A 68,808-nucleotide genomic window follows, 5' to 3' on the forward strand; every position below is an offset into this window, starting at 1 on the left:
CTGTACCTGTCAGTCTGAGGACCCTTTTTACCATCAGGTGACTACCACTGCTGGTAAAAAGTACTGGAAGTTGCTCATTTCCCTGCCTCCAGGTGTGAACTTCCACCTCATGGCTCTTCTAACTTGTTAAGACTTGGACGATATTGAATGCTTGCAAAGGATTTAATCCAGGGAGCCACTGGATTTGTTTAGATGAGACCACTGGGCTGAAGATAGTATTCATAGTATTACGTGAAAACTAATACATGCTTTTATATAATAGACTTCTATAATGCAACAGGATTTTAAAAGCTCTTTTAAAATGACTGCACTTGGCTGGAAAATCCTTGCGAAAAGAGGTAGATAATTTTAAAATCAATTTAAACAATAAGTAAAATGAAAAAAAAACAACAAAAACCCAACAAAAACCAACCAAGCCCAGCAAATACTCCCAAATAAATGCCTACTTCTCCTGCCCTTTCCCTTCTCTGTCCTGCTCCTTTTGATGCAGCCCAGGATATGGTTTGCTTTCTGGGCTGTGAGCGCACACTGAAGCCGGCTCAGGTTCAGTTTCTCATTGACCAAATGCTCAAAAGGAACATGACCAGCAGGTCAAAGGAGGGGATCCTGCCCCTCTACTCTGCTCTCATGAGACCTCACTTGGAGTATTGTGTGCAGTTCCATTGTCCTCAACATAAAAAGGACATGGAACTGTTGGAACAAGTCCAGAGGAGGGCCACGAGGATGATCAGGGGACTGGAGCACCTCCCGTATGAAGACAGGCTGAGAAAGTTGGGGCTGTTCAGCCTGGAGAAGAGAAGGCTGCGTGGAGACCTCATAGCAGCCTTCCAGTATCTGAACGGGGGCTATAGGGATGCTGGGGATGGACTCTTCATTAGGGACGCAACAAAAACCAACCAAGCCCAGCAAATACTCCCAAGTAACTGCCTGCTTCTCCTGTCCTTTCCCTTCTGTGTCCTGGGAGATATTTACAGATCCTGTAACAATAAAAGGATTTAATCTGAATGCGAAGGGACACATGAATATTTAATAATTTGTATGTATTGCTTCTTACGGTACTACAAATATTTGGAGAGTACCGTCTTTCTCCAAATGTAAGATAGATGGTGGTAATGAACTATATGATCATTTCCAAGCCAGCATCATAGCTCGTGCAGGCTGCTGACAGATACAAGTCCACTGCCCTGTCTGTGCTGGCCCTCATGCGCGCTGCCAGGCAGGACAGCCTCCATCCAGCAGAAGTGCCCTCCAGCCTGAAGAGGTGCTCCAGTAAGGAAAGACAGCGGCTCTGCCGCAGCAGCCAGGCGAGCTTCTTCTTCCTGCCAAGCAAGAGAAACTGCTAGGCCCAGAGGCTTTAGCTCTACAGGCTAGAGCCTATGAGCTGGGTCAGACAGGGCCAGGGGGCAAAACGGGTGCCAGACAAGACCGTTACACTTCCTTGGAGGAAATAGAGCTGATGGAGGGGGAGCTGCCAGAAGGGAAAGGGGCAAACAACAAGTACCACAGTGGGAAGCTGGCCGCTAGAGAGGATGTTGGCCTGACAGCACCAGGGGGGCCAAGCTCCTCTTACTGCTCCTTCTCCATGCCCTGGTCCTGCCTCCAGCCCCCCCACCCCTTTTCAGTACAGCTCTCTCTTCCCAGCCAGCACCAATCCACTGCCACAACTCGTGCCAGCAGACACATCCCTGGCTGCAAGCTGCTTTGATACCCTAAGGTATGCTTTGTTCCAAGGGCCTCAGAGGGAGGGAGGGAGAGAGGAACTTTATCGTTCCCTGTTCTACCCTCACATTGCTCTGTGTGGCCTCAAGCCTCGTCAGGTCTGTGCCCATATGCCTGTGACCAGGTAGGAAATAACTCTTTCTCCCCCGGGTTCTTGGTCGTGTTTCTTACTGGGCCTTCTGTGGAAGGGAAGATGCTCTTCTGGCAACATAAGCGGCACACTGCAATTTTTCAACCTGCGACCTGACAAAGTCTTCAGCGCGGTTCCGGGGAAATGGCCTTCCAAGCAGGCTCAAAGCCTTTCTGATCATTTTCTTTGCCAGCTCTGTGCGTCCCACACCATAGCAGACCTGCACAGGAAAAGGGAAACATCGCAATGTGGACTAGATGCCCAAGAGACTGCAGGGATCTGCCAGTGGCCAGAGAAGCCAGAGCTCTCCTGTCCACTGCATCTGGGGAAGGCATCCAGCTCCATCACTCAGGAGATCCCTCCAGACCGCGCCTTTACCTCCCCTTTGAGGCTGAAGAAGGTGGCATCTTCAAAGCGGGATATCACATTCGCTTTACTCTTTAGAGAGTTCCTCAGGATATCTGCTTCGCTCAGCTTCCTGAGGGCCTTTGTGAAAGCACACGGAGAGCAGGTGAGATTAGTGCAGAGCCCATGGCTACCCTTGTCCTCCCCCATTGCCTCTGGCATCTGTCTTCAGAGGGTCTGTTTCTTCCCCTGGTGATACCTGCACAAACAGTCATGTTTTTGACTGTGTGCCTCAGAGCACAGGCACCACTGATCGTTCAGGCCTCCTCCCTGCTAATGCCCCTCATGCTAAGGGCACAGCACCCAATGCCTCTTCCCACACAAGAGGCAAACCAAAGGAAGAAGTGAGGCTCAGAGCTCAACATCTTCCTTCCAAGGACCCACAAAGTCGTGTCCTAGTGCAACGCAAACTTGTCCTTCCCAGAGCCAGGCAGGACACACTGCAAGCAGGGCGACTCACCATGTAGTAGTTGGAGACATGCAGGTAGGCAGCTGCAGTCTCCAGAAGATAGTAAAAGGCTCTGGCAGCATTGCCCAGTGTTGTGTAGTGGTGAACCAATGGCACAAGCACTGACTCCACGATGCCTTTGCAGTCACATGAGAGCGCATTGTTGTCCTCTCTGTCAGTCGCACTACCCAGAGGACAGTGCCCAGGGGAAGAAGAGAGCAAAGAATACAAGGGTATCATCTAGAGTGGTCTTCCTTCCCAGAGACAACATCAAAAGCCCTTTGTGCAAAGCAGAGCAGGAAGCCACAGACAGGTACTAGTCATACAAGTCCTTTGGGAGGAGGGAGTAAGGAAGAAGCTAGGCTTTCTGTCACCTCCCACAGGCAAACCACCTGAGCCCTTGTGGTGGCTTTTTCCCTGTAGATTTTGCAGTACTACTCTGCAGGAACTGGAAAGCGAGGGCTTCTTTGACACTGAGCCGTGGGCGTCCTTAAGCACTCACTCATCTCCACAGCCATCTCCTCTCAGCTCCCACCCCACGGAAAGGCTCTTCGCTAAGCTAGAGTCACAGCTGACAGCCAAAAGCCAGCATTTTCTTTGTCTCCTCTGCACACCCTGAACTCACTCGCTTCAAAAAGAATCAGAACCTTGTCTGCTCACCCAAAATCCTCTTCCACAAAAGCTTGCTGCTGCTGCTGCTCCTGCTCCTCCTGAGTATCTGTAATACCTTGAAAGAAAACCAGGGACACCTCCCACATGTATCCTGGGATAAGAGTTGCTCTCCCTCTCCCAGTAGGCCTGCAAGGATCCTTGCAAGGTGCTAACACACTGAGGAAAGTCTGCAGTGGGTGTCCACTCCTGCTGGGCTCGTTCCTAGCAGATCTACTCCCACTCGACCCCCAGCACCAATCCCTGGGCTCCCGGAGGGCCCAAATTACAGAGCATGGTGCACAGCATACCTGCAGAGATGTAAAACCTCTCCTTCTTCAGCTGTTTTCCAGCCAGCACCAAGGCCTTCCAGGTGTGTGGGTCATCCCCATCATCAAAGTCCTTACAGCTCCCTTTGTCCTGGGTGCTGCTGACAGCGAAGCGGTGGAAGACAATAAAGTCCCCTTGGCCGCAGCTCTGGCATTTGTGTGCATACCGCTCCAGGAAGGCAGCACACTTGGAGTGCAGGGTGACCCGCTGTTTCTGGACCCACAGCTCGTAGGCAGCCTCCCGCAGCAGCGGCTTATGGAACATCAGCACACCAAATGGACACCCCACACTCTGCTTGCTTGGGGGGGAGGTCTCCACACCTGCAAGGCAAAGGGCCTTTGTATGAGCCCAAGCTGTGGCCAGATGGGGAGCCAGTCATGCCTCGGTGCACATCCTGAATAGCAACAGTGCTGCTGCACGCCAAGCCCTGCAGCATGGGGTGAAAGGGCTGATGCTAGCACAGCCTTGGGGATGCAGTTCTCAGCTGCACTGGTCCAGGCAGGAGCTGGGGATGTTGTTGCCAGCCAAAGCAAGCCCCAGCCAGCACTTTCTCCCCGCTCTTGGCATGGCAGCCACCAGCCTCCTGAGCAGGAACCCTGCATCACAGGGTAATCAAAGCCCAATAAAAGCTTGCTGAAGACCCTGGGCCATTCTGGAGGGCATCTTTTGTCTGGATGCTGCAGGTGGCTGGGAGAGGATGTCAGGGATTCCACTCGTCCCATGCCTGCGCTACGAGCAGCACTTGGATTCAGGGGAGCAGAGGCATTTGGGACAGCTGGTGGGAACTTCCCTCCAGTGCAAACCTAGTGTGCTTTCAGACTGACTTGTAACAGCTTTGACAAACCCATCCCCAACAGCCATGCCAGCCCTCACAGGAAGGGAATCACGCCACGCCCTTAGGAGCCCATCTGGGAGCTCCTTGTCCACCCCACTGCTACCACTTACCAATCTCTGCCTGCGGAGGGGTGGCTGGCTCCTTGCTAGGATCTTGGACGTCTTCTGGCTCCTCAGTGCTCTCCGTCCACTTGAGGATGTTGTCACTCACTAGACTGTCCAACAAGGTAGTCATCTTGTGCCTCATTCTAATCGGAAGAATGTATGACAGCAGCTGGGTAGTGAACACCGGCCCGATGATGGCTGCAAACTTCAAAACAGTCTGCTCCAGTGGGGTGATCTCGTCCAGCTGAGCCAGCACAATCTCTGTCAAGGAGAAGCCACACGTCTCAGTCCTACCTCTTCCCCACACTGAGGCTGGAGGCACTGCAAAGATTCGACGCATGAACAGGATAGGCTTTGGCCCTACACTGGCCACTTCTGGGCAATTGCAGCCCAGGACAGGTGTCTGCACAATGGCTCCGCTCCTACTGGATTTGCAGTTCACAGGGCCTGGGAAAAAGTGAGACACTCAACAGACACACTCCCCCACTGGGATAGGGCAGGATCCAGCAGGTACATGCGTCCCACAATGTGCCCTGCCAAACCTGGACTAGGTTTTTGCCAGCCCTGCAAGCAGGGAACAGACAACTTTCACCACCTCAGAGGTGAACTCAGAGCTCCCGAGAAAGGTTGTCTCAACTCAGCCAGACCTTACTCTTCTTTTCTTTGACTTTTCTTCTTGGGTTGCTTTGGGCAAAACAACTTAAGAGCAGGAATGTTTCTTCAAGGTTCATACAAATGGCTACTGACAGACAGGAGGGACATTCAACAGTCATTGACAGTTCCCCTGGCTACAGGTGAACTTCCATGAAAATCCACAGGAAAGTGGTTTATTTTCTTTAATTACGTGTGTCTTGGGTTCAGCAGTAGCAGTCATTTTTCTCCTTCTTAGTAGCTGGTGCACTGCTGTGTTTTTGACTTTAGCCTCGGAACAACGCTTGTAACACCGATGTTTTTAGTTGTTGCTAAGTAATGTTTAGTCTGACCAAGGATCTTCTGAGTCTCATGCTCTGCCAGGGAGGAGGGGAAGCCAGGAGGAAGCAGAGACAGGACAGCTGACCCAGACTAGCCAAAGAGGTATTCCATACCACAGCACATCATGCCCAGGATGTAAACTGGGGGCAGTTACCAGGAAGGGTTAGATCACTGCTTGGTCGGACTGGGTATCGGTTGGCAGGTGGTGAGCGGTTGTATTCTCTTCCCTTGTTATTTCCCTTATCATTATTATTATTGGTGGTAGCAGTAGTGGTTTGTGTTATACCTTAGTTACTGAACTGTTCTTATCTCAACCCATTGGAGTTACATTCTTTCCATTCTCCTCCCCATCCCTCCGGGAGGGGGGGTGGGGGGGTGGGGGGGAGTGACAGTGTGAGATGCGTGGCTGGGCTTAAACCACCACAACATGCCATGAAACCACTGTTAGCTGGGGAACTCAAAAAGAAAGTAGCAAGATAGAAGCTGTGTTCAAAGGTGAGTCAGAGGCAAGTCAAATTTTTGTCCCAGTAGAAGATTTGCTTCTGTGAGAAAAGGGAGTCATTTTAGTGTTGCATCAACAACTTTTCCTCTTCTACCTGCTGCTGGAAAGCAACCAGCAGGCTCAAGCTGCTCCACACACAGGAAGGAAAAATGGTTGCCCACAATGCCAGGACTGTTGCTGGTTGGAGCAGAGCCACCTTTTCCAAGGACAGCCCCAAAGCTGAGAGGGTGACTCTGCAGCACAGTGATGCCCAGCCTCCCTCCAGCCCCTGCGGCACAGCCAAGAGCCAGCAGAGTGGCTCTCTGCCCCTCACCTTTCAAGTTACTGGGCAGCATGGTGCTGTCCAGGTTCACGCCTGGCCTTACAATGCAGATCATGGCCGCAGCCCCTGCTCTGGACCTTGAGCTTGCTGTGAGGGATGACTCCAAGACTGCAAAAGCTAGGTGGAGCAAGAGAGAAGGAATGAGGCAATTTGCAAAGTGACCTGCAGCCTGAAAATGTTTCCAAGTTCACCTGAAATAGTCCAAGGCCCCTTCACACCACACAGTACAGGTGCACTGACCTGCGGGTGCTGAACATGCTCTCTAAGCAGAGCAAAATAGTTTTCACTGGAAGTTTCCCGCTCCTGGCCCTCACCTCAAGCTGGAGTTTGTTCTCAGTTAAGCTAGCATTTGGCCAACATAAGTTCTGTGCTCATGAGAACGTCTCACGACCACAACCTACGTGGTCCAGAACCATTTCCCCTGAGGTTTAGCCCCAAGAACTGAGGCCCCTCCAAGCCACAACTTGTGAGCCACTGCTTTGGCTGTCCTGACAACAAGGCACACAGAAGCCCGTGCCTCTGCCAGGCCAAGTTCTGCATGATCTGCTGCAAGATCTTACTCTGCCCCTAATCCATGGGGCAATGAAGGGGCAAGTTTGTGCTGTAGGGAATGCAACACAGCAACTCATTAGTCAGTGGCAAAGGTTCTTACTGTTCAGGTTCTCCCAGCTGTCCTCTGCTTTTTCACCCCACTTCTTGGTGCGGAACAAGAGCATGTCGTTGCAACGAAGGAAGTGCACCAGCTCCTCCAAGTAATACGGGATCCCCAAGCTTCTTTGGACCAGGAACCTGGGCAGGAACAGATCCAGCAGTGATCAGCACAAGAGAAGTAGAATCATAGAATGGGTTGGTTTGGAAAGGACCTTAGGATCATCTAGTTCCAACCCCCTCCCATGGGCAAGGACACCTCACACTAGACCATGTCGCCCAAGGCTCTGTCCAACCCGACCTTGAACCCTCCCAGGGGTGGAGCATTCACTACATCTTTGGACAACATGTTCCAGTGACTCGCCACCCTAAAAGGAAAAACAGTTGAGGTGGGTAGCAAGCCACTCAGGCATAGCTGGGGAGCCAGCATCTTTGTCACAGCTACACCTCACTTCTGAAAGGGAGGTCCTCCTGCTGGCATGTGGTTTTTGGCCCCCCTGAACCTCCAGCCTTTGCTGAAGTCCCTGGGGAAAGACTTGCAGACAGTGCCCAAAGCACAGAGCAGCAAGCCCTGCCTTTCCTCTCCTCAGGAGCTTAGGTGCTCTCTGGCAGCAGGGCAGACCTCTGCCCCAGGGAATCTGCCACACAGCCTGGCCACTTAGACCAAGCCCTTTTCACACCCCAGATATGCTTGGCCTTGGGGGTCTTCCTCCCTTCCTCCTTGTGAAACAGCAAAGGGTTGGCAGCTCCTATGCTTCGTGTCCAGGGAGCTCCCCTGCTCCAACTTACCTCACTAAAGCCCTAGGGATGCTGACCACTCCAAGGTCCTGGCAGAGCTTCTGCACCACAGCTGAAGGTTTCAGCTTCTCTAGTTGAAAGCAGATGATTTTATGGGACATCAGGTTGTTTGCTGTGGCTTTGTGAAAGCTCTCGGTTCTTGCAAAGCCGGGACATAAGCTCATGACCATGAAGACAGAGATGTTCCAGAGCAGAGGTGCCATGATACTCCAGGAGGCGGGGTCAATGAAATGGGCATTGTCGATGACAAATATGGCATTTCTGTCAATGGTCTGGAAAAAAAAGAGTTGTTCTGAGGGGAATCCAGTGGATTCTCAAGTGTCTTACAGGGAAGGAGATTTTGCCTCTGTCTCTTGAGAGGATGCTCTCAAGTCTCACCCCAACCAACTCCGTGCTTGGAAGCTTCCCAATGCCTAATTTCTTTGAGATTTTCAGGTCATGCTTAACATCACCTGCCCTGCAGAAGGAGGGAGCTTGGGCAAGGGAACGCAGAATTCTCTCTCCTCCAGGGAACGCTTTAAGGGAGGAAAGTTACTAGTATGCTTGTCGGGCTATGGAGAGAACATGGGGGGTTTCTCAGGCCCTAGAGGGCAAGGACCAGGTCCTCCCACCCACTCACACTGCTGTGGCGCAGAGCCCAGAGCCAGCAGGGTTGTTTTCCTCCTCTGACCCAGAAGGAGAAAAGGAGAAATGCTCACCTTCTCTAGCACTTTTGCCCAGGTTGAATGCAATTCCTCTTTCCTTTGCATTTCATGCATTTGGCGAACCTTGTCTGAAATGGGAAACTAGACAGAAAAGCAAAGTCAGGGAGAAACATGTCTCCAGGGCTCGCTACACCTACCCACCAAGCAAGATGGCAGAGCAAACCCTCCCTGCTCTGCCTCAGCACCTTCCCTCTCCCCAGCACGGGTGCAAGAGGCCACAGTGGGACTTCAACTAGAGCCTAAAGCAGAGGCTCAGGCAGAGCTGCATCTTGGCGGTGGGCTGAAGAGCTGGTTCTCTGACTGTGGGATCTTGGGCTGGCTGGAGCAGACCACTCACACAGCAATGACCTCAGCACAAGGTCAGACCCAGCCTCATTCCAGTGCTGCTTCCAGAATGCCGAACAAGGCACCAGGCACTGCCAGATGCAGCGCGGGACATTAAGTCACCACATACAGGCAGCCCCTGGGGCCAGGAATGGAAAACATGTGCTGTGACCCCCTGCAATCCCTCCCCCTGAGCTAAGGCACTCCAGCAGCCTTAGAAGACTGCTGAAGAACCAGAAGGGCTCAGGAGAAAGCCTTCTCCAGGGTCAGAGAGGCCTCTCGCTCTCACCTTGACAAGGAAGATGTCATTGAGGAGGCAGTAGTTGCTCTCTTCGATTATCCCGTTGAGATTTGTCCGTAGCACGTGCTCCCTGGCACTGCACGATTCACACTCATGGAGGCCCATCACCCTGGCCATCAGAATACGCATGGCAGAGAAGGACTGCCTCACGTTGACCTCTAGCAGTTCCATGCCAAATACCCTGCCATGCAAAAGCAAAAGGCACTGAGATCCCCAACGGCCCAAGTCTTCTAAGACAAAAGAGCTGGAGTTGCCTTTAGGGGGAACTCTTCAGCCTCCCACTTCAAAGTGGTACCGGGAGTTTCACTCCTTGTAAGAGAAAGGGCACAGAGAGGCAGTTGCTGCCAAGCCACTGGGAGAGCTAGGTCCAGACCCCTTCTGGTTTCTGCAGCGCTGGTCCATGTCTCCCTACCTCCCTACTGCAGAGGGACTTGCAGAGCTAAGAGGTGATCATGGAGCAAGTGGAGTTTGCCTTTGGGCTCCAGACCTTAGCAGTCTGCCTCTCAGCCACAGAGAGGCTTTTCTGGCCCAGTATTCCTTCTGGGAAACAGTCAGGGGGCAAGCAGGGCTTCTGAGACAGGCCACCCTGCTATATGTTGCATCTGGAATCCAATGCAAAGCACCGAGTTTGGGCTTTTTCCTTCTATTTGTGAAGGAGGAAACACCACAGGTCAAGAAGCACCTCCAACACCCCAAAGAGACAGGGGTAGGAGCAGAGCACGCAGGAGATAACTATGGAATGCCTCCATGAGGCTTTTTGAGGAGGCTTCAGTCCAAGGCCAAGGCACACTGGCCAAGGGGCTGGAGCGTTCCATGGCTCTCAGGGATGGAAAGAAGCAGTGTCCCAAAACTACAGGACAAAACCCTGTACCTGCAGCCAGCAGACTGGCCTAACTGGGACAGGTGATTAAGTAATTGGCTCTTCCCAGCGCCCCTTGCGCCCTCAAATGCCAGTATGTGTCTTTGTCCAAAACGGTTAGAGGCTTCCAAGCAGTTGACAAAGAGGTCAATCTCCTTCTTCCGACCTGTGAAGACAAACAAGAAAATGAGCTGCTGGGGCATGCTAGAAAGCAAAGAGCCGTCCCTTTGGCTGGTACCCTCCACCACAGCTTCCCTCCCACTACCACATCTGGCAGCCTACGATACCCCTGCTGCCTTCCAACCCTCTTGTCCCAGCTTTTGCACCTCTGCCTTCCTCAGAGTGGTAGCGGATGCCCTGTCCCACAGAGATTCAGACAGCCCCGTGCAAATCCCCCCTCAGGGATCCAGTACAAGGCTGGAAGGGATGATCTGAGTTGCTTCAGGCAGCTGTGTCCCAAACAGACTTAGAACATCTTCTCCTGGCTGTACGACTGGCCACAGAGCACATCAGTGTTGATACACAACCGTGTTTTAGTTCTTGCTGAAGAGGGCTTGCACAGCATCAAGGCATTTTCTATTTCTCATGCCACCCTGCCAGCAAAAGCAGGCTGGGGGTGCACAAGAAGTTGGGATGGGGCACAGCTGCAACAGCAGACCCCAGCTGGCTTATTTCATTGCATATGATGCTGTGCTTCGCAAGAAAAGCTGGGGAAAAGGAGGAGGAAGGGGGCACATTACGAGTTCCTGTGTTTGTCTTCCCAAGTCCTTGATACACATGTTGAAGCTCTGCTTTCCTGGGAATGGCTGGACACCTGCCTGCCACCAGGAGGCAGTGAAAGAATGCCTGATTTTGCCTGTCATGGATGCACAGCAGCTGCTTTACCTATTAAGCTGTCCGTATCCAGTGTGCTCACTTTTACCCTTCCAATTCTCTTCCCCATCCCACTGTGGGGAGTGAGCAGCCGTGTGGGGCTGAGTTCCCTACCGGGGTTAACCCATGACAGGGCCCAAAACATCCAGCAAGACACTGAGTGATTAAAGGCGTCCGTGATGCTTGACTTTTCCATGTTTACAAGCAGATGCTGCCAAGAAAGCACCTCTGAGGAGTACAAGGGGGAGAACCAACCACCAAAACTCCCCATCAGTCTAGCAGAAGGAAATCTCTTTCCTGATCCCAAGGATGTGGGACTGGTTTAGCCCCCAGGGTGTGAGCAGCTTGAAACAAACCTTCCTATCAGGTCTGGAGCCTGCCTGGGATCACCGAGCGCCTCACCCTGCTTCCCACCCCAAAGATATCAACTAAGTAGGCACTGAGAGAGCCAGCACTTCCTCAGGGCCTCTGCAGGCAACATTATCCCCAGCAAAACCTTTTCCGTTCCCAATACATGTTACTGAGGGGAAGAAACTGGGGTTCAGAAGAGCAAGGCATTCTCCACATACCCAGCAAGGAGGCGTTCTCTGGCATCTTCATGGCAAGAGCCATGCCAAATATGCTAGGAGCAGGGGAAAAAGAAAGTACAAGTCAGTTAGCTGGTTAGAAGCCAAGGGACATCAAGAAGCAGCCTGGCATGGAGGGGCTGGATGTGCTCCTCAGGGTACCTGTTTTTCTTTCGAGCAGCATGTTATCCCCTGCATGCTCCCCCCCACCAAAGTTCAAGCTGGCATGCTGAGAGAGCTTTAAGCATTAAGAAACCCAACAGCCACACCAGGACAAGAGAATATATTGAGAGTCCGTCAACAGAGGCCAGACCCAGAGACATGTGAAAGAAGCAAGAGTGAGCTGCTGGTTAGCAGATATCTTTACTGCGTTGGCCAGGAAAAACCGAGAGTCTTGGAAACAAGGACCCAATGGGCTGGGATTCCAAGCACCTGGCACCTCTGGCTTAAGTCTTCCTGTATTTTCAGAGACTAACATTCAAACCATCATCCAAAAAGAAGGTCAAATCCTGGCCCAGAGGAAGAGCCCAGGTTTGAGGAGGAAGACATGATGAAGAATGTCCTGAGGGTCCACCTTTATCCATGGGAACCAGACTGGCCCAAAGCTTCCCACTCAAGAGCAGCTAGGACAAAACCTTCTTGGGTCAGCATTACCAGGGCATGTGGTAGAGCGAGCACAGCACGGAAAGCACAGTTTGAAAGCCATTTGGACAGAGCCTGAAAGCCAGGTTGTGTCTACCAAAACAAAACCTTCCCCATTCCTGTGGTTTCACTCCCACTCTCCCAGCAAGAGGAAACAGCAGGGAAGAGAGGTAAAAAGCCTCCTACACCAGGGCTTCTGACCGTCTCATCCACAGTGAATGGAGAGCGGCTTCTGCTCTCTCTGCAGAACTCCTCTATGCTGGCCAAGCTGGACCCTTGATGCCACCATCCCCTCATCCAGACTTCTCAAGAGGACACTCACCTGTTGGTGGTGATCCCCACATATTGATAGACAGTGACAGGATGTTTGAAGCCTTTCATCTTTCTCTCCGGCAGCTCCTTGAAGTAGCAAGAGGGCAGCCCAGAGCTGGCACAGGTTGTGGTATCACAGGTCACCAGCCCAGAGTAGCTCATCATCATCCGGGCTGCCAAGTTCACCTTCTGGCCAATGACTGCCAGAGAGATGAAGAAAGAGCACACAGTGATGTACCTGTGCCACCAGCTCCACAGTGCCCTTCCAGACCAACGGCTGCCCTACATCCGACACCCGCAGCCCCACAGTGGGTTAAGCAGATCCCAGGGGAACAACCAGCTGTGGAGCCCAGTGTCCCACCCCAGCCCAGGACTGGTGCTGCCTGGGCCATTCCTGGCTGGTTGTTGGACAGGCACTCTCCCCAGCCTGTCTTCCTCTTCCCAACAGCTCACGCCAGTTTCCCACACCGCACACACGTGCTTGTACCTGTGTACTCGTGCCTCAGAGGGTGGCCAATGAGGCCACAGAACGCCATCCCACTGGTAACAGACACAGACACTGTCCTGGCACACAGGGAAACAACACGGCTTCAGAAGCGCTCCAGGTGCAGTCCTGCCCACCCAGCTTCATCTCTTCCCGCATCTCCCCTCAGCACTAGCCTGGGCCACTGGCCATCCTGCCCTGCCAGCCTGGGGTTCGGGGTACAGAGAGCTCAGGGCTGTAAAGGACCCAGGCGGCAAGGACAAGGAACAGGGCTTAGAGCACAGGCAGGAACTTTTGGGCACTTCTCCTGAGACCCCCTTCCCTGAGCTGTGACCTGTGACCAGTGGGAAAAGAGGGAGGGAAGAAGGTGCCACAGCGTCACTGCCTGTGATGACAGCAATGTAAGATCAGGTGTCTAGGCCCCATCACTGTTCACAGGCCAGTCACCCAGAAGGTGCTGCTTCTGGCACCAAGGAGCCTCTCGCCTTCACTAGGGCTCATTCCAGCATGGTGGCTAGCAGGGTGTGCTTGGAGACACTCTGCCTGGCTGCCCAGGGATAAGCCCAGGGGTTGCCTGCCACCTCTCAGGGCACTGTTTCCTTCCTGCCAAGGAAGGGAGGACAGGGGAGGGTAAGCTAGACGCAACACTCTTTCTTCCTCTGCTTTACGCTGGCCCAGGCAGCATGCGCTCCCTCAGCCCCACCAGACACTCACCCTGTTTTTGCAATGATCTTGGAGCACGAGTTGAAGATCTGAAAAGCACTCTGCAAGGCATGAATGCTCTCATGGGCCAGCTTTACTCCAGGGAGTCCGAACACACAAAGGAATGTACAGCCCTGCCAAGGACAGATGCAGCACATCTTGCCACAATGCCTAAGAAGGAACCTTCCCCTCTTGCTCAGTATCCACCCTCTTGGGTTGGGGGGAGATGATTCCACCTCACACTCACTTTGTCAAACAGGAAGACTTTGTTCACTTCACCCTTGTGAGGACAGACGATTTCCTGCATCAGGCTGCTGACTTCACTGAGGACACTGCGGAAAGATACTATGTCCTTTGTATCAAAATTCAGGTGGAGGAAGAGGATGGTGACTGGCCGTAGCTCACAGAGGAAGTCCTGCGGCACTCTGTCTTCAAGCTGGAAGACAAGAGCATGACGGCTTCACAAGCCTGCTCTCCCAGGGGCTGCCCACGCCAGGTACAAAGGGAGAGCTGGTGTCCTGGCAATAGCAGGTACTAGTAGGGGAAGAGAAGATCCTCCTCTCGGTTTAAATGGTCGGCAGGCTGCCCAGCTTGCAGCAGTCAGATACCAAATCAGAACACAAATGACAAAGGCGAGAAGGGCGCTCCGGTAACACCCCATCTTGGGACAGTTACGGACATGAGTGGTGACACTGAGCGATGCTCATGGGGCTTCAGTGGATTCTCCCCTCTATCCTGCCATCACGTCCACAGAACATGAAGAGCCATACCCACAGAAAAGACAAGAGATGCAAATGTCTGCCCCACCACCCATCTCTCTGAGGACAACTCATCCAGTGGTGCAGCACCTGTGCCCCTTGGCCCAATTTGCCCACATTGTCATCTCGGGATGCATTTTCTTTGTTTGGCTTGCTCTCATGGAAACTCCCTCTCTGAATGCACCACTTCTTCTGCCCTGCAAAAAAAGCAGCCCCAGCAGCAACGGCCCAGGCGTACCTTCCTGAGAACAGCTTTTGGGATGTAACTAAGTATGTCTCCCACATCAGTATCAGGGTTCAAGAAAAGAGCAGGCCTGACAGCATCTGCGGAGAGGAAACACACATGGTTGCTGTGGGAAGATGGGACTACGAGCTGTTGGAAAGCAGGGGCTAGCACTGGCAACAGGGGAGAGACTCCTGCGTTTGCTTGTGTTGCCACCTGCAGGTGCTTAGGGCAGAGCTGTCCCCTGGAAGGAGATGGCAGCAGCAGCAACTGCCCCAGCTGATGCACAAGAGGGCCAAAAGCATGACTGCTAACTGAGAGGGGAAGAGGGGAGCGGTAGTTCATCCCTGACCCCTGCAGCAGCCAGGCCCCACGTTTCCAAGCAAAACCAAAACAAGGTGAATCTGGCACTCACATTCGTTTTCCGTGAAGCAGCACTTCTCCTTCTGTGGAAGCTTGTCTAAAACATTTTGGCATTCCGACAGAGACATCTGGTTCATGCCCGTAACCTGAAGGTACACAGAAGGAAAGCACTTGACACTGGCTTCTCCAGGAGTCCCAGGGGACAGATCCTGCCCTCCACTGTCACTGTCCAGAAAAGGGGAGAAGAAGCCTATCTGGCTGGACAGGACAGCAGTGCTTCCTCAGAAACCCTGGAGCTGAGCAGACGTCTTCCAAGCATCCCCCAGCTGTCAACAGCTCCGTGACCCACGGAGGACACTGCTGGTGGGGCCAAAACTCTTCCAGTGCCTCCTGACCCCTCAAACCAAGCAAGCCCAGCCCAGAGTTACTCCTAACATAAAAGGACAAGAGCATCAGCTGCTCTCCCCTTTCAGAGCTACAACTCTCTCCACATTCAGCTCTTCAGCTTTCTGAGGCCTCCCTCCTTCAGGTCCAGGTCCTCAGAATGGCTCTAGATGCTGTCCCATCCACCTACCTTCACAGCTGTTTTGCCCGCAATATGGCTGGTTCTGAGCCTGTGCTTCTCACATAGCTCCCAGCAGGAGGCTGAGAGGACAATTTCACCTGCTTCCGCAAGCTTTTCGGCCTCACAGACATCCTCCAGGGCCTTGCCAATGACACAGAAGTACTGCTGCCTCTCGTCTCCAAACCTCAGGTGGTGCATATTCCCTGCAGAGATCCCTGGGAGAGAGAGAGGGAGAAGCAGAGCTCTACAGCCTCCAGCATTTCAGCTGTTCAGAAGCCAATCTGAACCCCAGTGGGGAGATGGTCATTATGGAGGGGGAGGGCATCCTCCATCCTTCTCGAGGGGCTACTGACACAGGACCCTTAAATGGGTGTTAAGAAATAGACAAACCAAGTGGACAGTGACACTGTGTTGAGAGTGCTGGCTGTCTTAACCTGCCCCAGAAACCCAGCAAACCAAGCCCCTGATCACCGCCCACCCCCTTTACATGCAGGCGGGTTGTAGCTGTCTGCTCAAGAAAAACTGCAGCCTGCAAAACCCTTCTCACAGCCTTAAGCAATGCAGCTCTCCTTTGCTCTTTGTGAAAGGCAGGGGAGAATCCAACACGGAAAAGGATGCAAAGCTGCCTCCACCTGAAAAATGAAGGGATAAGTTCCTCCTGCAGGCATCTGGCCGACAGCAGATGCTCAAAGACCCCAGTATTCAACCTGACACCTGCTCTTCCTTTGAGCTTCACAGAATCATAAAACCATAGAACAGTGAGGGCTGGAAAGGACCTTAAGATCACCTAGATCTGACCCCACTGCCATCTCGCACTAGACCATGTCACCCAAAAGGCCGCCAAATTGGTCAGGCAGGATTTCCCCTTAGTGAAGCCATGCTGGCTGTCACCAAGCACCTTGTTGTTTTTCATGTGCCTTAGCATGCCTTCCAGGAGAATCTGCTCCAAGATTTTGCCAGGCACAGAGGTGAGACTGACTGGTCTGTAGTTCCCTGGGTCATCCATTTTCCCCTTCTTGAAAATGGGGGTTATATTTCCCTTTTTCCAGTCGTCAGGGACTTGACATGACTGCCATGATTTTTCAAATATGATGGACAGTTGCAACTTCATTCACCAGCTCCTTCAGGAACCGCAGACGGACTGCATCAGTTCCCATGGGTTTGTGCACATTCAGGTTCTTAGGATGATCTTGAACCAGATGCCCTCCTACAGTGGGCCGAAGGTCTTCATTCTCACAGTCCCTGCATCTGCCTTCCAGGACTTGGGTGGTGTGCTCAGAGCATTTGCCAGTGACGGCTGAGGCAAAGAAGTCATTAAGAACCTCAGCCTTCTCCAAATCCAGGGTAGCCAGTTCTCCTGATAGCTTCTGGAGAGGGCCCATGTTGCCCTAGTCTGTCTTTTTATTTGCTACATACCTATAGAAGCTCTTCCTGTTATCTTTCAGATCCCTTGCCAGGTTTAATTCTAACTGTGAACGCACACAAACCCAGTGGTCTGGTGTCCAACTACAGGTGGCCCCTTGAATGCTTGCAGGAGATGCTTTCCTTTGGCGCTAGCCCCAGACGGGGATCCCCGCATTCCCTGCCAGTGTGAAGCACAGGAGAGTGCCACAGATCTGCACCTGGCACAGCACTTGTACCTATCTTAAGTCGGAATTTCTGACCCACGAGCATGTCATGCCTCCGGTACTTCTTCTGGATCTGCCAGCTACAGTGCACCACAAGGCTGATGGTCTTGGCCATCTCACTGGGTCTTGCTCTCCACAGCAGCAGCACAGCATCCCCTGGGGAAAGCAAGGGAACGTCAAGGCTCTGCTGAGACCTGACTCTCCCTGACCTACGCTCCATGGCAGGGACAGCAGAAACCAGATGACGTGCTGAAAAAGATGGACTTGTGGGAGGCCATAGGCCTCTGGAGGACCTCTGGACTCGCTGGGACTCCTCCTCCTCTTGCGGCCTGGCAGCCTGAGCTGTGCTGTCACCAGCCCGTCCCTCCATTCCCCCGTCCCCCCGTCCCTCACCAGCACTCCAATAAATGCCTTCGGCTTCACCTTCTAGTAGGTCTCCTCCTCTCAGTGCTGCCTCTGCCCTCACCCCCAGCACAGAGCCCTGCAAGCTGAGGCAGAGGGAGGGGAGCCACCACCCTTGCCGAAGCCAAACTGCAGGCCCAGGGTGGGAAGAGAAGCCTGGAGAAAGGGCGCTGCAAAGGCGTATGAGAGTGGCCAGGAAGATGGCTCAAGGTGCTGCACAGAGCCTCTGAAGGAGGACAGCAGAGCTGCCACAGCAGTCCCGTGCTGCAGATTAATACCCATGGGCATCATCATCCTAAGTACGTACCAGCAAACTTCAAGATGTCACCTCCAAGAGTCAGCATGTCTGGAGACAGAGGGAAGGAAAGGAAGAGTCATGTGGACACCTTCTTCCATAATCCACAAAGGAAGCCCCCGTGCTCAGAGCGGAGCACCCAGGCGATGGTGCACTATCCGGCACAGCTTAGGAAAAGCACCACCCTGGCCTGCCTCCCAGGCTCCCAGGGGCTGCAGCCCTGGTACCTGCACAGAAGGCACAGAGGCATGGCCTCAAGCTGCCACCTAATTTTCAGAATGGTGGAGGCTGGAAGGAACCTCTGGGGTCCATCTGGTCCAACCCTGCTCTCAAGCGGGGCAGAGCCAGCTGCCCAGGACGCTGGCTAGATGGCTTTGGAAGAGCCAAAAGAGGAAGATTTCTCAAGCTCCCTGGCAATCAGTCAGTCACCCCTCACAGCCAAAAAGTGTTTCCCAACTTACAGAGGGAAACTGCTGTGCTTCAGTGCGTGCCCATGGCATGGCCTCTGGTCCTGACAATGAGCACCACTGGAAAGAGCCTAGCTCTGTCTAATCTGCTCCCTCCCTTGAAGTTTTAGACACATTACTGTAAGATCCCCTGAAGCCTTCTCTTCCCTAGGCTAAACAGGCCCAGTTCCCCCAGCCTTTCCTTGTAGGAGAGATGCTCTAGACCCTTCATCCTCTTCGAGGCCTCTTCTGCTTTTCTTTACAAATGCTGCCAAAGGGGTGTCCAGAATGTGCTCATAATCAGCTCAGAAGGGTCAAGACATCCCCTGAGAAAATGGGCTTGGAAGGGTCTCTGTCTCTCCCTGTCTTTCCCACACAACGCCAGTGCCAGCATGTCCAGGTCACTTGTGCGCTGGCACTTGCTTGGTGCTCTCAGCCTGCTCTGGGCCCCCAGGCACCATGGAGCTGGGTGTTCCCATCAGAAGCACAGAGGTGGCTGCTGAGAAAGTGGGTGCCTCCTTGGCCACAGTGGGGAGCAGAAAGGACCTGCACTTGTCCTGACTTGCCAGGAGAGCCTGGCTGTTCTCACTGTTCCTCCAGGCCACAGAAAGTCCCAGCCCTTCCAAGGAAGCAGGACTAGGTTGCCCAGGATACCAGCCTCCTCATTCCATGAGCAGCCCTATGGCCTGCCGCCAGGCAGTCCTGCAGCATGGCTCTTACCCTCCAAAACGTCACACAGGTAGTGATTGAGGTCTTCCGCCAACTCATCAGTGCCTCTCTGTGAACCACCCTTCCAGATACAGTGCTCTGTCAAAGAGGTGAAATCTGTAACAGAGACACCCAGAAATCAGGAAATGAATGCCCTGGGGACCAAAGGACCTGGCAGCCAGTTCCACACTGGCCAGCCGGGGTGCCCAGCCCGGCACCTTCCCATGCCCCAACACAGTGTGGGTTGCAGCAGTGCTTAACCACCCATGATAGCCCATCCTTTTTGGGAATCCCAGCAGAAGACCTCAGCATTCATTATGGCCACTCACTATCAGCAGCAGGGGCAGGGCTCCAAAGGGCCTGGTGTGTGCCAGAATGGCTCACGTTCCTCGATGTCACAGTTGCTCCTCCCTGCGCACCCTACCTGAAATATCTGCAAAGAGCAGCACTCCGTGGACTGCCTGAAAGCTGGTCCCGAGGTAGTCGCTAGAAACAAGGCTGGGGAGAAAAGCTGCTGCTTTGTCCAGCTCTGAGCTGCAACGTTTCCTCTCCCAGGAAGAAGACGCCATCTGCACCCTGTGGTGTCCGGGGTACCTCAGGATCATCTGCTGTGCCCAGCTGGGAGAAGAAATATGACCCCAGTGCGCCATGTGAGGTGCCTGCATGTGGGGCAACTGTCCCTCTGCCCACAGGGTGGCCACAGTCACTGGCAGTGGCCTCCTCAGTAGGTCTTTGCTTCCCTGTCAGCTCTCCGCACACATCACAATGAGCTGACAGTGACATTCTCTGCGGGTCATCACCTTTGGAACTGCTGCCCCGTGGCCGAGGCTTCCTCCTTGACACTGGGCCACTGGCTGGAGGTGGCCAGCACCACCCCATTGCTTGGGGACAGCACCCAAGGGAGGCACATGCAGACCTGCTGCAGTGCCTTGCACACACAGCTGTTTGAGAGCACTGCTCCTTCCCGACAGCGGAATAGCTTGTCACCGTTTTCCCAGTAGTCTTGCCCGCTTCTTTTTCCAGTGCTCCCTTGCTGCTGCAGCAAAGGGAAGGGACAGTGCTCTCTGGTCTGGAGACAGGAGGGGGAGAGGGACTGGGAACCCTTGCTGGGCTGTATCTGAAGAGCACCAGGCAGCATGCAGTGGGCCACCCAGAAGTCCAGGACAGACTCCAAAATGGTGGGCATGTTATCTGGCAATGGAAGTAGTTAAGATTTTGTAAAGGGCTATGTGTATGAAAGCTTGGGGATGTTGAGTTTACACTTGCAGGTAGCAAGGAAAAATGTTTCCTTACTGTCCTGGGTCCAGCAGTAGCCGTCATTTTTCTCCTTCTTAGTAGCTGGTGCAGTGCTGTGTTTTTGACTTTAGCCTCGGAACGACGCTGATAACACCGATGTTTTTAGTTGTTGCTAAGTAATGTTTAGTCTGACCAAGGACTTTCTGAGTCTCATGCTCTGCCAGGGAGGAGGGGAAGCCAGGAGGAAGCAGAGACAGGACAGCTGACCCAGGGGAACAGAACAGGGGTGAGCAAGTGGCCCCGTGGTCCTTAGCTGCCGGCTGGGTTGAAACCATGACACATCTCCAGTGCAGACTTCCCTCCTGCCTCTCAAGGGGCTCCATGATGTTGGCTCCACGACACAGGCTCAAAATGCCAAAATTAATATTTATGGGGTAGAAGAAGGTGAATCCCATTGGTTGCAGATGCTGTCCCTACGTTAATATTTTTTTTCCTCCCCATAAAATCTAGTCTTTAGGTGCTGTTGCAGAATGACTCTAAGAGCAGGACCATAGAGTTCTGGAGGACTGTGCAAGCAAGGCAGGGGGTGGCCCCCACAGGTGGCCGGAGATCGGACCTGGGAGGAGAATGTGGAGGAAGCTGTGGGGGGGCTAACCAATACTGTTGTGCCAAGAAGGAGTGGCTGAATACCACTCCTATATATATGTGAACTGCGTCACAAATAAAGCAGAAGCTGCTTATCACCCATATTGGGTTAGCGTGTCTGCTTTTCCTCGCCGCTTACAAATGGCGCCCGAACAGGGACGCAGACTACAGGGCCCTGGTCGCTGGGGACCCGGATTACAGGGCTCCGACTAGCGGGGACCCGGGATACAGGGCCCCGACTAGCGGGGACCCAGATACAGGGCCCCGGTCGACGGGGACCCGGATACAGGGCCCCGGTCGACGGGGACCCAGATACAGGGCCCCGACTAGCGGGGACCCGGGATACAGGGCCCCGACTAGCGGGGACCCAGATACAGGGCCCCGGTCGACGGGGACCCGGATACAGGGCCCCGACTAGCGGGGACCCGGATACAGGGCCCCGGTTTAACGGGGACCCGGATACACGGCCCCGCTCGACGGGGACCCGGAACGGCGAGTGAGCGGCGCCGGCGGCAGTGGCCGGGAAGCGCGGGCAATGCTGCTGCGGTGGCGTGACGGACCCGGGTGCTCGGACTAACCGAAAGGAATCCGCCGCTGGGGCGAACCAGACACTGCTGCGTCGGGAGGCCGATCCGGAGACCGAGGTTACAGGACGACCCAGAAGAAGATGATCCGGAAAAGGCTGGCCATGAAAATGGACCGAGAGGTAGCCCTGGACTTATTACAGTGCTTTTTATAAGAGCGGGGAACTGAGCCCTGAACTTTTTACAGTGCTTTTTATAAAGCGGGGAATTGAGCCTGAGACTCTAAAGCAGCTAGCAGGTCTAGCGGCTAGGGAAGGCTAAGGGATTTTTTTTGCAGATCCTAATACAATATTTGAGGAGAGTGAGTGGCGAAAGTTTGGTGATGAACTATTTGACTCAGTGCTTAATGATTATAAAAAGGCAAAGAAACTCGGTAAACCACGGAGGGAAGTAATGAACTGTATAAAAAGATACAAGGCAGAAAAGAAAACTGCCGCGGTAGCAACGGAGAAACTAGGAACAGACGTCCCCGGTCGGTTGAAACCGGGGGAAGATTACAACTCGTTCCCCCCCCCCAACTCGCGGGAGCACAGGGTTTCCCCCCACCCCCCACCCCCACCCCCTTCCTTTTCTCCCCTTCCATCAGAAGGTGCCGCGGAGGAGGTGCAACCCCCTGCTCCCCCACCACCCCAGTTCCGAAAGTAGGGACTTTGAAAAGGACAGAGAAAGTATATTAGAAGGTATACGTATGATAAATGCCGAGGAATCCGAAAGAAAGAGGGCGGTGCCTCGGCGCCGGATCGATTGCGGCGCCACTTTGAAGCACGCAGTAGAAAATAGGGATCATGCGCGAGCGGGAGATTTAAAGGAACCGCGAGCCTCTCCAACCCACTATGCCCTAGAGTGAAAAAATTTTTAACTCAGTCACGGAGGAGCCAGGTCTGCAGATGGCTACATACCGAACGAGATACATCTGATAAGAAAGACACAGCTGCGAGCAACGGAGACCCCGAGTTCGGCGCAGGATCAGCCCCCGAATCCCCTGAATCCGAGCCAGATTTATATCCTCTGCTTCCAGACCCTGACTCTTCGTCTCCCGGGTGGGTCTGCTCAGACTTACTGGCCCTGGAGACGCTCAGTTGTAACAATGGATAATCAAAGAGGTGAACATTACCGGGGAATTTTCTGCAATGGGCATCTTTGCATATCCTGTGTTTACTACACAGCAGGGGGCTAAAGAGTGGGAAGCTCTTGATCTCAAAATAGTTAAGGAGGCCTGACAAACAGTGACCACGTATGCGTTACAATCCTCTTATACTCAAGCTGTATATGTTATGATTTTTTCTTGCAACTGACAGGGGGAGCCCATACAGTTTCTCTGTGATACTCATGTACTAGAAGTTGGTAAATATAAGTATGCCCAGGTTTCTATCAACCCTTGGAGACCTCTGTAGATACTGCTGGCCACTTCTTCCAGCACAGGCTGGCCACCTGTGTCGGAATGAGTGTGCATTTTGGTCAGTATAAAAGCCCAAGCCTCATACGATGTGGGGGAGGCAGAGCCTCTGCGGGGACGCCCGCTAAGGTTGAGCCTGCCACCTCGCACTGCAGTGATGCTTCTCGGAGCTGGTTTGCTGTTAGTCTCCACAGGGTCCTTGTGCCACGTTCTGTACGTGGGACTGTAGTGGGAGTAATGATGGCTTTTGCAGGGACTTAAAAAGAGGGGGGGAGGGAGAGAGAGTAATGATGCTGCACTTAACCTGTTTAACCCGTCTACTTCTCAAGAACTGAAGAACTGATAACCTGGGGGAGGGGGTATATTGGTGTCCTCCTGCCTACAGGTCCATGGTGACTGCCTGCAAAGTTTGTCAAGCCTTGCCATGAGCTGGACAGACGAATGGATAAACCTGATGCCTCAGCTACAGGAGCTGACCGTGATTACCCCAAGCAGAATGAGATAGAGGAAGAGAAAGAACAAATAACTGCAAAACATCACTTGGGGGCAACTGAAAAGTAACATCCTGAATATGTGTGCTTGTAAAATAGCTATTATTAGAGGTTGTGATTTTGTGTATAAAACCACCTGTATTTACTAGCTAGGTGCTAATAAGAAACTGCACCTTGTACTGTATAGATTTGTCACTTGTAAAAGAGATGTTAGAGTATGGAAATTTGCAGTAGCTGCTAGAAAATGCTAAGGCAAAAGCTAGAAAAATTTTAATACAATGGTAGTGTTATAAAGCAGGTGATGGAACAAATTTAAGAGGGGGGGAGAATTCCACTGGTAAGAAATTTCTTTGGCTAGTCCCTCACTGCCATCAGCATCTTCAACATGCTGCTGCACCCTGTAATAGTTACTCTGCTAATGTAAATGTGTGTGTGCCTTGCTGTAGTAGCAACTTGTTACTGGATGAAGCAGGTGAAACTGTGCATTGACAACAAGGTGCAAGGACTGAGGCTGACCAAATGCCTGCTACCACAATCAAGGGCAAGACTGGGTTGGCTTCTGTGTTTGCCACCAAGAAGAACCTTTAGCTCCGCTGTTGGCTGCAACCCAGCAGGCGTGGAGCGGTGGGGACACATGCCATGCCAGACCTTGATGTGAAGGATCAGAGAGCTATACAGCCTGTTATCAGAGAGCCATACAGCAGAAAAAAGGGGCAGGCCCAGACAGCCTCTAGTTGGCGTATGTTGGAAATATAATTTAGCCCGGATCCCCTGCTCAAGTAGAGCCACCCAAACCATATATAAAACATAAAGGGGGAAGATGTGGAGACGGTGTTCTCACAGGAGAATGCATAAGTGGTACATAAACTTTGAATAGTCCTGAAAGATACAGCAAGGCCATGGGAGGCCCGAAGAAGCTTAAGCAAGCAAGATAAGAGGCTGGAATTCACCAAGTTAATGAGAACTGTGGACTGTTGGCAAGCTTTCAAGGTTGAGTTCTCACAGCTGTGTTTAAGCAATTATATGTTAGTCACTAAGGGTCTTCAAAACATGTATCCAATCATAATATGCCAAATCACTGTAAGTGCTTCAGCTCAACTAAGCAGACTGGGTTGCTGAGTTGCTAAGCAGACAATTCTACATCGAAGGCAATTCCCGATTTGTTTTAATGTTGACTCTGTAAGACATGCAACACTGCAGAACCTTTTGTTGTTGGAACAGGGACATAGATGTGAAGAGTCTGATGGAATGTCTTGTATGAGTCTCTCTGATTATGTTAATTCGATGCACGCACAGCTGAGAACCCTGGCTCAGCTTACCCAGCAATAGTAAATGAGCAATATCCTAAGAATAACTAGATGGTTGTCTTCACGGGGCATTACAGGTTGAGTCAGACACTGCTGTTTAAAAGTATTGCACTTATGTATCATGATTAGGTTAATCATCGTAGCTATTAGACTTGTTTATAGTTGTGTGATAAAACAGGTGAACAGAATAACCCATAATGCCTTGCTTGCACAAAGAAAAAGGGGGGAATTGTTGCAGAATGACTCTAAGAGCAGGACCATAGAGTTCTGGAGGACTGTGCAAGCAAGGCAGGGGGTGGCCCCCACAGGTGGTCGGAGACCGGACCTGGGAGGACAATGTGGAGGAAGCTGTGGGGGGGCTAACCAATACTGTTGCGCCAAGAAGGAGTGGCTGAATACCACTCCTATATATGTGTGAACTGCGTCACAAATAAGGTAGAAGTTGCTTATCACCCATATTGGGTTGGCCTGTCTGATTCTCCTCGCCGCTTACAAGGTGCCACCAGTTCATTTCCCCAGTTAATTCTTGAATCCTCATGAAAAATAACGTAGTAAAGCTGGGATAACCCCAGGAGTGGAGGAGCAGGCTTGCCTGTGCTACACGTTCCCTGCATTGAGGGTCTGTTCTGCTGCAGGTCTGATGCTGCCAGACACAGGCAGGGGTAGGCAGGATCAAATGCAATCATTAGGCATGTTTCATAGGATTGACCAGGAAGAGTCATTCCTGCGTGAGAGGCCAGGCCGGGACCTTGTTGAGAGCCACAGAGTGGCTGGCACATGCCCTTTGTACCTGGGGGGACGTTACTGGGGTCCATTTGGGGGCGTTTCTCTCTCCAACCACAGCCAACACCAACCAATGCCACTCATCTTCACTGCTGGAACCCCACCAAGGTCGAGCTGGTCCAGTGCCGAAAAAACATCAGGGCTCAGAGCTGTTTAATGCAGAGGGGAGAAGGAGATGAACCCCAAGCAGTGGCTCTTACACAAGAAGTAATCAACTCTGCAGCGATGCCTTGCACTATTTTCTGTTTTGCTCTGTCCCAGAGCACTTAAATCAATCCAGTTTAGTCTCACTGCTTCTCAGGTTAAAAATCCCCCCTAAGACAAAATCTTCCAGCTTTCAGAGGGGGAAAATCTGGGAAATGACCCCTCCAGGATACATTCACACTGACCTAAATGAGGTTAAAGCCGCCTGCTGAAGCAAGAAAGTGCAGGCATATCACGCAGTGCACTGATTGATTACTATTAAGACCACACAGACATGGATATTTTCCTTCCCGCTTCTCCCAGATCACTTTGCCAGGATCCCAGTGGCACCCAACAGCCAGACCACGCACATAAAACCGACAAATGAGACTCTTCATCAGTATGGTGTGCTGGGTTCAGCAGTAGCAGTCATTTTCATCCTTCTTACTAGCTGGTGCAGTGGTGTGTTTTTGACTTTAGTCTGAGAATAATGCGGTAACACACCGGTGTTTTTAGCTGTTGCTAAGACACCTCATGCCATCAAGGCAGAGATGTAACATACAGATGGGCTCGTGATCAAGGGGTGAACTTAACAATGGACACTATTGCCAAGGTTACTCATGAGTGTGAAACGTGCTGCAGTTAAGCAAGCCAAGCGGTTAAAGCCTCTTTGGTATGGAGGACGATGGCTGAAGTACAAATATGGGGAGGCCTGGCAGATTGATTGTATCACACTCCCACCAACCCGCCAAGGCAAGCACCATGTGCTTACCGTGGTGGAAGCAACCACCGGATGGCTGGAGACACACGCCGTGCCCCACGCCACTGCCCGGAACACTATCCTGGGCCTTGAGAAACAGATTTTGTGGTGACACAGCACCCCACAGAGAACTGAGTCAGACAATGGGACTCATTTCTGGAATAACCTTATAGACGCTTGGGCCAAAGAGCATGGCATTGAGTGGGTATATCACATCCCCTACCATGCACCAGCCTCTGGGAAATCGAACGGTACGATGTTAAAAACTACACTGAGAGGAATGGGTGGTGGGACTTTCAAGCATTGGGATACACACTTACCAAAGGCCACCTGGTTGGTCAACACCAGAGGATCTGCCAACAGGGCTGGCCCAGCCCAGTCAGAACTTTCACATACTGTAGAAGGGGATAAAGTTCCTGTGGTGCACATGAAGAATTTGCTGGAGAAGACGGTCTGGGTTATTCCTGCTTCAGGTAAAGGCAGACCCACTCGTGGGACTGCTTTTGCTCAGGGACCCGGATATACTTGGTGGGTGATGGGGGAAGATGGGGAATTCCCGTGTGTACCTCAAGGAGATTCAGTCTGGGGGGAAAACAGCCAATGAACTCAATTATATGCTGTTGCCTGGTATATAACACTTTTATAGCCCATCAGCTGGATGCCCATCCCCACCACTCTGGGCTTTGAAAAGAAGAAATGTGCTGTCATGATCATCAGTGGAGAATAAAGTCATGGGAAAAGCCAGCAGCAGCAGCAGAACTCTCCTCACGTCACCATCAACTGACCCTGACTTCCCTCCGACCATCATCCCAACAAGGAATGAACTTTGACAAAACCAGGTGAGCTCAGGGGAAGCAGGGGGAGGAAGAAGGGAGAGGAAAGAGCGAGCGGCTGTGTGGTTCTGGGTTACAGGCTCAGCTTAAACCACGAAATACGGTTATTACAGTGAAGGATGATGGAACGGGCTAACACTCAAACCGGGATGGAGGAATGCCCTAAACCGAACCTAAGTAATTTCCTTAAAAATCATAAAGAAACAAACTGGGGAAGTTGAAGGGGGAGAGAGCAAGGCGGGGGGGAGGGGGGGGGGTGAACCCCAAAGGTATGAAAATAGCTTGGGTGCTAAAGGGGATCCTGCTGAGCCACAAGACCCACCCATTCCTTCCTCTGAACATACTTTCTTGGTGTTTTACCGGCTACTGCGAGGTAACAGCTGTCTGGGGAAGCAATATTCACCCTTCATGTGGGAAAAATGGAACTCTATCAATAATCAAGGTAACTGCAGCCTGCAAAATGCACAGGGAAGAGGCAAGGCCAGTCATGCTGTGCTTGAAGCTTCCCTGAAGCTGTTTGTTCAGGTCAGCTCTTCCATCCGCTTTGTCTTTCCCTCAAACCCAGGTTTCAAGCCCCTTCCCCAGTTACCCCCAAAACCACCCCACGCCACCGTCTCCCACTCAAACCTTCCCCTTCCACTGTTCCACAGGTTCCCAAAACCTTTATTTCACACACAGCCCTTTCCACCCACTTCCACAGCCCCACACACTCTCCTCAGGGAGAGGCACCCTCCCCACACCGCAGCTCTGAACCTCTGCAGCCACCTACAGGGCTGGGAGCAGCATTTTCGTTACGGGAAACCCCTCTCATTTGGAGCTAATGTAGACCTGCAGGCTCCTGGAAATCTGGGAGCAGTGTTTCCCTCAGGAGCCCCCATCACCTCAACCCCTCTCTCGTCCGGGACAGCCTTTCCGTTGTTTCCACCTTCTTTCTGCACCTCAGCCCCGGGGCATCCCCTCAGACCACTCCAGGGGGCGGAAATACCATCTCAGATTCAACTTTTCCATTTTACATCTCGCTCAGGAGGCTTGTTGTCCTGAAGTTACCCTCAAGTTTTGCTGCGGCTGGAAATGAAACCACCTGTAAGTGGCCATAAAGCTGCCAGCGGCATGGACCAGCACCCTTCCGGCAACGAGACTACCCGTCCTTTGGAGAGGCAGCTCTCTCGACGCCCCAGAGCCCAAGGCTGGTATGAGCGTGGCTCTCTTACCAGGATCCCTGCCCAGCTGCAGAGGACTGGATGTGGCTGGGCTGGATATCACACTGGGACTCCCACCCTCAGCCACTGACACGTGCTCCCACTGTACCTGGCAAAGGAAGGTGGCTCTGGTAAGCTCCTCCAGGAGCTGAAACCACAGCCCTGAGCACAGTGAGCACGCAGCTTTTGCTCTTCATGTCACAGAATCATAGTATCCCAGACTGGTTTGGGTTACAAGCGACCTTAAAGCTCATCCAGTCCCAACCCCCTGCCACGGGCAGGGTCACCTTCCACTAGAGCAGGTTGCTCCAAGCCCTGACGAGCCTGGCCTTGAGCACTGCCAGCGATGGGGGAGCCACAGCTTCTCCAGAAGAAAGGACCTCAGCTCATGGCCAGGGGAAAGGCCACATCGCCCAAGGCCTGGCTCAGCCGGTAACTTGTACAGGTGCTGCTGGGGCCAGCCAAGTGCTCGGTTGGAGTCTCATGGCCCTCGCACCCCAGCCCATCCGCAGCGGGGCGGAAAGCCGCAAGTGGCTGGGGCTCCAGGCGAGGTTCAGTGCTCAAGGCGGTGGAGCTGGCCCCTCGCAGCAGTCTAAATGCACCAAACAGCTTGCCTGTGCTCCTGACTGTGAGGATGGAAGGCACGGACCCAGAGGTAGAGTACAAGCTGGATTGCTTATTACAAGGATTACACGACATTTATACGCTTCCAAGCAATTAGCCAAGCACCTCTGTGTCTGCCTTGCGGTTACGTTTACGACATCGGGCAAAAGGTGTACCTGATCTTTCTTATCAACATCCTCTTTCCAGTTCTGACATCCTTGTTCCTTCCCGCAACGCGGAGGTGGAGGCGGCACGCCCGTGCTCTGCAGCTTCTTGTCCCGCCGCCACCAGGCGCAGCCCCTCGGCCGGAGGAAAGCCGCCGCCGCTGCCTCCGCCCGGTTCTCGCGGGAGCGCCATTTTCCTTCCCGTCGCTTCGCCTCGTGACGGACGGGATATGTAGCATTCAGATTTTGGGGCAGGTTTACATCACCTTGATTTTCTGCTGCTTTTTTAATGTTTCTCCACATGTCATGCGCTGCGTCTACCTGAGCCGGGCAGGGCCAGGCAAACACTGGTGATGGCTCTGGGATGGGCAGCGAGTGCTGCTGACAGCAGCCCCAGAGCACCCAGAGCAACAGGAGAAGCCTCGCTCGACCCTGCAGACCTCGCAGCGTGCGCAGCAGGACCCCAGGCACGAGCCAGGCTGGCCTCGCCACACGCGACGTCACAAGGGGGGGTCAGTGCACCCTGTGCCCTGGAACCGGCAGATCCCGCTGCAGCCGCCCTCCGCAGGGTCCTGCTGACCCCAAAGAGAAGGCCCCGGCCCCCAGGACTCTCCCAGCCCTGCAAGAGGCCGCACAGCGGCAGCACTAGCAGTGCTCCACTGACTCTGGAGCGAAGGAGATCAACAAATGCACACGTTCAAGAAGTTCCAAGGAAGGCCGTAGGGCATCTGGGCTGTACCAGTAACACGTGGGTGAGGTGAGACACTTCACTTGGACTGAGGATGGGAAATGTACAGTGTATACACCAGATGGACATGTCAGTGAAGCTGTACCTGTCAGTCTGAGGACCCTTTTTACCATCAGGTGACTACCACTGCCGGTAAAAAGTACTGGAAGTTGCTCATTTCCCTGCCTCCAGGTGTGAACTTCCACCTCATGGCTCTTCTAACTTGTTAAGACTTGGATGATATTGAATGCTTGCAAAGGATTTAATCCAGGGAGCCACTGGATTTGTTTAGATGAGACCACTGGGCTGAAGATAGTATTCATAGTATTAAGTGAAAACTAATACATGCTTTTATATAATAGACTTCTATAATGCAACAGGATTTTAAAACCTCTTTTAAAATGACTGCACTTGGCTGGAAAATCCTTGCGAAAAGAGGTAGATAATTTTAAAATCAATTTAAACAATAAGTAAAATGGAAAAAAAAACAACAAAAACCCAACAAAAACCAACCAAGCCCAGCAAATACTCCCAAATAAATGCCTACTTCTCCTGTCCTTTCCCTTCTCTGTCCTGCTCCTTTTGATGCAGCCCAGGATATGGTTTGCTTTCTGGGCTGTGAGCGCACACTGAAGCCGGCTCAGGTTCAGTTTCTCATTGACCAAATGCTCAAAAGGAACATGACCAGCAGGTCAAAGGAGGGGATCCTGCCCCTCTACTCTGCTCTCATGAGTCCTCACTTGGAGTATTGTGTGCAGTTCCGGTGTCCTCAACATAAAAAGGACATGGAAATGTTGGAACAAGTCCAGAGGAGGGCCACGAGGATGATCAGGGGACTGGAGCACCTCCCGTATGAAGACAGGCTGAGAAAGTTGGGGCTGTTCAGCCTGGAGAAGAGAAGGCTGCGTGGAGACCTCATAGCAGCCTTCCAGTATCTGAACGGGGGCTATAGGGATGCTGGGGATGGACTCTTCATTAGGGATGCAACAAAAACCAACCAAGCCCAGCAAATACTCCCAAGTAACTGCCTGCTTCTCCTGTCCTTTCCCTTCTGTGTCCTGGGAGATATTTACAGATCCTGTAACAATAAAAGGATTTAATCTGAATGCGAAGGGACACATGAATATTTAATAATTTGTATGTATTGCTTCTTACGGTACTACAAATATTTGGAGAGTACCGTCTTTCTCCAAATGTAAGATAGATGGTGGTAATGAACTATATGATCATTTCCAAGCCAGCATCATAGCTCGTGCAGGCTGCTGACAGATACAAGTCCACTGCCCTGTCTGTGCTGGCCCTCATGCGCGCTGCCAGGCAGGACAGCCTCCATCCAGCAGAAGTGCCCTCCAGCCTGAAGAGGTGCTCCAGTAAGGAAAGACAGCGGCTCTGCCGCAGCAGCCAGGCGAGCTTCTTCTTCCTGCCAAGCAAGAGAAACTGCTAGGCCCAGAGGCTTTAGCTCTACAGGCTAGAGCCTATGAGCTGGGTCAGACAGGGCCAGGGGGCAAAACGGGTGCCAGACAAGACCGTTACACTTCCTTGGAGGAAATAGAGCTGATGGAGGGGGAGCTGCCAGAAGGGAAAGGGGCAAACAACAAGTACCACAGTGGGAAGCTGGCCGCTAGAGAGGATGTTGGCCTGACAGCACCAGGGGGGCCAAGCTCCTCTTACTGCTCCTTCTCCATGCCCTGGTCCTGCCTCCAGCCCCCCCACCCCTTTTCAGTACAGCTCTCTCTTCCCAGCCAGCACCAATCCACTGCCACAACTCGTGCCAGCAGACACATCCCTGGCTGCAAGCTGCTTTGATACCCTAAGGTATGCTTTGTTCCAAGGGCCTCAGAGGGAGGGAGGGAGAGAGGAACTTTATCGTTCCCTGTTCTACCCTCACATTGCTCTGTGTGGCCTCAAGCCTCGTCAGGTCTGTGCCCATATGCCTGTGACCAGGTAGGAAATAACTCTTTCTCCCCCGGGTTCTTGGTCGTGTTTCTTACTGGGCCTTCTGTGGAAGGGAAGATGCTCTTCTGGCAACATAAGCGGCACACTGCAATTTTTCAACCTGCGACCTGACAAAGTCTTCAGCGCGGTTCCGGGGAAATGGCCTTCCAAGCAGGCTCAAAGCCTTTCTGATCATTTTCTTTGCCAGCTCTGTGCGTCCCACACCATAGCAGACCTGCACAGGAAAAGGGAAACATCGCAATGTGGACTAGATGCCCAAGAGACTGCAGGGATCTGCCAGTGGCCAGAGAAGCCAGAGCTCTCCTGTCCACTGCATCTGGGGAAGGCATCCAGCTCCATCACTCAGGAGATCCCTCCAGACCGCGCCTTTACCTCCCCTTTGAGGCTGAAGAAGGTGGCATCTTCAAAGCGGGATATCACATTCGCTTTACTCTTTAGAGAGTTCCTCAGGATATCTGCTTCGCTCAGCTTCCTGAGGGCCTTTGTGAAAGCACACGGAGAGCAGGTGAGATTAGTGCAGAGCCCATGGCTACCCTTGTCCTCCCCCATTGCCTCTGGCATCTGTCTTCAGAGGGTCTGTTTCTTCCCCTGGTGATACCTGCACAAACAGTCATGTTTTTGACTGTGTGCCTCAGAGCACAGGCACCACTGATCGTTCAGGCCTCCTCCCTGCTAATGCCCCTCATGCTAAGGGCACAGCACCCAATGCCTCTTCCCACACAAGAGGCAAACCAAAGGAAGAAGTGAGGCTCAGAGCTCAACATCTTCCTTCCAAGGACCCACAAAGTCGTGTCCTAGTGCAACGCAAACTTGTCCTTCCCAGAGCCAGGCAGGACACACTGCAAGCAGGGCGACTCACCATGTAGTAGTTGGAGACATGCAGGTAGGCAGCTGCAGTCTCCAGAAGATAGTAAAAGGCTCTGGCAGCATTGCCCAGTGTTGTGTAGTGGTGAACCAATGGCACAAGCACTGACTCCACGATGCCTTTGCAGTCACATGAGAGCGCATTGTTGTCCTCTCTGTCAGTCGCACTACCCAGAGGACAGTGCCCAGGGGAAGAAGAGAGCAAAGAATACAAGGGTATCATCTAGAGTGGTCTTCCTTCCCAGAGACAACATCAAAAGCCCTTTGTGCAAAGCAGAGCAGGAAGCCACAGACAGGTACTAGTCATACAAGTCCTTTGGGAGGAGGGAGTAAGGAAGAAGCTAGGCTTTCTGTCACCTCCCACAGGCAAACCACCTGAGCCCTTGTGGTGGCTTTTTCCCTGTAGATTTTGCAGTACTACTCTGCAGGAACTGGAAAGCGAGGGCTTCTTTGACACTGAGCCGTGGGCGTCCTTAAGCACTCACTCATCTCCACAGCCATCTCCTCTCAGCTCCCACCCCACGGAAAGCCTCTTCGCTAAGCTAGAGTCACAGCTGACAGCCAAAAGCCAGCATTTTCTTTGTCTCCTCTGCACACCCTGAACTCACTCGCTTCAAAAAGAATCAGAACCTTGTCTGCTCACCCAAAATCCTCTTCCACAAAAGCTTGCTGCTGCTGCTGCTCCTGCTCCTCCTGAGTATCTGTAATACCTTGAAAGAAAACCAGGGACACCTCCCACATGTATCCTGGGATAAGAGTTGCTCTCCCTCTCCCAGTAGGCCTGCAAGGATCCTTGCAAGGTGCTAACACACTGAGGAAAGTCTGCAGTGGGTGTCCACTCCTGCTGGGCTCGTTCCTAGCAGATCTACTCCCACTCGACCCCCAGCACCAATCCCTGGGCTCCCGGAGGGCCCAAATTACAGAGCATGGTGCACAGCATACCTGCAGAGATGTAAAACCTCTCCTTCTTCAGCTGTTTTCCAGCCAGCACCAAGGCCTTCCAGGTGTGTGGGTCATCCCCATCATCAAAGTCCTTACAGCTCCCTTTGTCCTGGGTGCTGCTGACAGCGAAGCGGTGGAAGACAATAAAGTCCCCTTGGCCGCAGCTCTGGCATTTGTGTGCATACCGCTCCAGGAAGGCAGCACACTTGGAGTGCAGGGTGACCCGCTGTTTCTGGACCCACAGCTCGTAGGCAGCCTCCCGCAGCAGCGGCTTATGGAACATCAGCACACCAAATGGACACCCCACACTCTGCTTGCTTGGGGGGGAGGTCTCCACACCTGCAAGGCAAAGGGCCTTTGTATGAGCCCAAGCTGTGGCCAGATGGGGAGCCAGTCATGCCTCGGTGCAGATCCTGAATAGCAACAGTGCTGCTGCACGCCAAGCCCTGCAGCATGGGGTGAAAGGGCTGATGCTAGCACAGCCTTGGGGATGCAGTTCTCAGCTGCACTGGTCCAGGCAGGAGCTGGGGATGTTGTTGCCAGCCAAAGCAAGCCCCAGCCAGCACTTTCTCCCCGCTCTTGGCATGGCAGCCACCAGCCTCCTGAGCAGGAACCCTGCATCACAGGGTAATCAAAGCCCAATAAAAGCTTGCTGAAGACCCTGGGCCATTCTGGAGGGCATCTTTTGTCTGGATGCTGCAGGTGGCTGGGAGAGGATGTCAGGGATTCCACTCGTCCCATGCCTGCGCTACGAGCAGCACTTGGATTCAGGGGAGCAGAGGCATTTGGGACAGCTGGTGGGAACTTCCCTCCAGTGCAAACCTAGTGTGCTTTCAGACTGACTTGTAACAGCTTTGACAAACCCATCCCCAACAGCCATGCCAGCCCTCACAGGAAGGGAATCACGCCACGCCCTTAGGAGCCCATCTGGGAGCTCCTTGTCCACCCCACTGCTACCACTTACCAATCTCTGCCTGCGGAGGGGTGGCTGGCTCCTTGCTAGGATCTTGGACGTCTTCTGGCTCCTCAGTGCTCTCCGTCCACTTGAGGATGTTGTCACTCACTAGACTGTCCAACAAGGTAGTCATCTTGTGCCTCATTCTAATCGGAAGAATGTATGACAGCAGCTGGGTAGTGAACACCGGCCCGATGATGGCTGCAAACTTCAAAACAGTCTGCTCCAGTGGGGTGATCTCGTCCAGCTGAGCCAGCACAATCTCTGTCAAGGAGAAGCCACACGTCTCAGTCCTACCTCTTCCCCACACTGAGGCTGGAGGCACTGCAAAGATTCGACGCATGAACAGGATAGGCTTTGGCCCTACACTGGCCACTTCTGGGCAATTGCAGCCCAGGACAGGTGTCTGCACAATGGCTCCGCTCCTACTGGATTTGCAGTTCACAGGGCCTGGGAAAAAGTGAGACACTCAACAGACACACTCCCCCACTGGGATAGGGCAGGATCCAGCAGGTACATGCGTCCCACAATGTGCCCTGCCAAACCTGGACTAGGTTTTTGCCAGCCCTGCAAGCAGGGAACAGACAACTTTCACCACCTCAGAGGTGAACTCAGAGCTCCCGAGAAAGGTTGTCTCAACTCAGCCAGACCTTACTCTTCTTTTCTTTGACTTTTCTTCTTGGGTTGCTTTGGGCAAAACAACTTAAGAGCAGGAATGTTTCTTCAAGGTTCATACAAATGGCTACTGACAGACAGGAGGGACATTCAACAGTCATTGACAGTTCCCCTGGCTACAGGTGAACTTCCATGAAAATCCACAGGAAAGTGGTTTATTTTCTTTAATTACGTGTGTCTTGGGTTCAGCAGTAGCAGTCATTTTTCTCCTTCTTAGTAGCTGGTGCACTGCTGTGTTTTTGACTTTAGCCTCGGAACAACGCTTGTAACACCGATGTTTTTAGTTGTTGCTAAGTAATGTTTAGTCTGACCAAGGATCTTCTGAGTCTCATGCTCTGCCAGGGAGGAGGGGAAGCCAGGAGGAAGCAGAGACAGGACAGCTGACCCAGACTAGCCAAAGAGGTATTCCATACCACAGCACATCATGCCCAGGATGTAAACTGGGGGCAGTTACCAGGAAGGGTTAGATCACTGCTTGGTCGGACTGGGTATCGGTTGGCAGGTGGTGAGCGGTTGTATTCTCTTCCCTTGTTATTTCCCTTATCATTATTATTATTGGTGGTAGCAGTAGTGGTTTGTGTTATACCTTAGTTACTGAACTGTTCTTATCTCAACCCATTGGAGTTACATTCTTTCCATTCTCCTCCCCATCCCTCCGGGAGGGGGGGTGGGGGGGTGGGGGGGAGTGACAGTGTGAGATGCGTGGCTGGGCTTAAACCACCACAACATGCCATGAAACCACTGTTAGCTGGGGAACTCAAAAAGAAAGTAGCAAGATAGAAGCTGTGTTCAAAGGTGAGTCAGAGGCAAGTCAAATTTTTGTCCCAGTAGAAGATTTGCTTCTGTGAGAAAAGGGAGTCATTTTAGTGTTGCATCAACAACTTTTCCTCTTCTACCTGCTGCTGGAAAGCAACCAGCAGGCTCAAGCTGCTCCACACACAGGAAGGAAAAATGGTTGCCCACAATGCCAGGACTGTTGCTGGTTGGAGCAGAGCCACCTTTTCCAAGGACAGCCCCAAAGCTGAGAGGGTGACTCTGCAGCACAGTGATGCCCAGCCTCCCTCCAGCCCCTGCGGCACAGCCAAGAGCCAGCAGAGTGGCTCTCTGCCCCTCACCTTTCAAGTTACTGGGCAGCATGGTGCTGTCCAGGTTCACGCCTGGCCTTACAATGCAGATCATGGCCGCAGCCCCTGCTCTGGACCTTGAGCTTGCTGTGAGGGATGACTCCAAGACTGCAAAAGCTAGGTGGAGCAAGAGAGAAGGAATGAGGCAATTTGCAAAGTGACCTGCAGCCTGAAAATGTTTCCAAGTTCACCTGAAATAGTCCAAGGCCCCTTCACACCACACAGTACAGGTGCACTGACCTGCGGGTGCTGAACATGCTCTCTAAGCAGAGCAAAATAGTTTTCACTGGAAGTTTCCCGCTCCTGGCCCTCACCTCAAGCTGGAGTTTGTTCTCAGTTAAGCTAGCATTTGGCCAACATAAGTTCTGTGCTCATGAGAACGTCTCACGACCACAACCTACGTGGTCCAGAACCATTTCCCCTGAGGTTTAGCCCCAAGAACTGAGGCCCCTCCAAGCCACAACTTGTGAGCCACTGCTTTGGCTGTCCTGACAACAAGGCACACAGAAGCCCGTGCCTCTGCCAGGCCAAGTTCTGCATGATCTGCTGCAAGATCTTACTCTGCCCCTAATCCATGGGGCAATGAAGGGGCAAGTTTGTGCTGTAGGGAATGCAACACAGCAACTCATTAGTCAGTGGCAAAGGTTCTTACTGTTCAGGTTCTCCCAGCTGTCCTCTGCTTTTTCACCCCACTTCTTGGTGCGGAACAAGAGCATGTCGTTGCAACGAAGGAAGTGCACCAGCTCCTCCAAGTAATACGGGATCCCCAAGCTTCTTTGGACCAGGAACCTGGGCAGGAACAGATCCAGCAGTGATCAGCACAAGAGAAGTAGAATCATAGAATGGGTTGGTTTGGAAAGGACCTTAGGATCATCTAGTTCCAACCCCCTCCCATGGGCAAGGACACCTCACACTAGACCATGTCGCCCAAGGCTCTGTCCAACCCGACCTTGAACCCTCCCAGGGGTGGAGCATTCACCACATCTTTGGACAACATGTTCCAGTGACTCGCCACCCTAAAAGGAAAAACAGTTGAGGTGGGTAGCAAGCCACTCAGGCATAGCTGGGGAGCCAGCATCTTTGTCACAGCTACACCTCACTTCTGAAAGGGAGGTCCTCCTGCTGGCATGTGGTTTTTGGCCCCCCTGAACCTCCAGCCTTTGCTGAAGTCCCTGGGGAAAGACTTGCAGACAGTGCCCAAAGCACAGAGCAGCAAGCCCTGCCTTTCCTCTCCTCAGGAGCTTAGGTGCTCTCTGGCAGCAGGGCAGACCTCTGCCCCAGGGAATCTGCCACACAGCCTGGCCACTTAGACCAAGCCCTTTTCACACCCCAGATATGCTTGGCCTTGGGGGTCTTCCTCCCTTCCTCCTTGTGAAACAGCAAAGGGTTGGCAGCTCCTATGCTTCGTGTCCAGGGAGCTCCCCTGCTCCAACTTACCTCACTAAAGCCCTAGGGATGCTGACCACTCCAAGGTCCTGGCAGAGCTTCTGCACCACAGCTGAAGGTTTCAGCTTCTCTAGTTGAAAGCAGATGATTTTATGGGACATCAGGTTGTTTGCTGTGGCTTTGTGAAAGCTCTCGGTTCTTGCAAAGCCGGGACATAAGCTCATGACCATGAAGACAGAGATGTTCCAGAGCAGAGGTGCCATGATACTCCAGGAGGCGGGGTCAATGAAATGGGCATTGTCGATGACAAATATGGCATTTCTGTCAATGGTCTGGAAAAAAAAGAGTTGTTCTGAGGGGAATCCAGTGGATTCTCAAGTGTCTTACAGGGAAGGAGATTTTGCCTCTGTCTCTTGAGAGGATGCTCTCAAGTCTCACCCCAACCAACTCCGTGCTTGGAAGCTTCCCAATGCCTAATTTCTTTGAGATTTTCAGGTCATGCTTAACATCACCTGCCCTGCAGAAGGAGGGAGCTTGGGCAAGGGAACGCAGAATTCTCTCTCCTCCAGGGAACGCTTTAAGGGAGGAAAGTTACTAGTATGCTTGTCGGGCTATGGAGAGAACATGGGGGGTTTCTCAGGCCCTAGAGGGCAAGGACCAGGTCCTCCCACCCACTCACACTGCTGTGGCGCAGAGCCCAGAGCCAGCAGGGTTGTTTTCCTCCTCTGACCCAGAAGGAGAAAAGGAGAAATGCTCACCTTCTCTAGCACTTTTGCCCAGGTTGAATGCAATTCCTCTTTCCTTTGCATTTCATGCATTTGGCGAACCTTGTCTGAAATGGGAAACTAGACAGAAAAGCAAAGTCAGGGAGAAACATGTCTCCAGGGCTCGCTACACCTACCCACCAAGCAAGATGGCAGAGCAAACCCTCCCTGCTCTGCCTCAGCACCTTCCCTCTCCCCAGCACGGGTGCAAGAGGCCACAGTGGGACTTCAACTAGAGCCTAAAGCAGAGGCTCAGGCAGAGCTGCATCTTGGCGGTGGGCTGAAGAGCTGGTTCTCTGACTGTGGGATCTTGGGCTGGCTGGAGCAGACCACTCACACAGCAATGACCTCAGCACAAGGTCAGACCCAGCCTCATTCCAGTGCTGCTTCCAGAATGCCGAACAAGGCACCAGGCACTGCCAGATGCAGCGCGGGACATTAAGTCACCACATACAGGCAGCCCCCGGGGCCAGGAATGGGAAACATGTGCTGTGACCCCCTGCAATCCCTCCCCCTGAGCTAAGGCACTCCAGCAGCCTTAGAAGACTGCTGAAGAACCAGAAGGGCTCAGGAGAAAGCCTTCTCCAGGGTCAGAGAGGCCTCTCGCTCTCACCTTGACAAGGAAGATGTCATTGAGGAGGCAGTAGTTGCTCTCTTCGATTATCCCGTTGAGATTTGTCCGTAGCACGTGCTCCCTGGCACTGCACGATTCACACTCATGGAGGCCCATCACCCTGGCCATCAGAATACGCATGGCAGAGAAGGACTGCCTCACGTTGACCTCTAGCAGTTCCATGCCAAATACCCTGCCATGCAAAAGCAAAAGGCACTGAGATCCCCAACGGCCCAAGTCTTCTAAGACAAAAGAGCTGGAGTTGCCTTTAGGGGGAACTCTTCAGCCTCCCACTTCAAAGTGGTACCGGGAGTTTCACTCCTTGTAAGAGAAAGGGCACAGAGAGGCAGTTGCTGCCAAGCCACTGGGAGAGCTAGGTCCAGACCCCTTCTGGTTTCTGCAGCGCTGGTCCATGTCTCCCTACCTCCCTACTGCAGAGGGACTTGCAGAGCTAAGAGGTGATCATGGAGCAAGTGGAGTTTGCCTTTGGGCTCCAGACCTTAGCAGTCTGCCTCTCAGCCACAGAGAGGCTTTTCTGGCCCAGTATTCCTTCTGGGAAACAGTCAGGGGGCAAGCAGGGCTTCTGAGACAGGCCACCCTGCTATATGTTGCATCTGGAATCCAATGCAAAGCACCGAGTTTGGGCTTTTTCCTTCTATTTGTGAAGGAGGAAACACCACAGGTCAAGAAGCACCTCCAACACCCCAAAGAGACAGGGGTAGGAGCAGAGCACGCAGGAGATAACTATGGAATGCCTCCATGAGGCTTTTTGAGGAGGCTTCAGTCCAAGGCCAAGGCACACTGGCCAAGGGGCTGGAGCGTTCCATGGCTCTCAGGGATGGAAAGAAGCAGTGTCCCAAAACTACAGGACAAAACCCTGTACCTGCAGCCAGCAGACTGGCCTAACTGGGACAGGTGATTAAGTAATTGGCTCTTCCCAGCGCCCCTTGCGCCCTCAAATGCCAGTATGTGTCTTTGTCCAAAACGGTTAGAGGCTTCCAAGCAGTTGACAAAGAGGTCAATCTCCTTCTTCCGACCTGTGAAGACAAACAAGAAAATGAGCTGCTGGGGCATGCTAGAAAGCAAAGAGCCGTCCCTTTGGCTGGTACCCTCCACCACAGCTTCCCTCCCACTACCACATCTGGCAGCCTACGATACCCCTGCTGCCTTCCAACCCTCTTGTCCCAGCTTTTGCACCTCTGCCTTCCTCAGAGTGGTAGCGGATGCCCTGTCCCACAGAGATTCAGACAGCCCCGTGCAAATCCCCCCTCAGGGATCCAGTACAAGGCTGGAAGGGATGATCTGAGTTGCTTCAGGCAGCTGTGTCCCAAACAGACTTAGAACATCTTCTCCTGGCTGTACGACTGGCCACAGAGCACATCAGTGTTGATACACAACCGTGTTTTAGTTCTTGCTGAAGAGGGCTTGCACAGCATCAAGGCATTTTCTATTTCTCATGCCACCCTGCCAGCAAAAGCAGGCTGGGGGTGCACAAGAAGTTGGGATGGGGCACAGCTGCAACAGCAGACCCCAGCTGGCTTATTTCATTGCATATGATGCTGTGCTTCGCAAGAAAAGCTGGGGAAAAGGAGGAGGAAGGGGGCACATTACGAGTTCCTGTGTTTGTCTTCCCAAGTCCTTGATACACATGTTGAAGCTCTGCTTTCCTGGGAATGGCTGGACACCTGCCTGCCACCAGGAGGCAGTGAAAGAATGCCTGATTTTGCCTGTCATGGATGCACAGCAGCTGCTTTACCTATTAAGCTGTCCGTATCCAGTGGGCTCACTTTTACCCTTCCAATTCTCTTCCCCATCCCACTGTGGGGAGTGAGCAGCCGTGTGGGGCTGAGTTCCCTACCGGGGTTAACCCATGACAGGGCCCAAAACATCCAGCAAGACACTGAGTGATTAAAGGCGTCCGTGATGCTTGACTTTTCCATGTTTACAAGCAGATGCTGCCAAGAAAGCACCTCTGAGGAGTACAAGGGGGAGAACCAACCACCAAAACTCCCCATCAGTCTAGCAGAAGGAAATCTCTTTCCTGATCCCAAGGATGTGGGACTGGTTTAGCCCCCAGGGTGTGAGCAGCTTGAAACAAACCTTCCTATCAGGTCTGGAGCCTGCCTGGGATCACCGAGCGCCTCACCCTGCTTCCCACCCCAAAGATATCAACTAAGTAGGCACTGAGAGAGCCAGCACTTCCTCAGGGCCTCTGCAGGCAACATTATCCCCAGCAAAACCTTTTCCGTTCCCAATACATGTTACTGAGGGGAAGAAACTGGGGTTCAGAAGAGCAAGGCATTCTCCACATACCCAGCAAGGAGGCGTTCTCTGGCATCTTCATGGCAAGAGCCATGCCAAATATGCTAGGAGCAGGGGAAAAAGAAAGTACAAGTCAGTTAGCTGGTTAGAAGCCAAGGGACATCAAGAAGCAGCCTGGCATGGAGGGGCTGGATGTGCTCCTCAGGGTACCTGTTTTTCTTTCGAGCAGCATGTTATCCCCTGCATGCTCCCCCCCACCAAAGTTCAAGCTGGCATGCTGAGAGAGCTTTAAGCATTAAGAAACCCAACAGCCACACCAGGACAAGAGAATATATTGAGAGTCCGTCAACAGAGGCCAGACCCAGAGACATGTGAAAGAAGCAAGAGTGAGCTGCTGGTTAGCAGATATCTTTACTGCGTTGGCCAGGAAAAACCGAGAGTCTTGGAAACAAGGACCCAATGGGCTGGGATTCCAAGCACCTGGCACCTCTGGCTTAAGTCTTCCTGTATTTTCAGAGACTAACATTCAAACCATCATCCAAAAAGAAGGTCAAATCCTGGCCCAGAGGAAGAGCCCAGGTTTGAGGAGGAAGACATGATGAAGAATGTCCTGAGGGTCCACCTTTATCCATGGGAACCAGACTGGCCCAAAGCTTCCCACTCAAGAGCAGCTAGGACAAAACCTTCTTGGGTCAGCATTACCAGGGCATGTGGTAGAGCGAGCACAGCACGGAAAGCACAGTTTGAAAGCCATTTGGACAGAGCCTGAAAGCCAGGTTGTGTCTACCAAAACAAAACCTTCCCCATTCCTGTGGTTTCACTCCCACTCTCCCAGCAAGAGGAAACAGCAGGGAAGAGAGGTAAAAAGCCTCCTACACCAGGGCTTCTGACCGTCTCATCCACAGTGAATGGAGAGCGGCTTCTGCTCTCTCTGCAGAACTCCTCTATGCTGGCCAAGCTGGACCCTTGATGCCACCATCCCCTCATCCAGACTTCTCAAGAGGACACTCACCTGTTGGTGGTGATCCCCACATATTGATAGACAGTGACAGGATGTTTGAAGCCTTTCATCTTTCTCTCCGGCAGCTCCTTGAAGTAGCAAGAGGGCAGCCCAGAGCTGGCACAGGTTGTGGTATCACAGGTCACCAGCCCAGAGTAGCTCATCATCATCCGGGCTGCCAAGTTCACCTTCTGGCCAATGACTGCCAGAGAGATGAAGAAAGAGCACACAGTGATGTACCTGTGCCACCAGCTCCACAGTGCCCTTCCAGACCAACGGCTGCCCTACATCCGACACCCGCAGCCCCACAGTGGGTTAAGCAGATCCCAGGGGAACAACCAGCTGTGGAGCCCAGTGTCCCACCCCAGCCCAGGACTGGTGCTGCCTGGGCCATTCCTGGCTGGTTGTTGGACAGGCACTCTCCCCAGCCTGTCTTCCTCTTCCCAACAGCTCACGCCAGTTTCCCACACCGCACACACGTGCTTGTACCTGTGTACTCGTGCCTCAGAGGGTGGCCAATGAGGCCACAGAACGCCATCCCACTGGTAACAGACACAGACACTGTCCTGGCACACAGGGAAACAACACGGCTTCAGAAGCGCTCCAGGTGCAGTCCTGCCCACCCAGCTTCATCTCTTCCCGCATCTCCCCTCAGCACTAGCCTGGGCCACTGGCCATCCTGCCCTGCCAGCCTGGGGTTCGGGGTACAGAGAGCTCAGGGCTGTAAAGGACCCAGGCGGCAAGGACAAGGAACAGGGCTTAGAGCACAGGCAGGAACTTTTGGGCACTTCTCCTGAGACCCCCTTCCCTGAGCTGTGACCTGTGACCAGTGGGAAAAGAGGGAGGGAAGAAGGTGCCACAGCGTCACTGCCTGTGATGACAGCAATGTAAGATCAGGTGTCTAGGCCCCATCACTGTTCACAGGCCAGTCACCCAGAAGGTGCTGCTTCTGGCACCAAGGAGCCTCTCGCCTTCACTAGGGCTCATTCCAGCATGGTGGCTAGCAGGGTGTGCTTGGAGACACTCTGCCTGGCTGCCCAGGGATAAGCCCAGGGGTTGCCTGCCACCTCTCAGGGCACTGTTTCCTTCCTGCCAAGGAAGGGAGGACAGGGGAGGGTAAGCTAGACGCAACACTCTTTCTTCCTCTGCTTTACGCTGGCCCAGGCAGCATGCGCTCCCTCAGCCCCACCAGACACTCACCCTGTTTTTGCAATGATCTTGGAGCATGAGTTGAAGATCTGAAAAGCACTCTGCAAGGCATGAATGCTCTCATGGGCCAGCTTTACTCCAGGGAGTCCGAACACACAAAGGAATGTACAGCCCTGCCAAGGACAGATGCAGCACATCTTGCCACAATGCCTAAGAAGGAATCTTCCCCTCTTGCTCAGTATCCACCCTCTTGGGTTGGGGGGAGATGATTCCACCTCACACTCACTTTGTCAAACAGGAAGACTTTGTTCACTTCACCCTTGTGAGGACAGACGATTTCCTGCATCAGGCTGCTGACTTCACTGAGGACACTGCGGAAAGATACTATGTCCTTTGTATCAAAATTCAGGTGGAGGAAGAGGATGGTGACTGGCCGTAGCTCACAGAGGAAGTCCTGCGGCACTCTGTCTTCAAGCTGGAAGACAAGAGCATGACGGCTTCACAAGCCTGCTCTCCCAGGGGCTGCCCACGCCAGGTACAAAGGGAGAGCTGGTGTCCTGGCAATAGCAGGTACTAGTAGGGGAAGAGAAGATCCTCCTCTCGGTTTAAATGGTCGGCAGGCTGCCCAGCTTGCAGCAGTCAGATACCAAATCAGAACACAAATGACAAAGGCGAGAAGGGCGCTCCGGTAACACCCCATCTTGGGACAGTTACGGACATGAGTGGTGACACTGAGCGATGCTCATGGGGCTTCAGTGGATTCTCCCCTCTATCCTGCCATCACGTCCACAGAACATGAAGAGCCATACCCACAGAAAAGACAAGAGATGCAAATGTCTGCCCCACCACCCATCTCTCTGAGGACAACTCATCCAGTGGTGCAGCACCTGTGCCCCTTGGCCCAATTTGCCCACATTGTCATCTCGGGATGCATTTTCTTTGTTTGGCTTGCTCTCATGGAAACTCCCTCTCTGAATGCACCACTTCTTCTGCCCTGCAAAAAAAGCAGCCCCAGCAGCAACGGCCCAGGCGTACCTTCCTGAGAACAGCTTTTGGGATGTAACTAAGTATGTCTCCCACATCAGTATCAGGGTTCAAGAAAAGAGCAGGCCTGACAGCATCTGCGGAGAGGAAACACACATGGTTGCTGTGGGAAGATGGGACTACGAGCTGTTGGAAAGCAGGGGCTAGCACTGGCAACAGGGGAGAGACTCCTGCGTTTGCTTGTGTTGCCACCTGCAGGTGCTTAGGGCAGAGCTGTCCCCTGGAAGGAGATGGCAGCAGCAGCAACTGCCCCAGCTGATGCACAAGAGGGCCAAAAGCATGACTGCTAACTGAGAGGGGAAGAGGGGAGCGGTAGTTCATCCCTGACCCCTGCAGCAGCCAGGCCCCACGTTTCCAAGCAAAACCAAAACAAGGTGAATCTGGCACTCACATTCGTTTTCCGTGAAGCAGCACTTCTCCTTCTGTGGAAGCTTGTCTAAAACATTTTGGCATTCCGACAGAGACATCTGGTTCATGCCCGTAACCTGAAGGTACACAGAAGGAAAGCACTTGACACTGGCTTCTCCAGGAGTCCCAGGGGACAGATCCTGCCCTCCACTGTCACTGTCCAGAAAAGGGGAGAAGAAGCCTATCTGGCTGGACAGGACAGCAGTGCTTCCTCAGAAACCCTGGAGCTGAGCAGACGTCTTCCAAGCATCCCCCAGCTGTCAACAGCTCCGTGACCCACGGAGGACACTGCTGGTGGGGCCAAAACTCTTCCAGTGCCTCCTGACCCCTCAAACCAAGCAAGCCCAGCCCAGAGTTACTCCTAACATAAAAGGACAAGAGCATCAGCTGCTCTCCCCTTTCAGAGCTACAACTCTCTCCACATTCAGCTCTTCAGCTTTCTGAGGCCTCCCTCCTTCAGGTCCAGGTCCTCAGAATGGCTCTAGATGCTGTCCCATCCACCTACCTTCACAGCTGTTTTGCCCGCAATATGGCTGGTTCTGAGCCTGTGCTTCTCACATAGCTCCCAGCAGGAGGCTGAGAGGACAATTTCACCTGCTTCCGCAAGCTTTTCGGCCTCACAGACATCCTCCAGGGCCTTGCCAATGACACAGAAGTACTGCTGCCTCTCGTCTCCAAACCTCAGGTGGTGCATATTCCCTGCAGAGATCCCTGGGAGAGAGAGAGGGAGAAGCAGAGCTCTACAGCCTCCAGCATTTCAGCTGTTCAGAAGCCAATCTGAACCCCAGTGGGGAGATGGTCATTATGGAGGGGGAGGGCATCCTCCATCCTTCTCGAGGGGCTACTGACACAGGACCCTTAAATGGGTGTTAAGAAATAGACAAACCAAGTGGACAGTGACACTGTGTTGAGAGTGCTGGCTGTCTTAACCTGCCCCAGAAACCCAGCAAACCAAGCCCCTGATCACCGCCCACCCCCTTTACATGCAGGCGGGTTGTAGCTGTCTGCTCAAGAAAAACTACAGCCTGCAAAACCCTTCTCACAGCCTTAAGCAATGCAGCTCTCCTTTGCTCTTTGTGAAAGGCAGGGGAGAATCCAACACGGAAAAGGATGCAAAGCTGCCTCCACCTGAAAAATGAAGGGATAAGTTCCTCCTGCAGGCATCTGGCCGACAGCAGATGCTCAAAGACCCCAGTATTCAACCTGACACCTGCTCTTCCTTTGAGCTTCACAGAATCATAAAACCATAGAACAGTGAGGGCTGGAAAGGACCTTAAGATCACCTAGATCTGACCCCACTGCCATCTCGCACTAGACCATGTCACCCAAAAGGCCGCCAAATTGGTCAGGCAGGATTTCCCCTTAGTGAAGCCATGCTGGCTGTCACCAAGCACCTTGTTGTTTTTCATGTGCCTTAGCATGCCTTCCAGGAGAATCTGCTCCAAGATTTTGCCAGGCACAGAGGTGAGACTGACTGGTCTGTAGTTCCCTGGGTCATCCATTTTCCCCTTCTTGAAAATGGGGGTTATATTTCCCTTTTTCCAGTCGTCAGGAACTTGACATGACTGCCATGATTTTTCAAATATGATGGACAGTTGCAACTTCATTCACCAGCTCCTTCAGGAACCGCAGACGGACTGCATCAGTTCCCATGGGTTTGTGCACATTCAGGTTCTTAGGATGATCTTGAACCAGATCCCCTCCTACAGTGGGCCGAAGGTCTTCATTCTCACAGTCCCTGCATCTGCCTTCCAGGACTTGGGTGGTGTGCTCAGAGCATTTGCCAGTGACGGCTGAGGCAAAGAAGTCATTAAGAACCTCAGCCTTCTCCAAATCCAGGGTAGCCAGTTCTCCTGATAGCTTCTGGAGAGGGCCCATGTTGCCCTAGTCTGTCTTTTTATTTGCTACATACCTATAGAAGCTCTTCCTGTTATCTTTCAGATCCCTTGCCAGGTTTAATTCTAACTGTGAACGCACACAAACCCAGTGGTCTGGTGTCCAACTACAGGTGGCCCCTTGAATGCTTGCAGGAGATGCTTTCCTTTGGCGCTAGCCCCAGGCGGGGATCCCCGCATTCCCTGCCAGTGTGAAGCACAGGAGAGTGCCACAGATCTGCACCTGGCACAGCACTTGTACCTATCTTAAGTCGGAATTTCTGACCCACGAGCATGTCATGCCTCCGGTACTTCTTCTGGATCTGCCAGCTACAGTGCACCACAAGGCTGATGGTCTTGGCCATCTCACTGGGTCTTGCTCTCCACAGCAGCAGCACAGCATCCCCTGGGGAAAGCAAGGGAACGTCAAGGCTCTGCTGAGACCTGACTCTCCCTGACCTACGCTCCATGGCAGGGACAGCAGAAACCAGATGACGTGCTGAAAAAGATGGACTTGTGGGAGGCCATAGGCCTCTGGAGGACCTCTGGACTCGCTGGGACTCCTCCTCCTCTTGCGGCCTGGCAGCCTGAGCTGTGCTGTCACCAGCCCGTCCCTCCATTCCCCCGTCCCCCCGTCCCTCACCAGCACTCCAATAAATGCCTTCGGCTTCACCTTCTAGTAGGTCTCCTCCTCTCAGTGCTGCCTCTGCCCTCACCCCCAGCACAGAGCCCTGCAAGCTGAGGCAGAGGGAGGGGAGCCACCACCCTTGCCGAAGCCAAACTGCAGGCCCAGGGTGGGAAGAGAAGCCTGGAGAAAGGGCGCTGCAAAGGCGTATGAGAGTGGCCAGGAAGATGGCTCAAGGTGCTGCACAGAGCCTCTGAAGGAGGACAGCAGAGCTGCCACAGCAGTCCCGTGCTGCAGATTAATACCCATGGGCATCATCATCCTAAGTACGTACCAGCAAACTTCAAGATGTCACCTCCAAGAGTCAGCATGTCTGGAGACAGAGGGAAGGAAAGGAAGAGTCATGTGGACACCTTCTTCCATAATCCACAAAGGAAGCCCCCGTGCTCAGAGCGGAGCACCCAGGCGATGGTGCACTATCCGGCACAGCTTAGGAAAAGCACCACCCTGGCCTGCCTCCCAGGCTCCCAGGGGCTGCAGCCCTGGTACCTGCACAGAAGGCACAGAGGCATGGCCTCAAGCTGCCACCTAATTTTCAGAATGGTGGAGGCTGGAAGGAACCTCTGGGGTCCATCTGGTCCAACCCTGCTCTCAAGCGGGGCAGAGCCAGCTGCCCAGGACGCTGGCTAGATGGCTTTGGAAGAGCCAAAAGAGGAAGATTTCTCAAGCTCCCTGGCAATCAGTCAGTCACCCCTCACAGCCAAAAAGTGTTTCCCAACTTACAGAGGGAAACTGCTGTGCTTCAGTGCGTGCCCATGGCATGGCCTCTGGTCCTGACAATGAGCACCACTGGAAAGAGCCTAGCTCTGTCTAATCTGCTCCCTCCCTTGAAGTTTTAGACACATTACTGTAAGATCCCCTGAAGCCTTCTCTTCCCTAGGCTAAACAGGCCCAGTTCCCCCAGCCTTTCCTTGTAGGAGAGATGCTCTAGACCCTTCATCCTCTTCGAGGCCTCTTCTGCTTTTCTTTACAAATGCTGCCAAAGGGGTGTCCAGAATGTGCTCATAATCAGCTCAGAAGGGTCAAGACATCCCCTGAGAAAATGGGCTTGGAAGGGTCTCTGTCTCTCCCTGTCTTTCCCACACAACGCCAGTGCCAGCATGTCCAGGTCACTTGTGCGCTGGCACTTGCTTGGTGCTCTCAGCCTGCTCTGGGCCCCCAGGCACCATGGAGCTGGGTGTTCCCATCAGAAGCACAGAGGTGGCTGCTGAGAAAGTGGGTGCCTCCTTGGCCACAGTGGGGAGCAGAAAGGACCTGCACTTGTCCTGACTTGCCAGGAGAGCCTGGCTGTTCTCACTGTTCCTCCAGGCCACAGAAAGTCGCAGCCCTTCCAAGGAAGCAGGACTAGGTTGCCCAGGATACCAGCCTCCTCATTCCATGAGCAGCCCTATGGCCTGCCGCCAGGCAGTCCTGCAGCATGGCTCTTACCCTCCAAAACGTCACACAGGTAGTGATTGAGGTCTTCCGCCAACTCATCAGTGCCTCTCTGTGAACCACCCTTCCAGATACAGTGCTCTGTCAAAGAGGTGAAATCTGTAACAGAGACACCCAGAAATCAGGAAATGAATGCCCTGGGGACCAAAGGACCTGGCAGCCAGTTCCACACTGGCCAGCCGGGGTGCCCAGCCCGGCACCTTCCCATGCCCCAACACAGTGTGGGTTGCAGCAGTGCTTAACCACCCATGATAGCCCATCCTTTTTGGGAATCCCAGCAGAAGACCTCAGCATTCATTATGGCCACTCACTATCAGCAGCAGGGGCAGGGCTCCAAAGGGCCTGGTGTGTGCCAGAATGGCTCACGTTCCTCGATGTCACAGTTGCTCCTCCCTGCGCACCCTACCTGAAATATCTGCAAAGAGCAGCACTCCGTGGACTGCCTGAAAGCTGGTCCCGAGGTAGTCGCTAGAAACAAGGCTGGGGAGAAAAGCTGCTGCTTTGTCCAGCTCTGAGCTGCAACGTTTCCTCTCCCAGGAAGAAGACGCCATCTGCACCCTGTGGTGTCCGGGGTACCTCAGGATCATCTGCTGTGCCCAGCTGGGAGAAGAAATATGACCCCAGTGCGCCATGTGAGGTGCCTGCATGTGGGGCAACTGTCCCTCTGCCCACAGGGTGGCCACAGTCACTGGCAGTGGCCTCCTCTGTAGGTCTTTGCTTCCCTGTCAGCTCTCCGCACACATCACAATGAGCTGACAGTGACATTCTCTGCGGGTCATCACCTTTGGAACTGCTGCCCCGTGGCCGAGGCTTCCTCCTTGACACTGGGCCACTGGCTGGAGGTGGCCAGCACCACCCCATTGCTTGGGGACAGCACCCAAGGGAGGCACATGCAGACCTGCTGCAGTGCCTTGCACACACAGCTGTTTGAGAGCACTGCTCCTTCCCGACAGCGGAATAGCTTGTCACCGTTTTCCCAGTAGTCTTGCCCGCTTCTTTTTCCAGTGCTCCCTTGCTGCTGCAGCAAAGGGAAGGGACAGTGCTCTCTGGTCTGGAGACAGGAGGGGGAGAGGGACTGGGAACCCTTGCTGGGCTGTATCTGAAGAGCACCAGGCAGCATGCAGTGGGCCACCCAGAAGTCCAGGACAGACTCCAAAATGGTGGGCATGTTATCTGGCAATGGAAGTAGTTAAGATTTTGTAAAGGGCTATGTGTATGAAAGCTTGGGGATGTTGAGTTTACACTTGCAGGTAGCAAGGAAAAATGTTTCCTTACTGTCCTGGGTCCAGCAGTAGCCGTCATTTTTCTCCTTCTTAGTAGCTGGTGCAGTGCTGTGTTTTTGACTTTAGCCTCGGAACGACGCTGATAACACCGATGTTTTTAGTTGTTGCTAAGTAATGTTTAGTCTGACCAAGGACTTTCTGAGTCTCATGCTCTGCCAGGGAGGAGGGGAAGCCAGGAGGAAGCAGAGACAGGACAGCTGACCCAGGGGAACAGAACAGGGGTGAGCAAGTGGCCCCGTGGTCCTTAGCTGCCGGCTGGGTTGAAACCATGACACATCTCCAGTGCAGACTTCCCTCCTGCCTCTCAAGGGGCTCCATGATGTTGGCTCCACGACACAGGCTCAAAATGCCAAAATTAATATTTATGGGGTAGAAGAAGGTGAATCCCATTGGTTGCAGATGCTGTCCCTACGTTAATATTTTTTTTCCTCCCCATAAAATCTAGTCTTTAGGTGCTGTTGCAGAATGACTCTAAGAGCAGGACCATAGAGTTCTGGAGGACTGTGCAAGCAAGGCAGGGGGTGGCCCCCACAGGTGGCCGGAGATCGGACCTGGGAGGAGAATGTGGAGGAAGCTGTGGGGGGGCTAACCAATACTGTTGTGCCAAGAAGGAGTGGCTGAATACCACTCCTATATATATGTGAACTGCGTCACAAATAAAGCAGAAGCTGCTTATCACCCATATTGGGTTAGCGTGTCTGCTTTTCCTCGCCGCTTACAAATGGCGCCCGAACAGGGACGCAGACTACAGGGCCCTGGTCGCTGGGGACCCGGATTACAGGGCTCCGACTAGCGGGGACCCGGGATACAGGGCCCCGACTAGCGGGGACCCAGATACAGGGCCCCGGTCGACGGGGACCCGGATACAGGGCCCTGACTAGCGGGGACCCGGATACAGGGCCCCGGTTTAACGGGGACCCGGATACACGGCCCCGCTCGACGGGGACCCGGAACGGCGAGTGAGCGGCGCCGGCGGCAGTGGCCGGGAAGCGCGGGCAATGCTGCTGCGGTGGCGTGACGGACCCGGGTGCTCGGACTAACCGAAAGGAATCCGCCGCTGGGGCGAACCAGACACTGCTGCGTCGGGAGGCCGATCCGGAGACCGAGGTTACAGGACGACCCAGAAGAAGATGATCTGGAAAAGGCTGGCCATGAAAATGGACCGAGAGGTAGCCCTGGACTTATTACAGTGCTTTTTATAAGAGCGGGGAACTGAGCCCTGAACTTTTTACAGTGCTTTTTATAAAGCGGGGAATTGAGCCTGAGACTCTAAAGCAGCTAGCAGGTCTAGCGGCTAGGGAAGGCTAAGGGATTTTTTTTGCAGATCCTAATACAATATTTGAGGAGAGTGAGTGGCGAAAGTTTGGTGATGAACTATTTGACTCAGTGCTTAATGATTATAAAAAGGCAAAGAAACTCGGTAAACCACGGAGGGAAGTAATGAACTGTATAAAAAGATACAAGGCAGAAAAGAAAACTGCCGCGGTAGCAACGGAGAAACTAGGAACAGACGTCCCCGGTCGGTTGAAACCGGGGGAAGATTACAACTCGTTCCCCCCCCCAACTCGCGGGAGCACAGGGTTTCCCCCCACCCCCCACCCCCACCCCCTTCCTTTTCTCCCCTTCCATCAGAAGGTGCCGCGGAGGAGGTGCAACCCCCTGCTCCCCCACCACCCCAGTTCCGAAAGTAGGGACTTTGAAAAGGACAGAGAAAGTATATTAGAAGGTATACGTATGATAAATGCCGAGGAATCCGAAAGAAAGAGGGCGGTGCCTCGGCGCCGGATCGATTGCGGCGCCACTTTGAAGCACGCAGTAGAAAATAGGGATCATGCGCGAGCGGGAGATTTAAAGGAACCGCGAGCCTCTCCAACCCACTATGCCCTAGAGTGAAAAAATTTTTAACTCAGTCACGGAGGAGCCAGGTCTGCAGATGGCTACATACCGAACGAGATACATCTGATAAGAAAGACACAGCTGCGAGCAACGGAGACCCCGAGTTCGGCGCAGGATCAGCCCCCGAATCCCCTGAATCCGAGCCAGATTTATATCCTCTGCTTCCAGACCCTGACTCTTCGTCTCCCGGGTGGGTCTGCTCAGACTTACTGGCCCTGGAGACGCTCAGTTGTAACAATGGATAATCAAAGAGGTGAACATTACCGGGGAATTTTCTGCAATGGGCATCTTTGCATATCCTGTGTTTACTACACAGCAGGGGGCTAAAGAGTGGGAAGCTCTTGATCTCAAAATAGTTAAGGAGGCCTGACAAACAGTGACCACGTATGCGTTACAATCCTCTTATACTCAAGCTGTATATGTTATGATTTTTTCTTGCAACTGACAGGGGGAGCCCATACAGTTTCTCTGTGATACTCATGTACTAGAAGTTGGTAAATATAAGTATGCCCAGGTTTCTATCAACCCTTGGAGACCTCTGTAGATACTGCTGGCCACTTCTTCCAGCACAGGCTGGCCACCTGTGTCGGAATGAGTGTGCATTTTGGTCAGTATAAAAGCCCAAGCCTCATACGATGTGGGGGAGGCAGAGCCTCTGCGGGGACGCCCGCTAAGGTTGAGCCTGCCACCTCGCACTGCAGTGATGCTTCTCGGAGCTGGTTTGCTGTTAGTCTCCACAGGGTCCTTGTGCCACGTTCTGTACGTGGGACTGTAGTGGGAGTAATGATGGCTTTTGCAGGGACTTAAAAAGAGGGGGGGAGGGAGAGAGAGTAATGATGCTGCACTTAACCTGTTTAACCCGTCTACTTCTCAAGAACTGAAGAACTGATAACCTGGGGGAGGGGGTATATTGGTGTCCTCCTGCCTACAGGTCCATGGTGACTGCCTGCAAAGTTTGTCAAGCCTTGCCATGAGCTGGACAGACGAATGGATAAACCTGATGCCTCAGCTACAGGAGCTGACCGTGATTACCCCAAGCAGAATGAGATAGAGGAAGAGAAAGAACAAATAACTGCAAAACATCACTTGGGGGCAACTGAAAAGTAACATCCTGAATATGTGTGCTTGTAAAATAGCTATTATTAGAGGTTGTGATTTTGTGTATAAAACCACCTGTATTTACTAGCTAGGTGCTAATAAGAAACTGCACCTTGTACTGTATAGATTTGTCACTTGTAAAAGAGATGTTAGAGTATGGAAATTTGCAGTAGCTGCTAGAAAATGCTAAGGCAAAAGCTAGAAAAATTTTAATACAATGGTAGTGTTATAAAGCAGGTGATGGAACAAATTTAAGAGGGGGGGAGAATTCCACTGGTAAGAAATTTCTTTGGCTAGTCCCTCACTGCCATCAGCATCTTCAACATGCTGCTGCACCCTGTAATAGTTACTCTGCTAATGTAAATGTGTGTGTGCCTTGCTGTAGTAGCAACTTGTTACTGGATGAAGCAGGTGAAACTGTGCATTGACAACAAGGTGCAAGGACTGAGGCTGACCAAATGCCTGCTACCACAATCAAGGGCAAGACTGGGTTGGCTTCTGTGTTTGCCACCAAGAAGAACCTTTAGCTCCGCTGTTGGCTGCAACCCAGCAGGCGTGGAGCGGTGGGGACACATGCCATGCCAGACCTTGATGTGAAGGATCAGAGAGCTATACAGCCTGTTATCAGAGAGCCATACAGCAGAAAAAAGGGGCAGGCCTAGGCAGCCTCTAGTTGGCATATGTTGGAAATATAATTTAGCCCGGATCCCCTGCTCAAGTAGAGCCACCCAAACCATATATAAAACATAAAGGGGGAAGATGTGGAGACGGTGTTCTCACAGGAGAATGCATAAGTGGTACATAAACTTTGAATAGTCCTGAAAGATACAGCAAGGCCATGGGAGGCCCGAAGAAGCTTAAGCAAGCAAGATAAGAGGCTGGAATTCACCAAGTTAATGAGAACTGTGGACTGTTGGCAAGCTTTCAAGGTTGAGTTCTCACAGCTGTGTTTAAGCAATTATATGTTAGTCACTAAGGGTCTTCAAAACATGTATCCAATCATAATATGCCAAATCACTGTAAGTGCTTCAGCTCAACTAAGCAGACTGGGTTGCTGAGTTGCTAAGCAGACAATTCTACATCGAAGGCAATTCCCGATTTGTTTTAATGTTGACTCTGTAAGACATGCAACACTGCAGAACCTTTTGTTGTTGGAACAGGGACATGGATGTGAAGAGTCTGATGGAATGTCTTGTATGAGTCTCTCTGATTATGTTAATTCGATGCACGCACAGCTGAGAACCCTGGCTCAGCTTACCCAGCAATAGTAAATGAGCAATATCCTAAGAATAACTAGATGGTTGTCTTCACGGGGCATTACAGGTTGAGTCAGACACTGCTGTTTAAAAGTATTGCACTTATGTATCATGATTAGGTTAATCATCGTAGCTATTAGACTTGTTTATAGTTGTGTGATAAAACAGGTGAACAGAATAACCCATAATGCCTTGCTTGCACAAAGAAAAAGGGGGGAATTGTTGCAGAATGACTCTAAGAGCAGGACCATAGAGTTCTGGAGGACTGTGCAAGCAAGGCAGGGGGTGGCCCCCACAGGTGGTCGGAGACCGGACCTGGGAGGACAATGTGGAGGAAGCTGTGGGGGGGCTAACCAATACTGTTGCGCCAAGAAGGAGTGGCTGAATACCACTCCTATATATGTGTGAACTGCGTCACAAATAAGGTAGAAGTTGCTTATCACCCATATTGGGTTGGCCTGTCTGATTCTCCTCGCCGCTTACAAGGTGCCACCAGTTCATTTCCCCAGTTAATTCTTGAATCCTCATGAAAAATAACGTAGTAAAGCTGGGATAACCCCAGGAGTGGAGGAGCAGGCTTGCCTGTGCTACACGTTCCCTGCATTGAGGGTCTGTTCTGCTGCAGGTCTGATGCTGCCAGACACAGGCAGGGGTAGGCAGGATCAAATGCAATCATTAGGCATGTTTCATAGGATTGACCAGGAAGAGTCATTCCTGCGTGAGAGGCCAGGCCGGGACCTTGTTGAGAGCCACAGAGTGGCTGGCACATGCCCTTTGTACCTGGGGGGACGTTACTGGGGTCCATTTGGGGGCGTTTCTCTCTCCAACCACAGCCAACACCAACCAATGCCACTCATCTTCACTGCTGGAACCCCACCAAGGTCGAGCTGGTCCAGTGCCGAAAAAACATCAGGGCTCAGAGCTGTTTAATGCAGAGGGGAGAAGGAGATGAACCCCAAGCAGTGGCTCTTACACAAGAAGTAATCAACTCTGCAGCGATGCCTTGCACTATTTTCTGTTTTGCTCTGTCCCAGAGCACTTAAATCAATCCAGTTTAGTCTCACTGCTTCTCAGGTTAAAAATCCCCCCTAAGACAAAATCTTCCAGCTTTCAGAGGGGGAAAATCTGGGAAATGACCCCTCCAGGATACATTCACACTGACCTAAATGAGGTTAAAGCCGCCTGCTGAAGCAAGAAAGTGCAGGCATATCACGCAGTGCACTGATTGATTACTATTAAGACCACACAGACATGGATATTTTCCTTCCCGCTTCTCCCAGATCACTTTGCCAGGATCCCAGTGGCACCCAACAGCCAGACCACGCACATAAAACCGACAAATGAGACTCTTCATCAGTATGGTGTGCTGGGTTCAGCAGTAGCAGTCATTTTCATCCTTCTTACTAGCTGGTGCAGTGCTGTGTTTTTGACTTTAGTCTGAGAATAATGCGGTAACACACCGGTGTTTTTAGCTGTTGCTAAGACACCTCATGCCATCAAGGCAGAGATGTAACATACAGATGGGCTCGTGATCAAGGGGTGAACTTAACAATGGACACTATTGCCAAGGTTATTCATGAGTGTGAAACGTGCTGCAGTTAAGCAAGCCAAGCGGTTAAAGCCTCTTTGGTATGGAGGACGATGGCTGAAGTACAAATATGGGGAGGCCTGGCAGATTGATTGTATCACACTCCCACCAACCCGCCAAGGCAAGCACCATGTGCTTACCGTGGTGGAAGCAACCACCGGATGGCTGGAGACACACGCCGTGCCCCACGCCACTGCCCGGAACACTATCCTGGGCCTTGAGAAACAGATTTTGTGGTGACACAGCACCCCACAGAGAATTGAGTCAGACAATGGGACTCATTTCTGGAATAACCTTATAGACGCTTGGGCCAAAGAGCATGGCATTGAGTGGGTATATCACATCCCCTACCATGCACCAGCCTCTGGGAAATCGAACGGTACGATGTTAAAAACTACACTGAGAGGAATGGGTGGTGGGACTTTCAAGCATTGGGATACACACTTACCAAAGGCCACCTGGTTGGTCAACACCAGAGGATCTGCCAACAGGGCTGGCCCAGCCCAGTCAGAACTTTCACATACTGTAGAAGGGGATAAAGTTCCTGTGGTGCACATGAAGAATTTGCTGGAGAAGACGGTCTGGGTTATTCCTGCTTCAGGTAAAGGCAGACCCACTCGTGGGACTGCTTTTGCTCAGGGACCCGGATATACTTGGTGGGTGATGGGGGAAGATGGGGAATTCCCGTGTGTACCTCAAGGAGATTCAGTCTGGGGGGAAAACAGCCAATGAACTCAATTATATGCTGTTGCCTGGTATATAACACTTTTATAGCCCATCAGCTGGATGCCCATCCCCACCACTCTGGGCTTTGAAAAGAAGAAATGTGCTGTCATGATCATCAGTGGAGAATAAAGTCATGGGAAAAGCCAGCAGCAGCAGCAGAACTCTCCTCACGTCACCATCAACTGACCCTGACTTCCCTCCGACCATCATCCCAACAAGGAATGAACTTTGACAAAACCAGGTGAGCTCAGGGGAAGCAGGGGGAGGAAGAAGGGAGAGGAAAGAGCGAGCGGCTGTGTGGTTCTGGGTTACAGGCTCAGCTTAAACCACGAAATACGGTTATTACAGTGAAGGATGATGGAACGGGCTAACACTCAAACCGGGATGGAGGAATGCCCTAAACCGAACCTAAGTAATTTCCTTAAAAATCATAAAGAAACAAACTGGGGAAGTTGAAGGGGGAGAGAGCAAGGCGGGGGGGAGGGGGGGGGGGGAACCCCAAAGGTATGAAAATAGCTTGGGTGCTAAAGGGGATCCTGCTGAGCCACAAGACCCACCCATTCCTTCCTCTGAACATACTTTCTTGGTGTTTTACCGGCTACTGCGAGGTAACAGCTGTCTGGGGAAGCAATATTCACCCTTCATGTGGGAAAAATGGAACTCTATCAATAATCAAGGTAACTGCAGCCTGCAAAATGCACAGGGAAGAGGCAAGGCCAGTCATGCTGTGCTTGAAGCTTCCCTGAAGCTGTTTGTTCAGGTCAGCTCTTCCATCCGCTTTGTCTTTCCCTCAAACCCAGGTTTCAAGCCCCTTCCCCAGTTACCCCCAAAACCACCCCACGCCACCGTCTCCCACTCAAACCTTCCCCTTCCACTGTTCCACAGGTTCCCAAAACCTTTATTTCACACACAGCCCTTTCCACCCACTTCCACAGCCCCACACACTCTCCTCAGGGAGAGGCACCCTCCCCACACCGCAGCTCTGAACCTCTGCAGCCACCTACAGGGCTGGGAGCAGCATTTTCGTTACAGGAAACCCCTCTCATTTGGAGCTAATGTAGACCTGCAGGCTCCTGGAAATCTGGGAGCAGTGTTTCCCTCAGGAGCCCCCATCACCTCAACCCCTCTCTCGTCCGGGACAGCCTTTCCGTTGTTTCCACCTTCTTTCTGCACCTCAGCCCCGGGGCATCCCCTCAGACCACTCCAGGGGGCGGAAATACCATCTCAGATTCAACTTTTCCATTTTACATCTCGCTCAGGAGGCTTGTTGTCCTGAAGTTACCCTCAAGTTTTGCTGCGGCTGGAAATGAAACCACCTGTAAGTGGCCATAAAGCTGCCAGCGGCATGGACCAGCACCCTTCCGGCAACGAGACTACCCGTCCTTTGGAGAGGCAGCTCTCTCGACGCCCCAGAGCCCAAGGCTGGTATGAGCGTGGCTCTCTTACCAGGATCCCTGCCCAGCTGCAGAGGACTGGATGTGGCTGGGCTGGATATCACACTGGGACTCCCACCCTCAGCCACTGACACGTGCTCCCACTGTACCTGGCAAAGGAAGGTGGCTCTGGTAAGCTCCTCCAGGAGCTGAAACCACAGCCCTGAGCACAGTGAGCACGCAGCTTTTGCTCTTCATGTCACAGAATCATAGTATCCCAGACTGGTTTGGGTTACAAGCGACCTTAAAGCTCATCCAGTCCCAACCCCCTGCCACGGGCAGGGTCACCTTCCACTAGAGCAGGTTGCTCCAAGCCCTGACGAGCCTGGCCTTGAGCACTGCCAGCGATGGGGGAGCCACAGCTTCTCCAGAAGAAAGGACCTCAGCTCATGGCCAGGGGAAAGGCCACATCGCCCAAGGCCTGGCTCAGCCGGTAACTTGTACAGGTGCTGCTGGGGCCAGCCAAGTGCTCGGTTGGAGTCTCATGGCCCTCGCACCCCAGCCCATCCGCAGCGGGGCGGAAAGCCGCAAGTGGCTGGGGCTCCAGGCGAGGTTCAGTGCTCAAGGTGGTGGAGCTGGCCCCTCGCAGCAGTCTAAATGCACCAAACAGCTTGCCTGTGCTCCTGACTGTGAGGATGGCAGGCACGGACCCAGAGGTAGAGTACAAGCTGGATTGCTTATTACAAGGATTACACGACATTTATACGCTTCCAAGCAATTAGCCAAGCACCTCTGTGTCTGCCTTGCGGTTACGTTTACGACATCGGGCAAAAGGTGTACCTGATCTTTCTTATCAACATCCTCTTTCCAGTTCTGACATCCTTGTTCCTTCCCGCAACGCGGAGGTGGAGGCGGCACGCCCGTGCTCTGCAGCTTCTTGTCCCGCTGCCACCAGGCGCAGCCCCTCGGCCGGAGGAAAGCCGCCGCCGCTGCCTCCGCCCGGTTCTCGCGGGAGCGCCATTTTCCTTCCCGTCGCTTCGCCTCGTGACGGACGGGATATGTAGCATTCAGATTTTGGGGCAGGTTTACATCACCTTGATTTTCTGCTGCTTTTTTAATGTTTCTCCACATGTCATGCGCTGCGTCTACCTGAGCCGGGCAGGGCCAGGCAAACACTGGTGATGGCTCTGGGATGGGCAGCGAGTGCTGCTGACAGCAGCCCCAGAGCACCCAGAGCAACAGGAGAAGCCTCGCTCGACCCTGCAGACCTCGCAGCGTGCGCAGCAGGACCCCAGGCACGAGCCAGGCTGGCCTCGCCACACGCGACGTCACAAGGGGGGGTCAGTGCACCCTGTGCCCTGGAACCGGCAGATCCCGCTGCAGCCGCCCTCCGCAGGGTCCTGCTGACCCCAAAGAGAAGGCCCCGGCCCCCAGGACTCTCCCAGCCCTGCAAGAGGCCGCACAGCGGCAGCACTAGCAGTGCTCCACTGACTCTGGAGCGAAGGAGATCAACAAATGCACACGTTCAAGAAGTTCCAAGGAAGGCCGTAGGGCATCTGGGCTGTACCAGTAACACGTGGGTGAGGTGAGACACTTCACTTGGACTGAGGATGGGAAATGTACAGTGTATACACCAGATGGACATGTCAGTGAAGCTGTACCTGTCAGTCTGAGGACCCTTTTTACCATCAGGTGACTACCACTGCTGGTAAAAAGTACTGGAAGTTGCTCATTTCCCTGCCTCCAGGTGTGAACTTCCACCTCATGGCTCTTCTAACTTGTTAAGACTTGGATGATATTGAATGCTTGCAAAGGATTTAATCCAGGGAGCCACTGGATTTGTTTAGATGAGACCACTGGGCTGAAGATAGTATTCATAGTATTACGTGAAAACTAATACATGCTTTTATATAATAGACTTCTATAATGCAACAGGATTTTAAAAGCTCTTTTAAAATGACTGCACTTGGCTGGAAAATCCTTGCGAAAAGAGGTAGATAATTTTAAAATCAATTTAAACAATAAGTAAAATGGAAAAAAAAACAACAAAAACCCAACAAAAACCAACCAAGCCCAGCAAATACTCCCAAATAAATGCCTACTTCTCCTGTCCTTTCCCTTCTCTGTCCTGCTCCTTTTGATGCAGCCCAGGATATGGTTTGCTTTCTGGGCTGTGAGCGCACACTGAAGCCGGCTCAGGTTCAGTTTCTCATTGACCAAATGCTCAAAAGGAACATGACCAGCAGGTCAAAGGAGGGGATCCTGCCCCTCTACTCTGCTCTCATGAGACCTCACTTGGAGTATTGTGTGCAGTTCCATTGTCCTCAACATAAAAAGGACATGGAACTGTTGGAACAAGTCCAGAGGAGGGCCACGAGGATGATCATTGGACTGGAGCACCTCCCGTATGAAGACAGGCTGAGAAAGTTGGGGCTGTTCAGCCTGGAGAAGAGAAGGCTGCGTGGAGACCTCATAGCAGCCTTCCAGTATCTGAACGGGGGCTATAGGGATGCTGGGGATGGACTCTTCATTAGGGACGCAACAAAAACCAACCAAGCCCAGCAAATACTCCCAAGTAACTGCCTGCTTCTCCTGTCCTTTCCCTTCTGTGTCCTGGGAGATATTTACAGATCCTGTAACAATAAAAGGATTTAATCTGAATGCGAAGGGACACATGAATATTTAATAATTTGTATGTATTGCTTCTTACGGTACTACAAATATTTGGAGAGTACCGTCTTTCTCCAAATGTAAGATAGATGGTGGTAATGAACTATATGATCATTTCCAAGCCAGCATCATAGCTCGTGCAGGCTGCTGACAGATACAAGTCCACTGCCCTGTCTGTGCTGGCCCTCATGCGCGCTGCCAGGCAGGACAGCCTCCATCCAGCAGAAGTGCCCTCCAGCCTGAAGAGGTGCTCCAGTAAGGAAAGACAGCGGCTCTGCCGCAGCAGCCAGGCGAGCTTCTTCTTCCTGCCAAGCAAGAGAAACTGCTAGGCCCAGAGGCTTTAGCTCTACAGGCTAGAGCCTATGAGCTGGGTCAGACAGGGCCAGGGGGCAAAACGGGTGCCAGACAAGACCGTTACACTTCCTTGGAGGAAATAGAGCTGATGGAGGGGGAGCTGCCAGAAGGGAAAGGGGCAAACAACAAGTACCACAGTGGGAAGCTGGCCGCTAGAGAGGATGTTGGCCTGACAGCACCAGGGGGGCCAAGCTCCTCTTACTGCTCCTTCTCCATGCCCTGGTCCTGCCTCCAGCCCCCCCACCCCTTTTCAGTACAGCTCTCTCTTCCCAGCCAGCACCAATCCACTGCCACAACTCGTGCCAGCAGACACATCCCTGGCTGCAAGCTGCTTTGATACCCTAAGGTATGCTTTGTTCCAAGGGCCTCAGAGGGAGGGAGGGAGAGAGGAACTTTATCGTTCCCTGTTCTACCCTCACATTGCTCTGTGTGGCCTCAAGCCTCGTCAGGTCTGTGCCCATATGCCTGTGACCAGGTAGGAAATAACTCTTTCTCCCCCGGGTTCTTGGTCGTGTTTCTTACTGGGCCTTCTGTGGAAGGGAAGATGCTCTTCTGGCAACATAAGTGGCACACTGCAATTTTTCAACCTGCGACCTGACAAAGTCTTCAGCGCGGTTCCGGGGAAATGGCCTTCCAAGCAGGCTCAAAGCCTTTCTGATCATTTTCTTTGCCAGCTCTGTGCGTCCCACACCATAGCAGACCTGCACAGGAAAAGGGAAACATCGCAATGTGGACTAGATGCCCAAGAGACTGCAGGGATCTGCCAGTGGCCAGAGAAGCCAGAGCTCTCCTGTCCACTGCATCTGGGGAAGGCATCCAGCTCCATCACTCAGGAGATCCCTCCAGACCGCGCCTTTACCTCCCCTTTGAGGCTGAAGAAGGTGGCATCTTCAAAGCGGGATATCACATTCGCTTTACTCTTTAGAGAGTTCCTCAGGATATCTGCTTCGCTCAGCTTCCTGAGGGCCTTTGTGAAAGCACACGGAGAGCAGGTGAGATTAGTGCAGAGCCCATGGCTACCCTTGTCCTCCCCCATTGCCTCTGGCATCTGTCTTCAGAGGGTCTGTTTCTTCCCCTGGTGATACCTGCACAAACAGTCATGTTTTTGACTGTGTGCCTCAGAGCACAGGCACCACGGATCGTTCAGGCCTCCTCCCTGCTAATGCCCCTCATGCTAAGGGCACAGCACCCAATGCCTCTTCCCACACAAGAGGCAAACCAAAGGAAGAAGTGAGGCTCAGAGCTCAACATCTTCCTTCCAAGGACCCACAAAGTCGTGTCCTAGTGCAACGCAAACTTGTCCTTCCCAGAGCCAGGCAGGACACACTGCAAGCAGGGCGACTCACCATGTAGTAGTTGGAGACATGCAGGTAGGCAGCTGCAGTCTCCAGAAGATAGTAAAAGGCTCTGGCAGCATTGCCCAGTGTTGTGTAGTGGTGAACCAATGGCACAAGCACTGACTCCACGATGCCTTTGCAGTCACATGAGAGCGCATTGTTGTCCTCTCTGTCAGTCGCACTACCCAGAGGACAGTGCCCAGGGGAAGAAGAGAGCAAAGAATACAAGGGTATCATCTAGAGTGGTCTTCCTTCCCAGAGACAACATCAAAAGCCCTTTGTGCAAAGCAGAGCAGGAAGCCACAGACAGGTACTAGTCATACAAGTCCTTTGGGAGGAGGGAGTAAGGAAGAAGCTAGGCTTTCTGTCACCTCCCACAGGCAAACCACCTGAGCCCTTGTGGTGGCTTTTTCCCTGTAGATTTTGCAGTACTACTCTGCAGGAACTGGAAAGCGAGGGCTTCTTTGACACTGAGCCGTGGGCGTCCTTAAGCACTCACTCATCTCCACAGCCATCTCCTCTCAGCTCCCACCCCACGGAAAGCCTCTTCGCTAAGCTAGAGTCACGGCTGACAGCCAAAAGCCAGCATTTTCTTTGTCTCCTCTGCACACCCTGAACTCACTCGCTTCAAAAAGAATCAGAACCTTGTCTGCTCACCCAAAATCCTCTTCCACAAAAGCTTGCTGCTGCTGCTGCTCCTGCTCCTCCTGAGTATCTGTAATACCTTGAAAGAAAACCAGGGACACCTCCCACATGTATCCTGGGATAAGAGTTGCTCTCCCTCTCCCAGTAGGCCTGCAAGGATCCTTGCAAGGTGCTAACACACTGAGGAAAGTCTGCAGTGGGTGTCCACTCCTGCTGGGCTCGTTCCTAGCAGATCTACTCCCACTCGACCCCCAGCACCAATCCCTGGGCTCCCGGAGGGCCCAAATTACAGAGCATGGTGCACAGCATACCTGCAGAGATGTAAAACCTCTCCTTCTTCAGCTGTTTTCCAGCCAGCACCAAGGCCTTCCAGGTGTGTGGGTCATCCCCATCATCAAAGTCCTTACAGCTCCCTTTGTCCTGGGTGCTGCTGACAGCGAAGCGGTGGAAGACAATAAAGTCCCCTTGGCCGCAGCTCTGGCATTTGTGTGCATACCGCTCCAGGAAGGCAGCACACTTGGAGTGCAGGGTGACCCGCTGTTTCTGGACCCACAGCTCGTAGGCAGCCTCCTGCAGCAGCGGCTTATGGAACATCAGCACACCAAATGGACACCCCACACTCTGCTTGCTTGGGGGGGAGGTCTCCACACCTGCAAGGCAAAGGGCCTTTGTATGAGCCCAAGCTGTGGCCAGATGGGGAGCCAGTCATGCCTCGGTGCACATCCTGAATAGCAACAGTGCTGCTGCACGCCAAGCCCTGCAGCATGGGGTGAAAGGGCTGATGCTAGCACAGCCTTGGGGATGCAGTTCTCAGCTGCACTGGTCCAGGCAGGAGCTGGGGATGTTGTTGCCAGCCAAAGCAAGCCCCAGCCAGCACTTTCTCCCCGCTCTTGGCATGGCAGCCACCAGCCTCCTGAGCAGGAACCCTGCATCACAGGGTAATCAAAGCCCAATAAAAGCTTGCTGAAGACCCTGGGCCATTCTGGAGGGCATCTTTTGTCTGGATGCTGCAGGTGGCTGGGAGAGGATGTCAGGGATTCCACTCGTCCCATGCCTGCGCTACGAGCAGCACTTGGATTCAGGGGAGCAGAGGCATTTGGGACAGCTGGTGGGAACTTCCCTCCAGTGCAAACCTAGTGTGCTTTCAGACTGACTTGTAACAGCTTTGACAAACCCATCCCCAACAGCCATGCCAGCCCTCACAGGAAGGGAATCACGCCACGCCCTTAGGAGCCCATCTGGGAGCTCCTTGTCCACCCCACTGCTACCACTTACCAATCTCTGCCTGCGGAGGGGTGGCTGGCTCCTTGCTAGGATCTTGGACGTCTTCTGGCTCCTCAGTGCTCTCCGTCCACTTGAGGATGTTGTCACTCACTAGACTGTCCAACAAGGTAGTCATCTTGTGCCTCATTCTAATCGGAAGAATGTATGACAGCAGCTGGGTAGTGAACACCGGCCCGATGATGGCTGCAAACTTCAAAACAGTCTGCTCCAGTGGGGTGATCTCGTCCAGCTGAGCCAGCACAATCTCTGTCAAGGAGAAGCCACACGTCTCAGTCCTACCTCTTCCCCACACTGAGGCTGGAGGCACTGCAAAGATTCGACGCATGAACAGGATAGGCTTTGGCCCTACACTGGCCACTTCTGGGCAATTGCAGCCCAGGACAGGTGTCTGCACAATGGCTCCGCTCCTACTGGATTTGCAGTTCACAGGGCCTGGGAAAAAGTGAGACACTCAACAGACACACTCCCCCACTGGGATAGGGCAGGATCCAGCAGGTACATGCGTCCCACAATGTGCCCTGCCAAACCTGGACTAGGTTTTTGCCAGCCCTGCAAGCAGGGAACAGACAACTTTCACCACCTCAGAGGTGAACTCAGAGCTCCCGAGAAAGGTTGTCTCAACTCAGCCAGACCTTACTCTTCTTTTCTTTGACTTTTCTTCTTGGGTTGCTTTGGGCAAAACAACTTAAGAGCAGGAATGTTTCTTCAAGGTTCATACAAATGGCTACTGACAGACAGGAGGGACATTCAACAGTCATTGACAGTTCCCCTGGCTACAGGTGAACTTCCATGAAAATCCACAGGAAAGTGGTTTATTTTTTTTAATTACGTGTGTCTTGGGTTCAGCAGTAGCAGTCATTTTTCTCCTTCTTAGTAGCTGGTGCACTGCTGTGTTTTTGACTTTAGCCTCGGAACAACGCTTGTAACACCGATGTTTTTAGTTGTTGCTAAGTAATGTTTAGTCTGACCAAGGATCTTCTGAGTCTCATGCTCTGCCAGGGAGGAGGGGAAGCCAGGAGGAAGCAGAGACAGGACAGCTGACCCAGACTAGCCAAAGAGGTATTCCATACCACAGCACATCATGCCCAGGATGTAAACTGGGGGCAGTTACCAGGAAGGGTTAGATCACTGCTTGGTCGGACTGGGTATCGGTTGGCAGGTGGTGAGCGGTTGTATTCTCTTCCCTTGTTATTTCCCTTATCATTATTATTATTGGTGGTAGCAGTAGTGGTTTGTGTTATACCTTAGTTACTGAACTGTTCTTATCTCAACCCATTGGAGTTACATTCTTTCCATTCTCCTCCCCATCCCTCCGGGAGGGGGGGTGGGGGGGTGGGGGGGAGTGACAGTGTGAGATGCGTGGCTGGGCTTAAACCACCACAACATGCCATGAAACCACTGTTAGCTGGGGAACTCAAAAAGAAAGTAGCAAGATAGAAGCTGTGTTCAAAGGTGAGTCAGAGGCAAGTCAAATTTTTGTCCCAGTAGAAGATTTGCTTCTGTGAGAAAAGGGAGTCATTTTAGTGTTGCATCAACAACTTCTCCTCTTCTACCTGCTGCTGGAAAGCAACCAGCAGGCTCAAGCTGCTCCACACACAGGAAGGAAAAATGGTTGCCCACAATGCCAGGACTGTTGCTGGTTGGAGCAGAGCCACCTTTTCCAAGGACAGCCCCAAAGCTGAGAGGGTGACTCTGCAGCACAGTGATGCCCAGCCTCCCTCCAGCCCCTGCGGCACAGCCAAGAGCCAGCAGAGTGGCTCTCTGCCCCTCACCTTTCAAGTTACTGGGCAGCATGGTGCTGTCCAGGTTCACGCCTGGCCTTACAATGCAGATCATGGCCGCAGCCCCTGCTCTGGACCTTGAGCTTGCTGTGAGGGATGACTCCAAGACTGCAAAAGCTAGGTGGAGCAAGAGAGAAGGAATGAGGCAATTTGCAAAGTGACCTGCAGCCTGAAAATGTTTCCAAGTTCACCTGAAATAGTCCAAGGCCCCTTCACACCACACAGTACAGGTGCACTGACCTGCGGGTGCTGAACATGCTCTCTAAGCAGAGCAAAATAGTTTTCACTGGAAGTTTCCCGCTCCTGGCCCTCACCTCAAGCTGGAGTTTGTTCTCAGTTAAGCTAGCATTTGGCCAACATAAGTTCTGTGCTCATGAGAACGTCTCACGACCACAACCTACGTGGTCCAGAACCATTTCCCCTGAGGTTTAGCCCCAAGAACTGAGGCCCCTCCAAGCCACAACTTGTGAGCCACTGCTTTGGCTGTCCTGACAACAAGGCACACAGAAGCCCGTGCCTCTGCCAGGCCAAGTTCTGCATGATCTGCTGCAAGATCTTACTCTGCCCCTAATCCATGGGGCAATGAAGGGGCAAGTTTGTGCTGTAGGGAATGCAACACAGCAACTCATTAGTCAGTGGCAAAGGTTCTTACTGTTCAGGTTCTCCCAGCTGTCCTCTGCTTTTTCACCCCACTTCTTGGTGCGGAACAAGAGCATGTCGTTGCAACGAAGGAAGTGCACCAGCTCCTCCAAGTAATACGGGATCCCCAAGCTTCTTTGGACCAGGAACCTGGGCAGGAACAGATCCAGCAGTGATCAGCACAAGAGAAGTAGAATCATAGAATGGGTTGGTTTGGAAAGGACCTTAGGATCATCTAGTTCCAACCCCCTCCCATGGGCAAGGACACCTCACACTAGACCATGTCGCCCAAGGCTCTGTCCAACCCGACCTTGAACCCTCCCAGGGGTGGAGCATTCACCACATCTTTGGACAACATGTTCCAGTGACTCGCCACCCTAAAAGGAAAAACAGTTGAGGTGGGTAGCAAGCCACTCAGGCATAGCTGGGGAGCCAGCATCTTTGTCACAGCTACACCTCACTTCTGAAAGGGAGGTCCTCCTGCTGGCATGTGGTTTTTGGCCCCCCTGAACCTCCAGCCTTTGCTGAAGTCCCTGGGGAAAGACTTGCAGACAGTGCCCAAAGCACAGAGCAGCAAGCCCTGCCTTTCCTCTCCTCAGGAGCTTAGGTGCTCTCTGGCAGCAGGGCAGACCTCTGCCCCAGGGAATCTGCCACACAGCCTGGCCACTTAGACCAAGCCCTTTTCACACCCCAGATATGCTTGGCCTTGGGGGTCTTCCTCCCTTCCTCCTTGTGAAACAGCAAAGGGTTGGCAGCTCCTATGCTTCGTGTCCAGGGAGCTCCCCTGCTCCAACTTACCTCACTAAAGCCCTAGGGATGCTGACCACTCCAAGGTCCTGGCAGAGCTTCTGCACCACAGCTGAAGGTTTCAGCTTCTCTAGTTGAAAGCAGATGATTTTATGGGACATCAGGTTGTTTGCTGTGGCTTTGTGAAAGCTCTCGGTTCTTGCAAAGCCGGGACATAAGCTCATGACCATGAAGACAGAGATGTTCCAGAGCAGAGGTGCCATGATACTCCAGGAGGCGGGGTCAATGAAATGGGCATTGTCGATGACAAATATGGCATTTCTGTCAATGGTCTGGAAAAAAAAGAGTTGTTCTGAGGGGAATCCAGTGGATTCTCAAGTGTCTTACAGGGAAGGAGATTTTGCCTCTGTCTCTTGAGAGGATGCTCTCAAGTCTCACCCCAACCAACTCCGTGCTTGGAAGCTTCCCAATGCCTAATTTCTTTGAGATTTTCAGGTCATGCTTAACATCACCTGCCCTGCAGAAGGAGGGAGCTTGGGCAAGGGAACGCAGAATTCTCTCTCCTCCAGGGAACGCTTTAAGGGAGGAAAGTTACTAGTATGCTTGTCGGGCTATGGAGAGAACATGGGGGGTTTCTCAGGCCCTAGAGGGCAAGGACCAGGTCCTCCCACCCACTCACACTGCTGTGGCGCAGAGCCCAGAGCCAGCAGGGTTGTTTTCCTCCTCTGACCCAGAAGGAGAAAAGGAGAAATGCTCACCTTCTCTAGCACTTTTGCCCAGGTTGAATGCAATTCCTCTTTCCTTTGCATTTCATGCATTTGGCGAACCTTGTCTGAAATGGGAAACTAGACAGAAAAGCAAAGTCAGGGAGAAACATGTCTCCAGGGCTCGCTACACCTACCCACCAAGCAAGATGGCAGAGCAAACCCTCCCTGCTCTGCCTCAGCACCTTCCCTCTCCCCAGCACGGGTGCAAGAGGCCACAGTGGGACTTCAACTAGAGCCTAAAGCAGAGGCTCAGGCAGAGCTGCATCTTGGCGGTGGGCTGAAGAGCTGGTTCTCTGACTGTG

The 68,808-nt window shown here is 52.7% G+C and overlaps 3 protein-coding genes across 3 annotated transcripts in view; all 3 read right to left on the minus strand.

Annotated features, from left to right (window-relative positions):
- Positions 1-1,117: 1,117 nt before the first annotated feature.
- Positions 1,118-29,393, minus strand: LOC133274864 (adenylate cyclase type 10-like). Its single transcript, XM_061464389.1, has 27 exons — positions 29,251-29,393; positions 19,817-19,897; positions 19,441-19,634; positions 19,029-19,133; positions 17,875-17,913; positions 17,178-17,321; positions 15,547-15,752; positions 15,025-15,118; positions 14,625-14,710; positions 13,876-14,064; positions 13,641-13,762; positions 12,930-13,006; positions 12,453-12,642; positions 11,492-11,544; positions 10,062-10,215; positions 9,179-9,371; positions 8,560-8,646; positions 7,853-8,133; positions 7,068-7,204; positions 6,407-6,532; positions 4,626-4,880; positions 3,662-4,000; positions 3,363-3,429; positions 2,715-2,886; positions 2,228-2,335; positions 1,891-2,069; positions 1,118-1,319 (listed from the first exon to the last, which is right to left on the minus strand). Exons 1-27 carry the CDS (start codon positions 29,391-29,393, stop codon positions 1,118-1,120), a joined length of 4,023 nt encoding a protein of 1,340 aa, XP_061320373.1.
- Positions 29,394-31,145: 1,752 nt separating this feature from the next.
- Positions 31,146-50,230, minus strand: LOC133274865 (adenylate cyclase type 10-like). Its single transcript, XM_061464405.1, has 26 exons — positions 49,845-50,230; positions 49,469-49,662; positions 49,057-49,161; positions 47,903-47,941; positions 47,206-47,349; positions 45,575-45,780; positions 45,053-45,146; positions 44,653-44,738; positions 43,904-44,092; positions 43,669-43,790; positions 42,958-43,034; positions 42,481-42,670; positions 41,520-41,572; positions 40,090-40,243; positions 39,207-39,399; positions 38,588-38,674; positions 37,881-38,161; positions 37,096-37,232; positions 36,435-36,560; positions 34,654-34,908; positions 33,690-34,028; positions 33,391-33,457; positions 32,743-32,914; positions 32,256-32,363; positions 31,919-32,097; positions 31,146-31,347 (listed from the first exon to the last, which is right to left on the minus strand). The coding sequence occupies exons 1-26, from the start codon at positions 50,228-50,230 to the stop codon at positions 31,146-31,148; spliced, it is 4,185 nt and encodes a 1,394-aa protein (XP_061320389.1).
- Positions 50,231-61,055: 10,825 nt separating this feature from the next.
- The window catches only part of LOC133274866 (adenylate cyclase type 10-like), a 28,205-nt gene continuing 20,452 nt past the window's right edge, over positions 61,056-68,808 (minus strand). Inside the window, exons 17-27 of the mRNA XM_061464421.1 lie at positions 68,498-68,584; positions 67,791-68,071; positions 67,006-67,142; positions 66,345-66,470; positions 64,564-64,818; positions 63,600-63,938; positions 63,301-63,367; positions 62,653-62,824; positions 62,166-62,273; positions 61,829-62,007; positions 61,056-61,257 (exon numbers count right to left, since the gene is read on the minus strand). Coding sequence (XP_061320405.1) covers positions 61,056-61,257; positions 61,829-62,007; positions 62,166-62,273; positions 62,653-62,824; positions 63,301-63,367; positions 63,600-63,938; positions 64,564-64,818; positions 66,345-66,470; positions 67,006-67,142; positions 67,791-68,071; positions 68,498-68,584 — 1,953 coding nt within the window. The remainder of the gene's footprint in view (positions 61,258-61,828; positions 62,008-62,165; positions 62,274-62,652; positions 62,825-63,300; positions 63,368-63,599; positions 63,939-64,563; positions 64,819-66,344; positions 66,471-67,005; positions 67,143-67,790; positions 68,072-68,497; positions 68,585-68,808) is intronic.

This window comes from Pezoporus flaviventris, unplaced genomic scaffold (assembly GCF_033815535.1).
Source record: "Pezoporus flaviventris isolate CSIRO_AGI_PZ_B2104156 unplaced genomic scaffold, CSIRO_AGI_Pfla_v1 ptg000002l, whole genome shotgun sequence".
NCBI classification, from domain to species: domain Eukaryota; kingdom Metazoa; phylum Chordata; class Aves; order Psittaciformes; family Psittacidae; genus Pezoporus; species Pezoporus flaviventris.

What these genes read in the sequence shown, in the direction of transcription:
- LOC133274865 (XM_061464405.1), bottom strand. Translation starts at nt 50,230, where the DNA reads ATGCCCACCATTTTGGAGTCTGTCCTGGACTTCTGGGTGGCCCACTGC. An exon ending in ATCCCTAGGGCTTTAGTGAG is followed by an intron (nt 37,233 to 37,880) that starts GTAAGTTGGAGC and finishes GTTCCTGCCCAG; the next exon opens with GTTCCTGGTCCAAAGAAGCT. An exon ending in TTTGTGGAAGAGGATTTTGG is followed by an intron (nt 32,915 to 33,390) that starts GTGAGCAGACAA and finishes TCCTCTGGGTAG; the next exon opens with TGCGACTGACAGAGAGGACA.
- LOC133274864 (XM_061464389.1), bottom strand. Translation starts at nt 29,393, where the DNA reads ATGGCGCTCCCGCGAGAACCGGGCGGAGGCAGCGGCGGCGGCTTTCCT. An exon ending in AAGTCTTCCTGTTTGACAAA is followed by an intron (nt 13,763 to 13,875) that starts GTGAGTGTGAGG and finishes TGTCCTTGGCAG; the next exon opens with GGCTGTACATTCCTTTGTGT. An exon ending in CCCTCCGCAGGCAGAGATTG is followed by an intron (nt 4,001 to 4,625) that starts GTAAGTGGTAGC and finishes TTTGCCTTGCAG; the next exon opens with GTGTGGAGACCTCCCCCCCA.